The 72,089-nt window shown below is 38.9% G+C and overlaps 3 protein-coding genes, 1 long non-coding RNA gene and 3 pseudogenes across 6 annotated transcripts in view; 4 read left to right on the forward strand and 3 right to left on the reverse strand.

Moving 5' to 3' along the window:
- Positions 1-3,532: 3,532 nt before the first annotated feature.
- LOC144711309 (pentatricopeptide repeat-containing protein At2g22410, mitochondrial-like) lies at positions 3,533-11,063 on the forward strand (annotated as a pseudogene). Its single transcript, XR_013583520.1, has 3 exons — positions 3,533-5,757; positions 7,922-8,051; positions 10,231-11,063. The product of XR_013583520.1 is annotated as a pentatricopeptide repeat-containing protein At2g22410, mitochondrial-like (transcript).
- An 8,332-nt stretch (positions 11,064-19,395) lies between these two features.
- On the reverse strand, positions 19,396-19,492 carry LOC144711567 (small nucleolar RNA R71; annotated as a pseudogene).
- An 11,423-nt stretch (positions 19,493-30,915) lies between these two features.
- Positions 30,916-32,662, reverse strand: LOC144711452 (uncharacterized). The gene is made up of 2 exons (XR_013583549.1): positions 31,273-32,662; positions 30,916-31,200 (listed from the first exon to the last, which is right to left on the reverse strand). It is a non-coding gene; the product is annotated as an uncharacterized LOC144711452 (long non-coding RNA).
- Positions 32,663-39,457: 6,795 nt separating this feature from the next.
- LOC144710949 (ER lumen protein-retaining receptor) lies at positions 39,458-45,525 on the forward strand. 2 transcript variants are annotated; one of them, XM_078584802.1, is made up of 7 exons: positions 39,458-39,562; positions 39,633-39,817; positions 41,962-42,227; positions 43,364-43,479; positions 45,076-45,149; positions 45,265-45,328; positions 45,393-45,525. In XM_078584802.1, exons 2-7 carry the CDS (start codon positions 39,727-39,729, stop codon positions 45,427-45,429), a joined length of 648 nt encoding a protein of 215 aa, XP_078440928.1. In that variant the 5' UTR covers positions 39,458-39,562; positions 39,633-39,726; the 3' UTR covers positions 45,430-45,525. The 2 variants fall into 2 exon arrangements, with proteins under 2 accessions (XP_078440928.1, XP_078440930.1); XM_078584804.1 differs by having other exon boundaries at positions 39,459-39,565.
- Positions 40,521-40,632, forward strand: LOC144711532 (5S ribosomal RNA; annotated as a pseudogene).
- A 1,286-nt stretch (positions 45,526-46,811) lies between the features above and the next one.
- SUMO1 (small ubiquitin-like modifier 1) lies at positions 46,812-50,952 on the reverse strand. The gene is made up of 3 exons (XM_078584805.1): positions 50,772-50,952; positions 49,350-49,499; positions 46,812-47,045 (listed from the first exon to the last, which is right to left on the reverse strand). Exons 1-3 carry the CDS (start codon positions 50,850-50,852, stop codon positions 46,977-46,979), a joined length of 300 nt encoding a protein of 99 aa, XP_078440931.1. The 5' UTR covers positions 50,853-50,952; the 3' UTR covers positions 46,812-46,976.
- A 15,669-nt stretch (positions 50,953-66,621) lies between these two features.
- Positions 66,622-72,089, forward strand: part of UBP5 (ubiquitin-specific protease 5) — a 14,428-nt gene continuing 8,960 nt past the window's right edge. The window contains exons 1-2 of the mRNA XM_078584944.1: positions 66,622-66,806; positions 67,915-68,172. Of these exons, the coding sequence (XP_078441070.1) occupies positions 66,682-66,806; positions 67,915-68,172 (383 nt within the window). The 5' untranslated portion in view covers positions 66,622-66,681. The remainder of the gene's footprint in view (positions 66,807-67,914; positions 68,173-72,089) is intronic.

The raw sequence follows: 72,089 nt of genomic DNA on the forward strand, positions 1-72,089 counted from the left end.
CACTTCTCATACAGGTAAACTTGGTTCCTTGTGGTTGATCCAGTGGTATTTTTATGAGAAAATGATAGAAATGACACCCTCCCTCTCTCTACCTTTTACCCATTTGGCCATTGCTGATGTTGCCATGTTCGCGAACCCCATCCCCTCTCATATCCAGCTGATTACCGGACCACCTCTCTCTATTTACCTCTCACTTTCTCCCCCTCTGGATGACGTAACCGGACGAAGGGTTTCGTGCCATGATAGCACAAACGTCTTGTCAGTTCTTTCATATGTTCATATTTTGTCCCAACCATCATTTGTCCGCATTTCGTCATTGTCACCCATTTGTCATTTGGTTCGTTTAGTAATTGATGTACGACAAAGAAGGAAGCAGATGATATAAATGGAAAGAATTGGACGACGAAGGATGACGGATTGTGATAAATGACTGATGACTAATACAAGCAATGTCTTGGCACCTTCGTCGGTCCACCAGTTTGGACGATAATGGATGGCAAATTGGGATGAAATGACAAATGGTTAATGCATGAAATGTCTTGGTGCCATCGTAGATCCACCGGTTTGGACGATGACGAATGATGAATTGGGACAAAATGACTCATGCAGGAAATGTCTTGGAGTTATTTTTGGTCCACTAGTTTGGATGATGAGAGATGACGAATTGGGACGAAATGACTAATGCAGGAGATGGCTTGGCGCTACCGTTGGTCCACTAGTTTGGATGATGACGGATGACGAATTGGGAGGAACTGACTGATGACTAATGCAGGAAATGTCTTGGTGCTGACGTTGGTTCACCTGTTTGGATGATGACGGATGACGAATTGGGATGAAATGACCGATGACTAATGCAGGAAATGTCTTGGCACCAAAATTGTTCTACCATTTTGGACGTTGACGGATGGCGACTTGGGACGAGAGAACTGATGACTAATGAAGGTAATGTCTTGGCGCCAACATTGGTCCACCTGTTTGGATGATGATAAATGACAAATCGAGACAAAATGACCGATGGGTAATGCAGGAAATGTCTTGGTGCCGACGTCAGTCCACCGGTTTAGACAAAGATGGATGACAAATTGGGACAAAATAACCGATGACTAATGCAGGAAATGTCTTGGTGCCGACATCGCTCCACCTGTTTGGACGATGACGGATGCTAAATTGGGAAGAAATGACTAATGCAGGAAATGTCTTGGTGCCAACATCAGTTCACCTGTTTGGATGATGACGGATGACAAATTGGGATGAAATGACAGATGACTAATACAGGAAATGTCTTGGTGCCGACGCCGATCAACCGGTTTGGACGATGACGGATGACAAATTGGGACGAAATGAGCAATACAGGAAATGTCTTCATCTTTATCCATCCAAACTAGTGTTCGCCTGTCCTGATACTGACATCGGATTCTGGTATCGGGATGGATGCTAAAATACCAATATCTGGATATCGGATGCTACAGTACCGATATCTGATATCGTGATCCGTCTCGATGTCATCATCCGCCTCCGCCTATGAGGAAGGATGAGGATATCAGATATTGAGTTGGATATCATATTTCGATATCCAACATAGAATGGTTGTAAAAATAAATTTTATTCTTCGTAGATGTTTTGGAGAGGAAATCCGTGAGCCAGCAGGTTAGTAGAGAGCTTTCTGAATATTTTAGTAGCTCGTTTAATACATACAACACAAAATTTTTGTTTTCTTCCATATGGGATAATAGGGTTCGGAGTTTAATATTAAATTCTGAGATGTATATATTATACGAGTCAATAATATAGTAAATATATATTTATTAAATGTAATATATATATATATATATCTATACTACTATAATAGGAATACATGTGCGCTTCTGGCCTCTGATTGGCTGACAAAAGAGTGAGAGAGAAGAGAGAGCGAGAAGCCTTTGTTCGGGAGGTTACGTCGTGCACAAGAGAGAGAAGCATCGAAGGGGATCTAAGCAATGGGAATATGAAAAGAAAAATGGAGGTTATGAACTGCCATATCAAAACAAAAAAGAGCGAAAAACAGTCCCAATGTGTCGCGATCACGGAGTGAAAATAAAAAACCGAGTACGTATTTACCATTATCGGCGAGACGGAATGGAGCCTACCACGGAAGGCGGTCTGATCGACGAGCAGAGGGCTGAAGAAAGATACCAATGCAAAGATCAAGAACAAGAAGAGCACAATCACGGAGATAACCACCGGAAGCGAAAGACCAACGATCAACCGTCGCTTCTTGAAAGACATTCTGAGTTAGCGACTGTTCTTCATCGCCGGCCACCAACAAAAACTCTTTCAGATCAAAGAAGAAGATCACAGAGTAGAGATCAAGATCGAGATCTTCTTCTTCCTTTTCTTCTTCGAGCCTTTAATGGCTGGTGAGAGTGCTCAGATTTTGTTCTCAGTAATTCGATTAAACATACGTTTCATGTTTCATGTTGTATATAGTTCGATCAGAAGTGCAATTTAAATTTAGTTTTCGAGATTTCGATCAGAAGCGCAATTCAAAGTTAGTTTTCGACGATTCGATCGGAAACGCAAATCAAAATTTGTTTTTTATGATTTCGATCACAAGCGCATTTTAATTTCGTTTTCGAGGATTCGATCAAAAGCGCATTTCAATTTTCGTTTTCAACTATTTGTTTTCAACTTTTGAGCAGCCTCTAAAGAATTCAACCACGGTCTTCATCATCCTCAAATCAACCACCGCTTCCTTCTTCTCCCCCACCCATTTTTCCTTGCTCTATCTACAGTTTATGGTTAGCGACGAGACCGCAGCTTTGTAATTGCTCAAGGCTCCTCCTCCGGCACGCTCTCGATTTCTTTATGGATTCAATTTGTTTTCGAATGCGATCAGAGTAGCAATTCAAATTTTGTGTTTGATAATTCGATCAGAGGTGCAATTCAAAATTAGATTCCGAAATTTTGATCAGGCATAATTTAAATTTTGTTTTTGATAATGCTCTTAGAATCGCAATATTAAGTTAGTTTTTGAAGATCCGATCGGACACACAATTCAAATTTCATTTTTAACAATTCGATCAGAAGCGCAATACAAATTTATTTTTTAAAATTTGGATCAGACATAATTTGAATTTCACTTTTGAAAATGCTCTGAGAAGCACAATTTCAAGTTAGTCTTCGAAGATCCGATCGGACACGTAATTCAAATTTCCCTTTTAAGAATTCGATCAGAAGAGCAATTCAAGTTTTGTTTTCGAATGCAATCTGGGTAGCAATTCAAATTTTGTTTCCAATAATTTGATCAGAGGCGCAATTCTAATTTAGTTTCCAAAATTTCAATCGGACATAATTTAAATTTCGTTTTTGAAAATGCTCTCAGAAGAGCAATTTTAAGTTAGTTTTCGAATATCTGATCGGACACAGAATTCAAATTTCCCTTTTAAGAATTCGGTTAGAAGATCAATTCAAATTTAATTTTTGAAATTGCGGGCGTTGCATTAATACTTAAGAATTACTTTTAAGAATTTCGAAATTTCTCTCTACCCCAAGTGAGCATTGAGAGGGGGCCACACTAGTATATATATACAGCAGGTAAGCATAGAAAAGGTGTGAAAGGATTACGGATGACGAATTGGGTTTAAATGGGAGACTATCCGTCATCCTTTTTTGAATGATAGCCAGTAGGGTGCCCGATAACGCTTGCCGGAACGGATGACGGATAGCATCAGTCAAAACTCTATATATACCCTAGATTTTGAATTCAAACCTGGTCCTTCGTCGTTCTTCCGGAGATCGAAGTCATGGAAGATCGCCAAAGATCGTAGCGATTTTTGCGAATGGAGTTGAATCAATCAAGATATTTGATCGTGCGGCTCGATCTAGATGAGAAATCGTGGCCTCCTCGGCATCTCGCTCGATGCCACTTTGCGGAAATTGGGCTCTTACCAAACCCTAACCTCCATTTTCATCGCCGGATTCGCATGTTCTTCGTCTCCGAGGCAGGGATGGAGTCGCACAAGCGTGATTATCACGAATCCTTTGCTCTCCATCTTGGAAAATTGCAGATCGATGCAAGATCTGAAGCAGATCCAAGCTCGCATGGTTATATCGGGAATGATTGAACACAAATTCCCTGCTAGCCGGCTCCTGGCCTTCTGCGCGCTCTCAGATTCCGGCGATTTGATCTACGCCTGCCGAATCTTCTCTCAGATCTCAAACCCCAACGCTTTCATGTGGAATGTCATGATCAGATGCTTCCACTGGCGTAGATCCTCCGCCGAAGCCATTAATCTCTTCCGAGGAATGCTCAGAAAAGACGCCGACGTCGACAACCGGACGTTCGTCTTCGTTTTGAAAGCCTGCGAGTCTCTTTCTCACGGAGAATCCATCCATTGTCTCATCGGCAAGCTAGGGTTTGATCTCGGATTGCTGGTACGCAACGCTCTCATGCACTTCTACCTCAGATTCAGATTCCTTTCGTCTGCCAAGAATTTGTTCTTCTGGAGCACCGAAAGAGACGTGGTTTCTTGGACAACAATGGTTGACGGGCACGCGCAATTAGGGCGTCCTCTCGAGGCTCTGGCGTTCTTCAGAGACATGGTTTCTACCAAAGGTACCGATCCCAACGAGATCACTCTAATCTCTGTTCTGTCATCTTGTTCGAAGACGAAGCTCTTGAATTTGGGGAAATCCGTCCACGGATTTGCTCTAAGGAATGGCATGAATCTCAGCACCAATCTCCTCAACGCTCTGATCGACATGTATGGGAAATCCGGCAGTATCGAGACCGCCAGAAGCATCTTCACCGCGATGGGGAAGAACAAAGACGTCTTCTCCTACACCAGCTTGATCAATGCCTTGGCCAAATCCGCCAACTGTTCGACGAAACTCCCGTAAAGAACGACGTCTCCTGGAGCGCCATGATCGCAGGCTACGCGCAGTCCAACCAACCTGACGCCGCCCTCGATCTCTTCTCCGAGATGCAGTCCTCCGGCGTCGATCCAATCGAAGCCACTCTCGTTAGCGTCCTCTCCGCCTGCGCGCAGTCCGGCCGCCTCGACGCCGGCCGCCGAGCTCGCCGCCTTGTACAATTCAAGCAGCTGCAGCTCACCACGTCCCTCGGCAACGCCTTCATCCACATGTACGCAAAGTGCGGCGCCATCAACGAGGCGGTGGAGCTCTTCTCGGCGATGGAGGAGAGAGATCTCGTCACCTGGAATTCAATTATCCTCGGACACGCCATCCATGGCCGGAGCGAAGACGCGCTGATCCTGTTTGAGAGGATGAAGGTGTCGGGAGAGCGGCCTGACGAAGTCACCTTCGTCGGCGTGCTCGCCGCGTGCGGCCATGGCGGGCTGACCCGAGAAGGAATTCGGCATTTCTCAGAATTGGAAGCTGTCTTCTCTCTGAGGCCTTCCCCGGAGCACTACGCATGCATGGTGGGTCTGCTGGCGAGAGCCGGGCTTCTAGAAGAAGCAGTGGGCGTGATCGACGCGATGCCGGAAGCTTCGGAGAAGGCGGCGTGGGGCGCTCTGCTTCACGGCTGCAGAGTGCACGGGGAGGTGGAATTGGGGAAGAGGGTGGGGAGGAGGCTGCTGGATATGGATAAGAGTGACAGCGGGGTTTACGTGCTCTTGTCCAGTCTTTGTGCAGGTGGTGGAGAGTGGGAGGGGGTGAAGAGGACGAGGACGATGATGAGGGAAGGCGGAGTGAGGAAGACACCGGGCCGGAGCTCGATCGAGGTGGACGGGGAGGTGCACGCGTTCTTCGCTGCAGGCAAGTCTCATGATCTCTCTGGGCCAATTTATGGGGTGTTGAATCTGGTGTATGCAGATCTTGGGTTGGAGGTCTGAGGAATGGGAGGGATGATGAGCTCATAGTCGTTCTGGATGGTGTGATGATGATGATGATATAGTTTCATCATGGTGTCGTTTGCCCTAAGAGAGAAGAGAGAATATGATGATGATGATGTAGCTTCATCATGGTGTTGTTTGCCCTAAGAGAGAAGAGAGAAGGTGATGATGATGATGTAGTTTCATCATGCTGTCGTTTGCCCTAAGAGAGGAGAGAGAATATGATGATGATGATGTAGCTTCGTCATGGTGTTGTTTGCCCTAAGAGAGAAGAGAGAAGGTGATGATGATGATGTAGTTTCATCATGCTGTCGTTTGCCCTAAGAGAGGAGAGAGAATATGATGATGATGATGTAGCTTCGTCATGGTGTTGTTTGCCCTAAGAGAGAAGAGAGAAGATGATGATAATGATGTAGTTTCATCATGCTGTCGTTTGCCCTAAGAGAGAAGAGAATGATGCTGATGATGATGACGATGATGATGTGGTTTCATCATGGTGTCCTTTGCCCTAAGAGAGAAGAGAATGATGATGATGTGGTTTCATCATGGTGTCATTTGCCCTAAGAGAAGAGAGTGATGACGCTAATGATGACGGAGATGATGACGATGATGATGTGGTTTCATCATGGTGTCCTTTGCCCTAAGAGAGAAGAGAATGATGATGATGTGGTTTCATCATGGTGTCATTTGCCCTAAGAGAAGAGAGTGATGATGATGATGATGATGATGACAACGACGATGATGATGTGGTTTCATCATGGTGTCCTTTGCCCTAAGAGAGAAGAGAATGATGATGATGTGGTTTCATCATGGTGTCATTTGCCCTAAGAGAGAAGAAAGCGATGATGATGATGACAATGATGATGTGATTTCATCATGGTGTCCTTTGCCCCAAGATAGAAGAGAGTGACGATGATGATGAGAAACTAATTATTTTAGAATGCACTGTGCTCTTCTAGGGGGTGGGGGAGAAAATCAATTAAATGTGATGATGATGGTGATGGTGATGGTGAGCTATTTGCGATGATGTGTGCTCTTTATGATACAGAGTCATGTAGAGGTGATGATGACCGTGATACTTTGGTTTCATCAGGTATCATGTTCTCTCAGAGAAAGAGGACAACAATCATGATGTTATAGTTTCTCTCGGTTATTGTGTGAACTACGACAATTAGGACCTACAGATGATGGTGATGTGTTTTTGGCTTGATGTCATTTCTTTGAGCAAAAACAGAGGTATGATGATAATGATGAACCAGTTTCTTCAGATTGCAAGAGAAAGAAAAAGTGGGAGAGAGATGAGAATGATGATGATGAATTGGTTTTGGCAGGATTTGTTGTGACATGAGGATAGATTAAGATGATGTTGTAATAGTTTCTTCCCTCACATCTCATGTGAGAGTAATCATGATGAAATGGTCTTAATATGATATGTGTGGTACGAGAGACACAAAGAGAGAGAGAGATATAGAGATACGCTGGATGAACTTGTTTATTCGGGAAGACGTAAGATTATATCTGAGTTGCACTTCAATATTTCCCTCACAAAACATGGAGAATGAGAAACCTGGAGAGGACTTAGTAGATTTGATTGCTAAGTATGTATGCCTTTCGCATTATGTAATCGGACAATAGTTTATTTCACACTAATTATCCAAACCTAAATCTTAATCCAAATAATAAATTACCTCAGGTATGTGTTATGGTTTCAAAAATAAGCCTCAAGTATATTTCATTTTCATGTTTAGACTGTTGTTGACAAATAGCCCCCTCCCGAATAAATATGTTGACTGCTTGCTTCATCATATTAAATCTAGACACTAATGGCAGACCTATCTATGTCAGCAAATCAAGTAATTAGAGGCAATTTTTATTCAATGACTCAATTATGAATCTTGGATACCATAGGTTTGAATGGAGTAAATACACTCCCTCATAAAGAAAGAGAACTCAAAAGAAGGAAACTTATTTAAGTACCTTGGGGGGGATAATACACCATCGTCTATGACGAGGGCACGAGACTGTTTGTGATGGTTTTTGTCTCGTCTTGAGTCCCAGTTTTAATAGCTTCGTCCAAAACCATGCAGCTTTGGCTTCTCTCAGTTCTCAGACCTCTCTGCTCTCACCGCTATTGGCTCTGCTTGTTGAAGGGCTTACTCTCGGGTCTAAGTGTGTTGGAGGGCTTTTCTTGGCTCTTGTCCTAGCAATTACAAAGGAGTGAGTGGTTTCATATCCCACTATCTTGCTTTTTGAGTGAGTTCGTCGGTTTAAGCCCTATATCATTGCAATAATTGTGTGCAAAACTTGGGGAAAATCTTCAAATTCTTACTCCTTCCTGCTGATGTATTTTCATTAGAGTATGCCAATTTTTCTGGAAAGTTTGATATATATATATATATATATATATATATATATATATATATATATATATATATATATATATATATATATATATATATATATATATATATATATATATCTGTGAATTAGGTGTTATGGTAGCACTGATAACTAATGGAAGGATAGGAGTAAAGGGAAATGTTCTAGAATGGAAGATTTCTTTGTCTATGGCTCAAATAATTGGGGACCATATATTCTCATTGAGGAGGCAGTTCTTTGATGATGCAAAGAACCAAGTTTGATGCAATCACACATTTGCATCGAGAAGACTTAGTTACAGAACACAAAATTACACTTCTTTCCATCAAGAACACATAGTTAGAGTACACATATTTACAGTAATTATGTCTTCGGTTGAAAAGTAATTATGTCTTCTGCTGAAAGTTCAATTCTATCATTTGACTTTCTGAATTGGGATAATGCCCTTATTTATCATTATATCAATGATGGACTGTAGTATTTATTTTATGATGGATCTTCCATCTAGATTTTTGATTGGCCTTCCATATAGGCATATTTTGGTAGACACATAAAAAATTAAGATTTAAATGTGCCAAATCATCAGGACTTATGTGAAGTTTGGTATCATCTCAGATATCATTGTATTGAATGAAATGGGGTGTTTCATATTCTTCTTATTTTTTTGAATTGAATCCTCGTATCCTTATTTGAATCCATATAGCGTTGGCTTTCTAAAGCTTAGATTTTTTTATGTCAACTATTTGTTTTCACGTCATTTATTCTCTTCCATTATCTATTTAGAAACAACATTTAAACCTTTTTCATTACTTATTTTATAAAAAATGATCATTCATGCATCATCCTCATGATCATCAGTAACAAAATACGAATGTGACTCCTGCATTTATTTTGCCTTTCAAAGTTTTCATTCCCCTTATTAAATTGCATTATTCTTTGAACTAGATATTATAGATATTGCCTTCACTTGTAATTTTTATCTTGGACATTCAGTCAACTTATTTTGATGTTTTATAGTTTACATAGCATTCATGCATGCATCATCCTCATGATCATCATTAACATAACAAGAACGTGATCCATTATAATGAGCAGAAAGTATGGATGCACCAACATACATCAAACAACCATTTGAATCACCCATGGATGCCAGTGCTGCATCCAAACTTGTGCCTTTAGGAGAAGCAATTACTCATGTAAGAGTCATTGTTAATGCCATTTAGGGCTCCACTTAACACATGGAGAAATATGTTGGCCTTTGGGAAAAAACTAAATGACAAATTAAATAAAATACAAGCCAACTGCCCAATAAGTTGGAGCTCCATGCTTGATATGTTGGAGGGCAAGAGAGCAGTGCTTGACAATATGGCTCTACGGTTCATCTCGACACCGAAGAAGGACTAAAATATTTGTAAGACTAACATGAATTTGTGGGCATCCTTGAATATGGTGTCATGCTTGATGAATATGTGGGCATCCTTGAATATGGTGTCATGCTTGATGAATATGTGGGCATCCTATATCCATTGTGCAATGGTTCAGAATTTGTTTGCTCAACAAATAAAGTATTGATCACTGAGGTCACAACATTAGTCATTGCACTCACAAACCACCTTGTATATGCTTTGTAGAATTCAAGCGAATTACTTCCCTTGGAGTAGAGGGATGAGTTAAAGACAGCATTGGTTGAAATGTGTGTGAAGCTCTGATAACATGCAAATAAGTATGACAATTCATGCTTATTTCATGCATTTTAGAGCATAATTAAGCTAATTTATGCATGTTATCATGCATTTTTAGTAATTTTCACCAAAAACAAACAAATTAACCGAATAACCATTTTCTACATTTAAATGATGATATTTTGGTGTGTTTATGATTTTAGTGAAAAATAGATTTAAAAAGAATTGAATTGGTGATGAATTTCCTGTAAAAAGGAGTTGTAAATCAAAAGATTTTTAATTTTGAATTTTCGGAATTTTTATGGATTTATTGAATATTTTCTAAGTGTTTTCAGGTTAAATTTGCAAAAAGGGGCCCAGTAACTACCAAGCTGACGCGACACGTGCACCTACGTGGCGTGCCATGTAAGCGCATAAGGAGCATAGTTGATGCTGATGGGGCACACATGTGTGCACATGTGTACGTGTATTAGAGGAGCGGGGGGCGCGTGTGTGTGTTAATTTCAAATAGTTAACATATGTCTCACTTTTTATAACCACAATTTTCTTGAAATTTCTCCATATGGGACTAACTCCATTTGCAGCAATGCGAGACGTGGCAACATCAGAGCCATTGGATCAGGATCTCGGAGATAAGCTCACCTCCTCCTTTTTTGTATTTTTATGCAGATCAAAGGGGCACACTGATCGGACGGTCCACAACCGATCCGATCATAAGGGAAGCAAATCCGATGACCAGAAAAGAGCCCGCACTTAAAGATGAGCATCCGACAGCCAAAATCAATCTCGATCTTGATGATCTGACGATACGACGGCTGAGGATCTATCCGGACATCAAAAATCAAGAAAATGGCCAAAAAATTCATAAAAATTCAAAAAAATCCTAAAAAATAGGAAATTGAGGCATTTTAAAAGGGTCATAACTTCTGATTCAGAGGAGTTTGTGGCTGAAATTTTTTTGGTAGTTTCCTCTCTTCCCACTCTTCCAATGGATTGGTGGCCCCTCTAAATAGAGTTGCAGAAGTCCAAAAAATGACTTGTACTCTTTTTGTTTTTCTCCATTTGGGAGACCTTGTGAAACAAAGGTTTTGGAGTGCCAATTTAGGTATTTTCTTCTTTCTAAAGTGACTTCCTTCCCTCTCTTGATCTACCTTCGTGTCTGCTGCAACACACCATGGCACCGGGCGCAATATACGAGCTCATGAAGGGAGATTAATGCTAGGGAGCATCACCAAAGGAAGAGCTAAGTCAACATTTTATTAGGTTTTCATTTCATTTCTTGCATCTTTTCCATCCATTCACGTTTTCTAATCACTTCCACTCCTTGTTATAAGCATTTAAACCCTATGAGTAGGGATTAAAAGCTTATACCATTAATTCTTAATTAGGGTTTTCATTAGAAACCCCTAATTAGGATTTCTTCATCACATCCATTCATTTCTCTCTCCATGATTTTAATACCATCCTAATCTCTGTTATAAGTTCATAATTCATATGAGTAAGAATTAAGAACTTATACATATAAATTAAAATAATTAAAATCACTACATACATCTAGTATCTCTTCTTTCCACGTTCTCTCATCTTAAAATTTTTCTTAGTCATTATTTTTTTCTAAAAATCAATCTTAATCACAAAGCTTTTCTCTGTGTTTCGACCCCTTACTCACCAATTTACTCAGTAATAAGTGAATTAGGGTTAATTATATATTTTATTGCATAAGTGTAGGAATTACACATCGACTAGGTTAACCACTAAATTTCGACTTATCAAGCTCATCCACTATTCGATATTGCTTTAATACAAATTGAGCCTTTGCCAATGATGAATTATAGGATCCTTTTTCAAAATTAGAAATAATGGATCTGTCATGCCACCAGAATGTGTTCACTTGTCTAGGTGGTTTCTTGGAGACTACATCAGCTCCAAACAAGGGCAATGATGATTCTCAAATTGGACAAGTGTTACCTCTATGCTCTAGTTTTTGCAACCAATCCATCATCATAGACCATGCTCAATGACCAGGTAAGAGCTCAATAAGTACCTCAGTATCCTATGAAGAGATGATGAAAATACTCCCTTGAGATGGTGGAAGGAAGTTGGCACATTATAACTCCTTTTTTTTCAATATTGCACTAGAATTTCTTGTCATGACCCCGACAAGTGCACAATGGAACAACTATTCTTTGTTAGTTGAGGCCTCTAACATATCGCAGATCACACCTTGACATAGAGGGCATTGAGATGTTGATAATGTTGTGAGCATGGTTTTGGTATCACGACCAGTACTCAACCTCTAATGACGACACCAATGATGATGATACTTTATGAGTTGGTAAGTTATCCTTGGTTACTTTATTTTATTCAAGAAATTATATTTCCTACTTATAGTAACCATTACTCCATCTAACATATTGACCAAAGGGAACACTCGGAAGAAACTCTATGATTTTGCATTGTGGGCTATGGTTCGGTGCATGAAAATAACTTTCCAATGCAATGGAACCTTGAAATCAATTCAAAATTGATCTCTTGTACGGAATTTGTTCTACCTGTGACATGCTTCTAGGTAGAATTTCTTCAAGCCGTTCACTTGCTTGGCCTCTAAAAATATCCACGTGACTAGGAGAATATTGGATGTCCTCACCATCAAGAAGAACTTGTGGAGTGAGTAGAGAAAACAGAGAAAGAAGGGGGAACAGATATGGCTGGCATGCACACTTAAAATGGGTGCCCCCTATTTAAAATTATTAGAAAATTTTCATAAAAATCCTTGCTAATATTCCAACATTATTTAATTTCATGTGTGTAAACCTTTAGGCTCCTGAATCAATCTAGTTAATGACTGTAAAGTCTCTATAATATTTATTAACCAACTTTATTAATTAACTGTAAGTTCCTACGCAGGAACGTGGAAACAACTCCAGGCTTACAAGCCCTAGATGACACGAGAAAGAGACACAAAATACTTTTCCAACTTACCACTAACCAGAACCCACGTACCCTTATATAGGGTATTAGTATGGGCTGCATCGTATTGGGCCTATCATAATGGACCATACAATGCATAAGAAAAAATACAAAAAAAAATAACAATAGCGAACACCCCCCCTCAAGCTGGTAGGTAATGTTTCAAACTCCCAGCTTGGATGAGTTGCTGAAAGGTACTTCCAGGTAGACCCTTAGTTAGTAGATCTGCCACTTGTTGAGTGGGGGGTACATACTGTAGCTGGATGGTTCTGATCTATCTTCCCGAATGAAATGCCAGTTGATTTCCACATGCTTTGTCCGATCATTTTGTATGGGATTATGAGAGATATCAATTGCTGATTTGATGTCACAATATATCTTAATTGGTTCAATTTGTTGTATGTCTAAAATAACTTGTATATCTAAAATAACTTGTAGCCATATCCCCTCACATATACCTTTTTTCAATGCCATGTATTCAGCCTCTGCACTTGATAAATAAATGACGGGTTGTTTCTTGCTCCTCCGTGTAATCAGATTTCCACCAAGAAATGTACAATATCCTGTAGTAGAACGACGATCAATGAGAGAGCCGCCATAATCTGAGTATGTATACATCTCCAAGTTCATTTCACACCCCTTCTTGGACACTAGCCCATATCGTACAGTACCCTTCAAGTAGGATAACACTCTGTATGCTGCCTGCCAATGCGGTTCTCTAGGACTGTGCATGAACTGACTTAAAAGTCCAACAACAAATGCAATATCTGGCCTTGTATGATTCAGGTAGATAAGTTTTCCAATTAATCTCTGGTATCTCTCCCTGTTTACAAGAGGCGATTCTTCACTTAATTCCAAACTTGTATTAAATTCAAGTGGAGTTGCAGATGGCTTACAAGCACTCATTCCTGTCTCTTAAAACAAGTTATGTACTTTCAATAAGAGATAAAGATAGCATCTGTTGAGTATGCTACTTCAATACCCAAATAATACCTTACTTTACCGAGTGATTTCACTTCAAACACTTCAGCTAGTCCATTACCCAAAGATTCTATTTATTCCACATCATCACCTGTAATGATTATATCGTCTACGTACACAAGTAGAACCGCAATACAACCAGATAGAGACGGTTTCACAAACAAAGTGTGATCACCATTACCTTGTGTATACCCCATATTCTTTAAGGCTTGAGAAAAGTTCCCGAACCATGCCCTAGGCGACTGCTTGAGTCCATATAAAATCTTCCTCAGCATACAAACTTTATGAATCTACAGTTGAGAATAGTAACCTAGAGGAGGCTGCATATAAATTTCTTCATCTAAATCACCATGTAGGAAGGCATTTTTTACATCATACTGGTACAAATTCCAGCCAAAACATGTTGATATTGCAATTAATACACGAACTGTATTCAATTTTGCCACTAGGGAAAATGTCTCATCATAATCAATTCCATAATATTGAGTGTAGCCTTTAGCTACAAGCCTAGCTTTATAACTTTCCACTGAACCATCAGCTCTATAATTTATTGTATACACCCATCGACGCCCAACTTGACGATTTCCTTTTGGAAGATCAATTATCTCCCAGGTTTCTCTCTTAATAAGTGCTTCCATCTCAACGTCCATTGCCTTCTTCCACTCGCCTTCAACTAAGGCTTCTCGCACAGTTTTAGGAATAATAACAGACTATAGATCTATCAAGAATGCTCAAAACTCAGGGGCAGATGATCGTATGTCACAAAATTGGAGAGTGGATACTTTATGCCCTAAGTGCATACCCGCTTTCCCTTCCTCAGTGCAATAGGCCAGCCATCATCATCAACTGGATGTATCATTTCCACGTGATTATTGTCACCTTCAGAAATAGTTTCCTCAACAATAATATTCATTTCAACTTCTGTCGGCAATTCATTTGCAGACACACCATCGTTTGATTCTTTGCCAGTTGGCATCTCATTATTAGCTTCGCCTCCATCTTGCTCTTCAATTACTAAATGATGTGTGATCTCTTGGACAACTTCTTGATGGACAGTTACAGGTCGATTGTGTGAAATCTCTATTTTAAATATATCATTTGGAAGGGATGATTGGTCATCTGATTTGTCTATTTCATTAAATGTTACATCGGTAGATACAAAGAATCTTTTGGACTTGGTATCATATCATTTTTATCCCTTCTTTCCTTTTGAATATCCAACAAAAACACACATTTCACTGCTCTGGGGCTGAGTTTGTCCACCAATCTCTGTTCATGAAAAAATGCTGTACAACCAAAAATCCTGGGCTTCAATTGAGTCCTCAGGTTAACCAGTGGAAAGAATCGTGAAATGATGTCCACATGGCTCTCGTAGTCCGAGATCTTTGATGGGAGATGGTTGATTAAATGCACTGCAGTCAGCACAGCCTCATCCCAGAAATACTTTGGCACATTCTGATGAAGGAGAAGAGTCCTGGGAATATCAACCATGTGAGAAGAGGAGCCCATGTTGGGCATATGTTAGTTGGTTATTGGCCCACTAACAACTCTCTCCCTCTCTCTTTCTCTCTTCTCCCTCTTTATGTATCCTTCTTCTCTTTCTTTCTAACCTAAGGGAAATGAACGTAGCCTAATCAGAGATCGGCACTCTTCCTCTCCTTACCATTCTACATGGTATCAGAGCCCAGGAATCGACCGTGTCTTCCGTCTTCATTCTCTGATCTCTGGCGGTGACTTCCTCTACAGTCGACAGAATCTTCTTCTTCTTGTGGCGTATCACAGCATATCATGGCATTCTTCTATCGCAGTGTATCATGGCGTATCGTGACGCTTTCTATCGCGTGCTTCTATCTTGCGAACTTCCTCTTGCGGCGCCTTCACCTTGCAGTGCCTGCTTCTATCGGACATTCTCTATCACGTGCTTCTATCGGGGTGTTCTCTATCACGTCCTTCTTCATTCTCATTCTGCTGGCAGTTCTCGTGGAGGCTCCGATTCTCGCGAAGCAGTTCTCCTTTGGTCCCGGTTCTCCTTGTCTGGAATTTCTGGCTGTTCTTCTTGTGGAGCAGTTCTCCACGTTCTTGCACTTGTCCGGCCGTTCTTGAAGTTGACCTGTCAGACCTGCATTTCAGATCGGTCCTACCTGCCATTTTTTGAAGCCGACGGTTCTTATTTATCATCGGGCAGTTCCTCTTTATTATTGAGCGACTTCTTGAAGCCGGTGGTTCCTCTTTATCCTCTGAATAGCTGGCGGTTCACCTTTGACCTCTTGTTGATCGTCGGCGGTTCTCCTTTGATATTTTCTTCACCTCTTATTGTTGGAGGCCTCCTTGATCATCGAGAGAGCGTTCTCGATCATTGGCGGCGTCTACTTCTCACCGGTTTACTCTCTCTCTAGAGTTATATTTTCCAGTTGTGTTTCTACCTCTTCTGCAACGTATACTTGCTATATCCCTTTGCGATGGATCCATCCGGGAATTATCCACTGCCTACCTATATGCCTGCACTAGTTAATACCAGACCCATCCATCCCTTTATCTCACAACTGTAGGCGCCATGTTCCATCTTCTCGGGACAGGGCTCAAATTATATCACATGGTTGGCGAGTTTTCATTGATTTTTGCAAATACATCAACACGAGTCCCTTCTAATAAAAGATCCACCGTCGCCTGATGATCCACAGTATGTGCGCTGGATCACGCGTGATCATACGGCTACGACATGGTTATTGAAGATGCTCTCTCCAGATCTCGTCGACTCCTTACAGCTTATATCCCCGACAAAGAAGATATGGGACGAGCTTTTCCAGATGTATGGTCCAAAGAGTAACATCGCCTCTACTATTGACATCTTTGAGAATATGTTTAAACTTCAAGGTTCAGAGGGTTCTCTCAAGACGGTGTATGCTACTCTTCATGGATGTGGCTCTCGGCTGCAAGTCTATCAGCCCTATACGCTGGATCTTGCAGAGCAAAGATGTTATCGAGAAGAGTTACATGTCTCTATATTCCTTAACTCTGTGCCTATTGCCATCAGTATGCAGATACGTGGCTCTATTTTGAATGGTGATAACATGCAAATTAATATACTTAATTACTGAATTATACATTCTATTTATGTGTTTTAATGGTCATATTTGCATGTTATCATGATAAAATACATTGAAATCAGTTAACATGTTGTTTTTCTATTATTTCATATTTTTTATCATTTTTTACATGGAATTTGACATTGTTTCAGTGAAGAAATATGTTTACATGATTTTATTTGCTTGGTTTAAGGTCAGTAAATCATCTCCTGATTTTTCTGAATTTTTCCCATATTTTTATGAATTTTTCTGAATTTTTCTGACCATTGTTTAGGCAAGAAATGATTTTTATTTAATTAAATAATATATTGATTATTTATTTTGCATTTTAAATGCATTTAAAATGAATATCCACGTCATTCGCCCGAAATTCGGGCGAATGAAGGGATATATTAATTAAATAAGAAAGGAGAGAAGAGAGGAGAGAGATAGGAAAAGTCAAATAGAGTGATTAAAAGAGAGAGAGAGAGAAAAGCGGAAATCGACGCCGATCATTGGCGTTTATTTAAAACAATGATTTTTTTCTTTTTCTCTCTCTCTCTTCTAACCAAGCGAAAAAAGCACTATTTGTCCTTTTCTGTTTTCTTAAAAAGCAGCGAAAAAGTGCGGCCGACGCGGACAACGAGGGTGCACGTGTCCCGAAACACGGAAAGCGAGAAAATCAAGCCCAGCCAATAGGAAATTCCGATTTTTTTAGAGAAAATAAAAGAGATCCAACGACCCACATTTGATCTCACTAAAACTGCGATATCTTGAGATCTACAACTCGATTGGGCTGAAATTTTGAGGCAGGTTCGTCTTTTCCTCCTCTACAATCTGGACGGTTGGATCTTTAAATAGAGGTCAGAAAAAAGGCGAAATTCACTTTTGGAGGCTCTCCCCAAGCAATTGGCCAGGAAGGACACAGGAGGCATTCTGGAAGTCGTCAGATCTGGATCTCTTTATCAAATTTGTAAGTTTCTGAATTGTATTTGATCATCTTCTAGAACGATTCGAAAACGCCTTGGCATGGGCGAAATGTACATGCCCTAGATTCATGTTTTGAATGCATCAGCACTTCTTTTTGATTTGGATTCGAGATCTGACGTTTGATAATTAATTCTTAATCATTTTAGGACATTTCTGCTTCATTACATTTTTAATTTAGGGTCGAAATTGGGGCTTTCCCCAATTTCTTCACTTTCTCTCTAGGTTAATTTGATTTGTTTCTCTCTCTAGATTTCGGTTTTTATTGTTTAGGAATTTAATTTAATATATAAAAAACCCAAAAATAAAATTTGAACCGAAAATTCATCCATTTTGAACTCCAATTCAAAAATCACTTTCTTGATTATTAATTTCCCAATTTTAATTCTGAAAATTATTATAAATTTTATTAAATTGGGAAATTAATAATTTATATTTTTATGAGCTTAAAATAATAATAATATTCTTATCTGGAATTATCTGACCGAAATCAAAATTAAGTTTTACTTAATTTTGATTATTTTAAGAATATTATTTAATATTAATTGAATTAAATATTGCAAAATTCAAAATTACTTGACTTGATTCATAAAAATTGTTTGAAAATTCTGAATTTTTGCCTCCTTGCGGATCGACCCCTTGCTTGCTCTATATTCTTATTTAGTAATTAAGGGAATTATAAATTTATTGCATAAGTCTAAAAAGCGCAACGACCACGTAATTTTATGTGATTTTTCGGCTTATCAATTGGCGCCGTTGCCGGGGACGCACGGTTTGAATTTTTAAATTATTCTGTGTGGATTCATTACTCTTTATTTTTTACATTAAGTCTTGGATTGAGCTGAATTTTGCAATTATTTTGTGAATTTTGATGAAATAGTGAAATTGAAAAAAAAAATTCATCATTGCATAATTAATTTTTCTTGTTCATCAAAACTGATTATTTTTTATATTGATGTGTTTAACATTGCATGTTCGGTAGGAGATCTTTAAAACCTCATCTCGTGAATCTTGAAACAGTTAGTAGAACTCCTAGTTTTGATTGTATTTTTGAAAGCTCCGAAGGTGAAAATCAGTATTTTTGTGACTTAATGGAGAATAATCAAAATTTTGGGGTTGAACAAGGTGTTAGAAGAGTGAGGTTGAGAGAATTTTCTGACCCTATAGAGAGTGAAACCTACACTAAAATATCTGCTCCTTTACCAGAAAATGTTAATTTTAGAATTGACCCGAATACGATTAATCAATTGCCTACATTTTATGGAAGATTTAATGAGGAGCCTTATGAGTTTTTGGAAGAGTATAACCAGATTTGTTCTGCTTATAGTTATGCAGGTGTTCCTCAGGAAATTCTCAAACTAAGGTTATTTCAGTTTGCTTTGAAAGATAGGGCAAAAGATTGGTTTAAAGGGGTAGGTCAAGAATTTCAATCTTGGAGTGAAATGCAAGCTTACTTTTTAAAGAGATTCTTTTCTTATGGAAAGACATCTTCAATTAAGAAACATATAAGAGATTTTTGTCAAGGAACTGACACTCTAGGAGAAGCATGGGAGAGATTCATGTCACTCACTAGGAAGTGCCCACATCATGGCATACCATCTCATGAATTGGTTGAAATTTTTTATGGTGGATTGAATGATCAGGAAAGGCATCTAGTGGATATATCTAGTGGAGGAATGTTCCTTGATACCCATGCAGATGAATCCATGAAATTGATGAAAAAATTAGTAGAAGATTGGACATACCGTCAAAGTTTTTCGTACACTAACCGAAGTGCAGGTCCCAAGCGTGGAGGAATCATTGACGTCAAGGCAGTTGAACCGGAGATCAGAATTGATAAGCTAGAAAGAGAAATGAGCAATATTGGTAAAAGAGTTAAAGATATGAGCAATGATATTAAATCTTTTTTGCAGGAGTCTAAAGGAAAGGCGAATGCAAACGAGGGCAACAATTCCACTAACAACCCTTGTTGTTTTTGTTCTAGTGAAGAACATTCTGATGAGGCTTGTCCTATGGTTGAACAGGTTAATGCATTTGGGAGACAAGATGCAGGTCAAAACCAATGGAATGCACGACCTAATCAAAATTGGAGCAAAGGAGGAAACAACAATTTCGCCTCAAAGCAATTCGTCCCGCAACCATATCAGCAAAATTTTCAAAATTTTTCTAAGCCCTTTTACTCTCGTCCTAACAACAATAATGAAAACACTAACTCTACTTTAATGGATTTTATCAGGGAAATGCAGGAAGAGAGAAAAAGCATGCATGAGGAAAGGAAGATGTTGATGCAAACTTTAGAAGAGCACAAGAAGGAAATTGAGATGCTCAAGCGAGGACAAGGGATTCAAGCACAATAACCTGCTCTCAGGATGAAAGGTAAATCAGAAGAAATCCTTCTAAGAGAAGGACATCCAGGTCAACTCCCTACCCAACCTAATATAAATCCTAGAAATATCATGTTGTGTGTAGATAGAAATTTAGAATCATCATGTTGTGTGTCTTCCGAAATTTTAAATGAATCTTGCATTTGTTAAAATAATAATTTTGCATCATGTCATGATTTTACAAATAATATTTTACATGGCTTTGAAGAAGATATGATTAATGATGAACATGTGAGTGTGATTTCAAAATTACGAAGTGGGAAGGTTTTGTTAGATACTCATAAAAAAAATGTAGGATTGTCGGAGCATCAAGATAAAGAAAATGGAGAGATGGAAAATGATCAACAAGATAAGGGTGGCCAGGATGAGGAAAGGCATCCACGAATGGCAGACCCTAATCCACTTGATTATAGACCACCCATTCCATTTCCTAGTGCTTTAAATATATCCAAGCAAAAACCTGAAAATTCTCATTTGCTTGAAATATTTAAAAATGCAACCATCACTATTACACTGACTGAGGCAATACATAATATTCCTTCTTATGCAAAATATGTGAAGGAACTATGTACACCTTCTAGAAAGCAGAAAAGGGCACAACTTTCTGAAAATATCAGTTCAATTTTATTGAATGATATTCCTAGGAAAAGAAGAGATCCGGGTGCTCCTCTCATTAAATGTGAAATAGGAGGCATGGTTTTTAGTAAATCACTTCTTGATTCATGAGCTAGTGTAAACATAATGCCTAAAGCTTTGTATGATAAATTTAAATTTGGTGAGCTTGAACCTATTTTTCTTGAATTACAATTAGCCGATGGTTCAATTAGGCAACCTTATGGAAAATTAGAAGATGTCATAGTAAAAGGGGAGAATTGTAAATTTCCTGTTGATTTCATAGTTGCAGATATGAAAATAACAGGAAATTTGAGCCATGCTCCTATCATTTTAGGTCGACCATTCCTAGCTACGGCGAAAGCCACAACGGATTGGGATAAGGGTACAGTGGAACTTAAAGTAGGAGATAAAAAAATTGAACTATCTATCTCCAAATTAATGAAATACCCTAAAGACACAAGTGAGGATGTTTGCTTTCTAGGGTTGGTAGAAGAAGATGATTTTGATTTTGATCCATGCTCTTATGATTTATTTTCTTGTGAATCTAATGAATGTTTGAATGAAAAATCTTCCATACCAACAAATATTTCTTTGCATTCTGAAATTGAACTTAAGCCTTTACCATCATCTCTGAAATATGCTTATTTAGGACCATGCAAGTCTTTTCCTGTAATCATATCATCATTGTTATCATCTGAACAAGAATTAGAGCTTTTGAATGTCTTATGTACTTATAAATCTGCTATAGGATGGACAATTGATGACATTAAAGGCATCAGTCCAAATATTTGTGAGCACAGAATTTTTCTAGAAGAAAATTCTAGGGCAACAAGGCAACCCCAAAGGCGACTTAACCCGCACATGTTGGATGTTGTTAAAAAGGAAATCATGAAATGGCTAAAAGCTTATTTTATTTATGCCATTTCAGATAGCCCATGGGTAAGTCCTATTCATGTAGTACCTAAGAAAACAGGAATAACAGTGACTAAAGATGAAAATGGTAATGAGGTATAAACTCGAGTAGCTTCTAGTTGGAGAGTATGCATTGATTATAGGAAGCTTAATTCTGTGACTAAGAAAGATCATTATCCATTACCATTTATTGATCAGATTCTTGAAAGACTTTCAGGTCAAAATTTTTATTATTTTTTAGATGGATATTCAGGTTATAATCAAATTGAAGTTAACAAAAGTGATCAAGAGAAAACAACATTTACATGTCCAGTAGGTACTTTTGCATTGAAAAGAATGCCTTTTGGGTTATTTAATGCTCCAGCTACTTTTCAAAGGTGTATGACTGCCATGTTTTCTGAATTAGTAGGGGATTGCTTGGAAATTTTTATGGATGATTTTTCAGTGTTTGGTTCCTCATTCGATATTTGTCTATCTAATTTAACTAAGGTTTTGCAGATATGTGTACAGAACAATCTGGTTCTAAGTTGGGAGAAATCCCACTTTATGGTGGAGGAGGGAATTGTCCTAGGCCACCATATCAGCAAGGATGGGCTAAGGGTGGACAGGGCCAAAGTCGAGGTTATCAAGAACCTCCCCCTGCCCACAACCCTAAAGCAACTTAGGGGATTTCTAGGGCATGCTGGCTTCTACAGAAGATTTATAAAAGATTTTGCTAAAATTTCTAAACCCTTAACTAATTTACTTTCTAAAGATACACTATTTGTTTTTGATGAAAATGCTAAAGCATCCTTTTTGCAGATTAAAGAAGCTCTAATTCAAGCACCTATTTTGCAAGCTCCAGATTGGGGTAAGCCTTTTGAAATTATGTGTGATGCTTCTGACAATGCAGTGGGAGAAATTTTAGGACAAAGAGTGGATAAGAAGCCAGTTGCCATCTACTATGCAAGCAAGACTCTAGGAGGAGCACAAGTAAATTACTCAACTACTGAAAAAGAATTGCTTGCTATTATTTTTGCCCTAGAAAAATTTCGTTCTTATCTTTTAGGTAGTAAAATAATTGTGTTTTCAGATCATGCAGCTTTAAAGTTTTTACTGAATAAAAAAGAAACCAAACCTAGATTAATTCGGTGGATTTTACTTTTGCAAGAATTTGATTTGGAAATAAAAGATAAACGAGGGATAGATAATACTGTTGCAGATCATCTTTCTAGATTATCTACAGAATTATCTATTCCTATTCATGATGGTTTTCCGATTTAATATATTTTAAAAATTCAAAGTAAAAGGCTTCCATGGTACGCTCATATTGTGAATTTTCTTGTCACAGGATTAATACCTAATGATTGGGATATGAATGATAGAAAGAAATTTTATAAAGATATTAATTACTATTATTATGATGAACCTGAGCTTTTTAAATTAGGTGTTGATCATGTGTTTAGAAGGTGTACCGGAGGAAGAACAATGGAGCATTTTAGATGCTTGCCATTCTTCTTTATGTGCTGGACATTATGCTCCTAAATTGACTGCATTTAAAGTTTTAAACTGTGGATTTTTCTGGCCAACTCTATTTTCTGATGCTTTTAAGTTTTTCTCTAGTTGTTTAAAATGTCAAGCAGCGCTGAATATCAAAAAGAATGATAGAATGCCACTATAGCCTATCATTGAAGTAGAAATATTTGACCTATGGGGGATTGATTTTATGGGACCATTTCCTAATTCAGATGGGCATGAGTACATCTTAATGGGAGTGGATTATCTTTCCAGATGGGTTGAGGCAATCCCCACTAGGTCAAATGATCATAAAGTAGTGCTTAAATTCATTCAACACCATATATTTTGCAGGTTTGGTTGTCCTAGAGCAATCATAAGTGATGGAGGAAGCCATTTTAATAATTCTCAATTCAGGACCATGCTTAAAAAATATGGGGTTCAACATAGAATCACTACCCCATATCATCCACAAGCAAATGGTCAAATTGAGAATTCAAATAGGGAGATTAAAAAGATTATAAAGAAGATCATTAGGCCTGATGGAAAAGATTGGTCTAGCAGATTATATGATGCTCTATGGGTTTATAGAACTGCTTACAAAACACCTTTAGGGATGTCTCCTTACAGGGTTGTTTTTGGTAAAGCATGTCATCTTCTGGTTGAAATAGAACATAGAGCTTATTGGGCTATTAAGAAACTTAATCTCTCTTTAGATGCAGTGGGAAAACAGCGTTTATTGCAGATGCATGAACTCCAAGAGCTAAGGAACGAAGCTTACGAAAATTCAAGAATCTATAAAGCCAGGATGAAGCACTTCCACGACAAGAATATTAACCGTAAGCATTTTCAGAAACAACAAAAGGTTTGGCTTTATAATTCAAGGTTGAAAATTTTTCCAGGAAAATTAAAATCCAGATGGGATGGGCCATTTACAATTTCTGACATATATGATAATGGAGCTGTTTTGATTTTTGATCCTAAGAAAGAGAAGGAGTTCACAGTTAATGGTATGCGACTTAAGCCATATGTGGAAGCAGAAGATATATCGCAACCTAAGGCAACAATAACGCTAAATCCGATCGAAACCACCATACAGGAAGCATAAATCTAGGATTTTGATTTCACTACTTTTCTTTTTTTTATTATTGAATTTTGATTTTGCAAATAAAGGGGAATTAACCTAATTCCCTAGCTCGTAATTTTTCTTTGATTTTGTTTTCAGTTTATAGCTTTTCCAGAATAAAGAAGATGATCAAGTACAATTCAGAAACAACACGAGATGTCGACTCATCATTAGTAAGTCCTTCAAAGATCACGCCAAGCAGGTTTGCAATTCTGAACTTCTGAATTTCAATTTGATCTTTTTCCCATGCATTGAGGACATTGCATAATTTAGTGGGGGGGAGAGAACATTTCATGTGTTTACATTGCATAATGCAAACCTTTACTTTTCTTATGTCATATAAATTCCATGTATAATGAAACCCACCTTTAGGAGATACTCTTCATCCATGAATTCGAATTACATGTGTAGGGAAGTTTGGCTTTATATAGCGGATCATGCTCATGCAAAGATGGGACAAACTTTGATTTTGGATGATATGAGAGTTGATTTCCAAATGGCTAGGTTATCTAGTGGGTGTGTAGGGGATAGGAAAATCAAAGGATTGAAGCACTATGGTTCAATATGCTAGAGAGTTGAGTGAATTGAGGACCCCCATCGCGCCACCAATCAATGAGCCGATCCTACTTGATTGTTTTCATTCTTCCATTGAGTCAATCTTACTGTAGGCTGGAAGATAGGCATTTCTCCAAGTCCTTAAGCACAGAACTCCCTTTTCTTGATCTACCTTATGCCATTTGCCATACCATTCTACTTATCATGATATCCACATTATCATCTATTTATTCAACCATGAGCCAATTTTTCCTATCCACTTGTTGAAATTTTTTTTTTCTAACCTAACAGCCTTTCATGGATGGTAGCCATCTCCCAAGCCACTCTATCTCTCTTTCCATGGGATCACTTTTATCCCACCTCTATCTCCAATTCTGTCTAAATTTCACTCTTCATATTCTTATTAACTCTTCTTCTCTCAAATGATTTTTTTCAAACAAAAAAAAAATCATGCCCTTATTAGAGTCAATGATAAATATGTTTGTATTTGCTTCTTCAAAATATTTAGTAGTTTTTTTTATCCCTTTCAAAAAAAAAAAGTGGAAGTCCTCAAGCTCAAGAAAAAATATGAGGAAAATTAAAAAAAAAAAAATTCATTCAAAGAAAACAAATGGGGTTTTTTGTGATAGGGATTATTGGTTGATTGATTTTTGCTTTGAATTATTGATTCTAGTAAGGGCATTTTTCACTATATCTTCTTTCTATTTCTTTCTCACTTCGTCTAAGTCTTGGGAGAAGGCAACTTGAAATGAGACATCTTTGATATACCCTCCATTCGCGACCCATCTCTTCACCTTTGAGCCTACGTTTTTCATTCATTCTTATGCTCTTACCCATGCCATCACACCACTTGATATTCTGTGCTAACTGGGAGGCGGAGAATGTTTAAATTTCATCTGATAGTGGGAGGAAACTTAGTGGAGAATTTGAACACAAGTAGCCGCTACCCGTGAGAGAGTGATCTTGTTATGAGAGGGAAAGGCCCACCACTTGATGAGTGCAGTGAGGAGCATTATGGATCATAGTATAATATCTAGAGAGAAGTACATCTTTCTACTCATTCATTAGCTCTATCCAAACCATGAGGACGACACTCATATTCCTCACAAGGTGGAATCCGAATTGTCGAAGAGAGTTTCGTTTAAGCATGTTATTGATAATTCTAACACTTCATGCAGATGAATAAGGATGAATGGATGAAGAAATAATCTAAAGAATTCATGATACATTGCTAAGGGACTAGCAATGATTTAAGTGGGGGGTTATGATAACATGCAAATTAATATACTTAAATACTAAATTATACATTCTATTTATGTGTTTTAATGGTCATATTTGCATGTTATCATGATAAAATACATTGAAATCAGTTAACATGTTGTTTTTCTATTATTTCATATTTTTTATCATTTTTTACATGGAATTTGACATTGTTTCAGTGAAGAAATATGTTTACATGATTTTATTTGCTTGGTTTAAGGTCAGTAAATCATCTCCTGATTTTTCTGAATTTTTCCCATATTTTTATGAATTTTTCTGAATTTTTCTGACCATTGTTTAGGCAAGAAATGATTTTTATTTAATTAAATAATATATTGATTATTTATTTTGCATTTTAAATGCATTTAAAATGAATATCCACGTCATTCGCCCGAAATTCGGGCGAATGAAGGGATATATTAATTAAATAAGAAAGGAGAGAAGAGAGGAGAGAGATAGGAAAAGTCAAATAGAGTGATTAAAAGAGAGAGAGAGAGAGAAAAGCGGAAATCGACGCCGATCATTGGCGTTTATTTAAAACAATGATTTTTTTCTTTTTCTCTCTCTCTCTTCTAACCAAGCGAAAAAAGCACTATTTGTCCTTTTCTGTTTTCTTAAAAAGCAGCGAAAAAGTGCGGCCGACGCGGACAACGAGGGTGCACGTGTCCCGAAACACGGAAAGCGAGAAAATCAAGCCCAGCCAATAGGAAATTCCGATTTTTTAGAGAAAATAAAAGAGATCCAACGGCCCACATTTGATCTCACTAAAACTGCGATATCTTGAGATCTACAACTCCGATTGGGCTGAAATTTTGAGGGCAGGTTCGTCTTTTCCTCCTCTACAATCTGGACGGTTGGATCTTTAAATAGAGGTCAGAAAAAGGAAATTCACTTTTGGAGGCTCTCCCAAGCAATTGGCCAGGAAGGACACAGGAGGCATTCTGGAAGTCGTCAGATCTGGATCTCTTTATCAAATTTGTAAGTTTCTGAATTGTATTTGATCATCTTCTAGAACGATTCGAAAACGCCTTGGCATGGGCGAAATGTACATGCCCTAGATTCATGTTTTGAATGCATCAGCACTTCTTTTTGATTTGGATTCGAGATCTGACTTTTGATAATTAATTCTTAATCATTTTAGGACATTTCTGCTTCATTACATTTTTAATTTAGGGTCGAAATTGGGGCTTTCCCCAATTTCTTCACTTTCTCTCTCTAGGTTAATTTGATTTGTTTCTCTCTCTAGATTTCGGTTTTTATTGTTTAGGAATTTAATTTAATATATAAAAAACCCAAAAATAAAATTTGAACCGAAAATTCATCCATTTTGAACTCCAATTCAAAAATCACTTTCTTGATTATTAATTTCCCAATTTTAATTCTGAAAATTATTATAAATTTTATTAAATTGGGAAATTAATAATTTATATTTTTATGAGCTTAAAATAATAATAATATTCTTATCTGGAATTATCTGACCGAAATCAAAATTAAGTTTTACTTAATTTTGATTATTTTAAGAATATTATTTAATATTAATTGAATTAAATATTGCAAAATTCAAAATTACTTGACTTGATTCATAAAAATTGTTTGAAAATTCTGAATTTTTGCCTCCTTGCGGATCGACCCCTTGCTTGCTCTATATTCTTATTTAGTAATTAAGGGAATTATAAATTTATTGCATAAGTCTAAAAAGCGCAACGACCACGTAATTTTACGTGATTTTTTGGCTTATCAAATGGTGCCACTCTTCCTTCCCTGGCTGATGTCTTTAATGTGGCCCAACGAGTGGACAGCCTCACCCTTGCCAAGGGACCTTCTTCGTCCATCCCTCTCGCATCATCTGACTCCTCGACACTCCTTACGTTGGCTCTTGCACTTCTGGCCATTTCTGGGAGAAGTTCTAGCAATTCTCAACCATCAGATAATCGTCCTTCTGATCGTCGTTGCAGCAAGTATATCGGTCCTCCTTGCATTCATTGCTCTCAACCAACGCACTCGTCAGCTCGATGCTATCAGAAGTGGGGCTATCCACACGGACATCCTCCTCATGTTCCGTCTTCTTTGGCTTCTTCCCATGGTGGTCCTCTGGCTATTTCGCATGGTGGCTCTCCGGCCAACTTTGTGGCTCTTACCACTGTTATGCTTGGCCCTTCTCCCTCTGGTCAAAGTACTGCCTCTTCCTCTACTTCTTTAGGGTCTTGGATTATTGACTCTAGGGTCTCACATCATGTCACGGGTGATGACACTATCCTCTCTCGTCTTGCCACACTTCCTCACCCTGAATCTATTTTTGTTGCGGATGCGCGATCTTGTTTGGTTACTGGCAAAGTCATTGTATCTCCTACATCTCAGCTTCCGCTTCTGGGCTTTTCAGTCAATCTTATCTCTATTAGTACATTGACTGAGGCTATTTTATGCTCCATGACATTTTTGCCCTATCACTGTGTGTTTCAGGACTTAAGGACCGGCGCACAGATTGGTTTGGGGCATAAGACTTGGGGTGGTGTTTACGAGCTCCTCTCCAATACCCCATCCACTGAACTTTCCTATCACCTTTCCCATTCCTCTTCCTCTCTTGATTGCCATCGTCATCTTGGCCATCTTGGTATCACCAAGCTCTGAGAAGCTCTTCCTTGGGTTAGAGTTAAGGATTTTGTTTGTGTGTCATGTCAGATGGGAAAACATCATCGTGCTACTTTCCAAAGTACTGAATATATTAGTATGAAACCCGTTGATTTAGTTCATTGTGATATTTGGGGACCCTCACGCATTCTGTCTACGCTTGGTTTTTGATATTATATGGTTCTTATCAACGATTACTCTTGTGTGTCGTGGGCATATCTACTAACTGACCGCATCGATGCTCTTCTGATGATCGGACAGTTTATTTAGGAGATTTCGACTAAGTACTCGTGCACTCCGAAGATCATCCGCACGGACAATGTGGCGGAACTTGTTCAACATGAATTTCAAGATTTGTGCACGGCAACTGGTATTCACCAAACATCGTGCCCCCACACATCTCAATAGAATGGAGTCGTTGAGCGTAAACATCATCATTTTCTTGACATGACCCGGACGATCCTCTACTAGATGAATGTACCACATAAGTTTTGGACGGATGCCATTATGGCGTCGACATTCCTCATAAACTGCCTTCCTTCTACACCTCTTAGTGGTGTCATCCCTCTTCATCGTCTTCATCTTGAGCGATAGCTATTTCCCTTATTGCCTCTCATATTTAGCTGTGTGGCCTTTGCCCATGACCAATTGGCCACTAAATCTAAACTGGCTCCATGGGCGACCAAGGGACTGTTTGTTGGCTCCAACCTAAGACATATCTGAATCCCATAGTTAAGGACTCTACATATTTTTCAAAACATTGTTGCACATACACCTTGGTGTCTCATGTCAAAAATTCACTTATACACCCATGACATAAATAACCTCATTGACGCTTAGGTGTAATGCCATCAAGGGGTTCATATAGATCATGTTTGTATTTAGGGTCTCCAAACTAATGTCCACAAGGTGAACCATACTTCTTGAGTATTGGTATTCCATTGAGGTAACTCGATGTCCTTCTTAAGTATCAAACAAAAAATGATATTTTAAAATACTGATGACTAAGAGGGGGGTGAATTAGTCTACTTTTGTATTTATGATATCTAATTGTCTTTTTAAGATTCCTTATTTAATATTCTCTCTCAACCACTCTTCTCACCTTAACACAGTATTTTACCCTGCTTGGGGGCATAAAAGTACCCTTAATGGTGCCGCGAGATATCGTCTAGATCTTAGGAAAGTCACAGGCTCAAGTGCCCAGTGAAAGTCCTATAAAAACCGCAATTCACTATATGCAGGGTGAGCATCACTCTCACCTTACAATTACACTTAATTCAAGAATAAAGAAACTAGAGACGTCTACTCCACAGCACCACAGAGCTCCTAATGTCCACCCTCATTGTCCTGACCCAAGCTAATCTTCTCAGCCTCGGTGACCACCTATCTGCAATAGCACAGGGTCCAATCTTTCCTAGTTGACCCTTGGTCAACACACTAACTTCTTAGGTTCACCAAGCTCATTCCAAATATATTTCCTAACTAAATCGATAAAAAAAACTAGACTATCAACTTCAGAGTAGCTGAATGATAAGTCACTTACTATCAGGTTCAAGTTGATACTATCTAATGTAATATGGATCAAATACAGAATCTTAATAATCAATTTCAAGCCAATCCAAAACCGTAGAATGAAATCTATTGGAAATTCAAATTCAATTCAACACTAAAAGTCAAAGCCAATAGGATCAGAGTGGTCAAATAAAATCTAATAACAATCCCAATTTACTTCAATTGTCTTAATCGTATTCAATCAGTTCTGAATGGTCGAAAGTAAGTGATCAAGTCAAAATCAAATTGATTTTACTGATTGATTAAATTTAGACCACGATGTGATCAAGTCAAACTAGATATACTGGATGTGATCAGTTATAATTAAATCAATGATAACATCAAATATGATCAATTGAAATCGATCATTAGAATCAAATGTGATCAATTTAGAATAATGGATATAGTCGATTTCGATTTACTAATGAGAGAAAAATTGGCGGGGAATGGCGGGGGGGCCCCCCCCCCCCCCCCCAACTAGATAAACTTCCATTTATCCCTTTTTATTTTTCTTTTTATTTCTTAAAATAGTTTTCAGTTTTTTTTTATTGTAATCCGAAACGTCTCAAGGGAGAAGGTTATAAAAGCCCCCTCCCTTGACGTGAACGGTTGGTGAATTTTGGAATAGAAAAACAGTTTTCATTTTTCACCCCTGCTGTCTTCGGCGCCGCCGCGTTATCGCCGCGCCGCCGCTCGGACGGCAAACCCTCCTCCTCTCTCCTGCGTTGACCCGTCATCGTCATCCTCACGTCCTCTGCCCACCTTCGCTGTCCGCGGCTGTCCTGCATCAATTTGGTATTAGAGTGCAAGATCCTAATGGATACATCTCTATCACATTCTTCATTCTACCAAGCCATAATGGAAGGATTTTAGGAGATCAATGATGCCCTCCAGAGATTTGAGCCCAACATGGACAAGGTCGAAGCACGCATGAGGCGTCCCATTGTCCCCACCAACCTTCCCATCAGCCGTTGTGAGAATCATCCAGAGCCGCTTCAAGCATTGCCGGCATCGATTCAACGGCCACCTCGGCCATTGGCATCGTTATCCATAGTCTCCTCCATGGCTCCCACCGTCTCTACACCTCTGGAGTCTATCGAGCTCTTGGTTCCCCTGGCGGCACCACCACTTGCAACAATGGGCATGGCAAACCCTAGACTCGAATTCCGTTTGCCATACGAGAACCGAATTCCCTATTTTCACATTACGGTCTGTCTCACCCATTTCTCAGTTCCCGGATCCTCCACTTACGCCTAATGGGTCTCGCGGACCCGCCATACCAGGGGAATCGGATCCCGCCTTCCAAGCACCATTGCTGCCTGGTTCTCATGACACCTGCCGACCGAGTCGCCACCCGCGCAGCCTGAACCACCAGCCGCGCCGCCCAAGCTGCCTGAGCCACCGGTCGCACAGCCCAAGCTGCTGCCCGAGCCTCCTACGCCGCTACCCGAGCCGCCTGCCACCCAGTTCGAGCTGCTGCCCGAGCCGCCGCTCGCGCCTTCCGCGCCACTCGAGCCACCGGAGCCACCGGCCGCACAGCCCGAGTCGTCACCCGCACCTCCTGCGCCACTGCTTGCGCCGCCGGACCTGCCGGCCGCCAAGCCCGAGCCGCCGAAGCCGCCGACCGCACAGCCCAAACCGCCACTTGCACCTTTCGGCCGCCCGAGCCGCCACCCGGACCGCCCAAATCACCGGCCACGCCCCCGAGCTACCGTCCGCGCCGTCGAGCCATGATTCACACTGCCCGAGCTGCCACCCGCGCCGCCCACGTCTTCCCCGCCTCCCGAGCCGCCCGAGCCACCGGCCGCACATCCCTTGCCTCCGCCCGAGCCGCCACCTACGCCTCCTACGCTGCTGCCCGCGCCGCCAGAACCACCACCAGATCTACCGCCGCCCGAGCCGCTTGAACCGCCAGCTACACATCCTGAGCTGCCGCTTGCGCGTCCTGTGTTGCTACCTCACGCCGTGGGTCAAGCATCCCCCAACCTGCATCCTGGTCGACCGCGCCCCAACTGTTTGTGATTATGTCTCAAAGAGCCCGGACACACACTCAACCAAACATCCTGCCAAGCATGTGTCTGTCTCCGTTTGTCTACCAAGCACCCTGCCCCCTGCTGTTTGTGACAAGGACTGCCATCACCATGCCAAGCACGTGGCGTGTGCATGCTCAAGAGTCAAGACCATTTGCTACACACGTCCAGGTAACTTGCCGGAGACGAATTCTCGAAGAGGGGGAGAATTGGTGGGGAACGACAGGGGAGCCCCCCCCCCCCCCCAACTAGATAAACTTCCGTTTATCCCTTTTTATTTTTCTTTTTTTTCTTTAAATAGTTTCAGTTTTTTTTATTGTAATCCGAAACGTCTCAAGGGAGAAGGTTATAAAAGCCCCCTCCCTTGACGTGAACGATTGGTGAATTTTGGAATAGAAAAACAGTTTTCATTTTTCACGCCTGCTGTATTCGGCGCCGTCGCATTATCGCCGCGCCGCCGCTCGGACAGCAAACCCTCCTCTCCCTGCGACAACCCGTCGTCGTCATCCTCACGTCCTCTGCCCACCTCCGCTGTCCGCCGCTGTCGTGCATCAAAAATAATGTTGGTCGATTCCAATCAAGGTTATGATTGAATGTATTAATCAATTAATCAGAAGTGATCAAGTCAAAATTAGGTATAACCGGATGAGATGAAGTATTCTAAAATCAATGACAGAAACAAATGTGATCAATTTTTCAATTGAATTTATGATTGAACTGAATGAAAAAAATATAATCAGAATCAGTTGATAAGTATGGTCACAACAAGATTAATTTAATTGACCTGAAATAATAAAATTCAATTAAAAGGTAATATTGATTCAAATTATCAGTTATGATCAAATTAGATGAATAAACTGACTTGATCAAGTCAACAAATATGATATGGAAAAGATGAATGATTAACAACAGATGGATTATCACAAAGTCGATTTAACATGAATAAATTTCAGAGTAGATAACCAATCATTAAATCTGGATAATCAGCTCAGTCTTCAAGATATTGAATCAAGAATTTAAGAAAATCAAATTTGGAAAACAATCTCGACTTTCAATTAGAAGATTTCAGGGATAAAACTAGAAAAGGCAATTTCAATTTTCAGATTTAGTAATCCAAAACAAATCCAAATAGCCAATTATGAATTACAGATTAAAGAATCAAGAATCAAAATAAAATTGTAAATTTCAAATTTTGGAATAGTAAACTCAGATTTGAATATTCCATTATGAACTTCAGATTTAAGAATCAAGAACTATAAAATGAGAGATGACTAATCTGAATTACTAATGTCCAAATTTTGATTGAAGATACAGATATCAGATTAAAACTATTATTGCATTCAAAAGATTATCAGGATTGAATCAATTAACCAATTTCTCAGGAATTAAGAATTGAAAATATCAAGAACAGTTATTATGAAACAATCTCACCAATCTTTATGAATGAAGATCCAAGGAGTGAATGCTGAATCAATCCACCAGAAAGCCCCAATTTCTTTGAAGCTTGAAGCTCTCAATCAAGAACAGATCACAGATCCCAAGGGGAGCACATTAAAAATTTAGGAGAGAGAGTGGGCAATCTAAAAGTGAAGCACCTTTTTCAAAAAGATGCTTTTATAGTACCTTTTACCCTAATGGGCTGAAAAGGTATTATATTGGTTTATTTTTCTTTAATATCAAAAAAATAAAGTAGGAGGAATCGTTAAATGTCCATTTTCCAAATTCTTGAGGTCTTGGCTTCAATACCCAGACAATCCTACATATATAGTTAATATTTTTAAACCAATTTTATGTTGAGAAAATTTTTATTATTTATAAGATCAAGTAATAGTACTTTTTTAACTACTTTAGTAACCTGCATAAAAAGGATTAATTACTCATTAAATTCAAAATGTTGATAAACCATTCTCATGCACACCAGCAATGTTAAAATCATCTTCACTCGGCCCCCCTCCACTGATCATAGGGATGTATCCACCATCATTTTCAACGCAATCAACATGTTATCTCTTTCATTCACTTCACTCCACTCATTTCAATATCCAACTACTGTCACCCGACACTCTCAAAGCACCAACTAAAGTACTTTAAATTTGTTTTAATTGGTATTTTTACTATAAATTATCAAAAGTATCGTATAGAATCTGAATAAATTAGGTTAAATAGCAATAAAATTTTTTGACCTTCGTATAATTATTTTGGATTACTTTTGATTTAATGAAATTAAATGAATTCTTAAAATTAATATGAAATTCCAAAAAAATTATAAATTAGAGATAAAATTCTCTTATTCAATACTTTATTGTAGATTTAACCTTTATAAATAGTGTTCATAAATAAATTATAAATAGTGTTTTATAGATCAAAAGCCTTAAATGATATATTACACCCAATCTTTAGTTCATCACTTCTTTATGTAGAAATAATATTCGAAATTCAAAATTAAGCATTATCTATTTTTTCGGAGATTATTTTGTATTAGGTTTCTATTTCTCATGATAAATATGCTTAGCTCTTTATCAAATACAATTATCTTATCTCTCTATTCATCTCTAATTTTCTTTCATATCTCCCCTTTTATCTCTAATTTGGTTCCATATCTCCCCTTTTATCTTTAATTTGCTTCCATATCTCCCTTTTTGTCTCTGAGCCTTTTGTTTTAGTATTAGAAAACTGGGGCAACCTATTCATCCCATGTTACTTTTTATCTCCTTGTATGTACCTATCCCCTTGCATTGCTTCTTTATTTCACTCTCCTTTTATCTTTAACTCTCTTTATCCCACTCCTTATTAATCTCTGGCTCACTCTTGTCACCTCTATTCGTTTCTATATGTATATGTGCCTTTATTTTGTTTCTATCTACCTATCACTTTATTTGTAGACTCTACCTCTCTTATTTTTCTACCTTTAGTGCATTCTACAGGTATGTATACCCCTCCTTAACTATCAGTCTTTAGCTCTTACTCTGTCTATCTAACTCTTTGTGCCTTTATTTAGCTTTTACTCTCACTCTCAAATTCTCTCTCTCTTTAATTTTGTCCAACAGTTTTTTTCCTTTATGTCTTTGTTTCTTATGCTTTATATGTTTAGTTCTCTACCAATCTCAATTCTCTTGCATCTATTTATATATATATATATATATCTATTTAGCTTCCATATCTTCCCTTCTATCTTTGAGCATTTAGCTCTCATTTTAGAAATAGGGGAAACCTCTATATGACATATCTCTTTCCCCACATATTTAAAAATTACTGCTTCACTAATCTCTCTTCTTTTATTCATCTCCATCATTCTCGTTCCTTTTATATTCATCTCCTTCTCTTATTTTCTCTTGCTTCGTCTGTTGTTCTAGCATTAGCAACTCATATTATTATTGTTCTCCATTTTCCATTTCATGAGTAGTGTTTTTTTTTATCTGCAATCTATTTTGCACAATGTATATTTAATTTCAAATATTTTTCATTCACTAATGTTCAATCTAATTTCATTTATATTTTTTCATCTAACTATACCCATGAATTGGAAAGATTGTGAACTTAAATATAGAGAATACCCAACATATAAAAAATAAAGTAACGAGTGAAAACAAAAAAAAAAGTATCAAACACCTCCAAGTTACATGCTTTATTTGGGGATAATCCTGAGCCCTGAGAAGTAGTCAATGTTAGGGGAAAAATTACTGTCACTAAAAATAGCACAATAAAAAAAGTTAAATTTTTATGTTCTTAATTATCCATCCTCCAAGGCTTCAGACAGGATGGTTTTATCATCCTGCTTCCAAAACACCGTCCCCTCCATCTAGAGGATGATTTTCCATTCCGTCAATCGTCCAACCCATTGGATGGGACAGAAATTTCATCCCTGGATGAAAAAACATCCAATCCATGTTAGTGCCCTATACTTGGGGGGTGGATATAAAGTTAATTTATAAAGTAAAGATAAATATGAATTAAATTTGTGAAAAAATAAAAATAGAAAATTTTTATGAAAAATTGATACAACAGGGAAGATTCAACTTCAATGATGTGCTTCTCATACTGATTTTCTTGGATGACAGATATCGCCATTTTTATAGAAAAGTGAATCATCGAGATATTATTTGGTAACAGTGATAATAATATAAGTACAAAAGACACAAAGTTATGTTTTAATAGACCTAAAGAAAAATAATTTATCATAGCCTTTATGTATTCTTCCTAATGCAGAAAATGAAAGAGGTAGTAAAATTCAAGTGTTTGGGATTACAAAAATAATATTTACACCAATAGGCGAATGTTTTCTATCATTTATTTAATATATAATATTTTAAAAATGTTGTTTTATACAAATATTAAGTAGGTCTCAATATAATCAAATGGATTAAATCTGCATAAAATGTTTAAGAATCATCGTGTATACAGTTTGTTCTAACCCATTGGAGATATAATTATTAAAGCGAATAGAGAATTTGTGTATCATTTTAAAGGCCAATGATATTAAAAAAACTAACGGAGCTTGATAGATATTTATTGATAATCCCTATATTGACACTTGAGAATCACTCTAGCACCATCTAGGGCATCATGTTATTCATTTATTAACCTTGTAAGTGGCAGAATTAGTGAAAATCTACTGATGAATTGTGGAGAATGATGTGTCTTTAGTTTTAAATAAACATACCAAAAACATACATACATATATATATATTAGTGAAATTTGATCCAATATATCATTCTATATTATTTTAATAAACCAAATGGATCTCTATATTGAACAAAAATATGAAGGGTTGAGTTTGTTCTTATTCCAAAGTCCATATCCATACATACCAATGTTATTTAATTAATATCATAACATGGGAATCCCTTAGAGTAAATCTAGTTATGGATTTACTGACCCGTTTATCATTGCACCATCTCTTTGATTTCAATTTGAAAGATAAATCTGTCTAGACCATATAAAATTTTGAATTTTGTTCCTATAATTTCTTGATTCTGTCTTAAATATTGTCTCCCAATGGAGAAAGTTTCAATTGATAGGGTTCTTATGATGCCATTAATAACTGAAAATTTTCTACAGTTTACTTATTGTCCATCCTTGGATCTATCTTTTGGGCTGGTGTTTGATCCTACAACCAGTGTTATATTCCACACATTTTGCTCCAACACCTACACTGTAACAAAAGATAGAGGCCCTAAAAAATATAACCTCTTCATTTTTATTATCTAGCTGATTTTGTGAAGCCATTTATCTAAGTGAGTCATGAGTTGTGAGTTGTTGAACAGAATGTCATATATTTGCAATTGATGGCTAGAGGATTAATTATGGTCTAGTGTTACATTTCAGTGAAGCTATATGATTTGTTGGATGAATGGATGAGGATACCGAGGAGAGGAAGGAACCCTTTTTAAAGACTATATCAGGAAAGATTCCTAACTGGTGTTCATATATCCATTGTTAAAAATATTTCTTCTCAAAAGGTTCACCTGGAATACATTGTTGGCTTTCAGCCCGTTGTTTTTAAAATAAGTTGTCACTCAAAATTTATAACCTAATTCAACCCCTTCTTATGTTATTTACACTCGGCTTCTAAACATTACTTAGCACTTGAACCAACCTAATTCAGCCGTGCTCTTTATAGTGATCTAAACTAACATTAATTTTATTATGTAATTTGTAGATTCTTTCATCCATACCAAAATATTTAAATATTGAACACAACTCATAGTACTTTACTCAACCTAAACACAAAGACAGTTACAAATCATGCCCTTTACTACATCCCATAAACTTGCTGAATAAAATATACACAAATGACATTATCACAAACTTGCAAAACATACATCAACTTAATATGATGTCACAATTGATCTTTCATGCATTTAATCTAACAAATTATAGTGACCGTACACTTCAATAATATATTAACTGTGCTGCTACAGCTTCACATGTAAAAGTTCCAGGAGAAAATGAAGACCTTCAAGAATCCCAAATAAAGTTATTTTTCAATAATGCATTTTCAACTAGTATCATTACAAAAAAATGCTTTCTTTTGACTCACATTGCTGTTGCCCACATATTGCAATACCCATATATGGTATTGATCTAATGTAAACTAAGCTAACAAACGGTCAACTACTCTCTTAACTAACTCCTAGATTCACTTGATTTAGGCATGAATATCTTCAAGAAACCTCAATAAATTTATTTTTCAATAATACATAGTCAACTAGTATCATTACAAAAATTTCTTTGTTTTGACTCACATTACTGTTGCCCATATGTTGCAATCCCCATATATAATATTGATATAATGTAAACTAAACAAATAAATTGTCGACTGCTCTCTTAAATAAGGACGGCTGTCTTAATTATCTGCTAGATTTACTTGATGAAACTGACTGAAACTTAGGTGCATGTCATCCTGGCCTAGTTTATAAAAAAATAAAAATCAAGCCTCATAAAATTTTGGTTTTATTATATGATTTTAAGCACGACTCTCGTAATTAACTGCTGGATTTACTTGATTCAATTGATTCAAACTTAGGTGCAATTCATCATGACCTAGTTTTTAAAAAATCAGGCCTCATGAAATTAGGGCTTTATTATATGATTTAAGCTCGACTCTCTTAATTTACTGCTGGATTTACTTGATTCAAACTTAGGTGCAGCTCATCATGACCTAGTAACAAAAAACAAAAAAATCAGGCCTCATAAAATTAGAGTATATTAGATGATTTAAGCACGACTCTCTTAATTAACTGCTAGATTTACTTGATTTAACTGCAACAAACTTAGGTGCAAGTCATCATGACCTAGTTTGTAAAAAATAAAAAATAAGACCCATAAACTAGGAGTTTTATAATATGATTTAAGCTTGACTCTCTTAATTAACTGCTAGATTTTATTTGATTCAAATGATAGAAACTTAGTTGCAAGTCATCATGACGTAGTTTATAAAAAAATAATGCCGTATTAAAAAATCAATCGTTATAAAACGAGGGTTTTTTTATATGATAAAAGTGAAGAGAAAATAGACTAAACGCTCCTCACGGGTATTCTTTCGTTCTGCTCCTGCAGATCTGCTCTCCAGCGCTGCGTATTCACGATCACCCGAAGATCTTCGAAAGTAGTCAGTTTAATCTTCTTCTTCCTCTTCTTGCGACGTTTCTGCTCATCTCTCTTGATTTTTCTCGCAGGGATCGGCGGCGGAGAAATTTTCCCTGTATTTTTCCTCTCTTTTGATCAAAATTTCTGCTTTTGGTTGAGGGTTTTTTGCACAAGTTATCGGAGATGAATATCTTTCGGCTTGCTGGAGACATGACGCATCTGTTGAGCATCATCATCCTGCTTCTCAAGATACATACCATCAAGTCGTGCGCTGGTGATCTCTCGGATCTCCCTGCTTCATTTCTGTTTTTTTTTTGTTTTGATTCCTTAATTGATTGGGGACAAATATGGATTGTGGATGGAATTTTTTCTAACGTGTTGTATCCTTTTTTTCCTTTCTGAACCATCTAAAAGATGAGAAATTGGAATTTAGCGGAAGATAGCTTCAGAGTCTGATAAAAGGCGTGCCGGGTCACTAGATTTTCGTTAAGAGATAATATTGGTGGCAGTATAACTTGATCTACTGATGGATTATTATTATTTTTGAAGAAAATCTACTGATGAATTATTGAGCAAGCAATATTTGATTCCATTCTTACTTGATTGCGAGTAATAGGATCACTGTAATTGAAATATAAAAACTAGATTCTCGATCGAACTATTCTGACATGTTTTATTGAATCAAGCTACTGGTAAAGTGTAGGTGGATCTACTGATGAACTATTGATCAAACAATATTCGACTCCATTCTTACATGAGATCTGTGCACTTTAAATATTAAATCTAGATTCTCGACCAAGACATTCTGACATGTTTTGTTGAATCAAGATATTGTTGACAGTATATGTGGATCTACTGACGAGTTATTGATCAAGCAATGCTTTTCTCACTTTGTTTTATTTAGTTGGTTTTGAATTCTTATCTGGCGATGTGAGTAGCTGCTCCAAATTATTCGTGGTGAAAATTTGATAGAATCACACTAGTATCAGCACACTAGTGTACCGGATCCCATTAGAACTCCGAAGTTAAGCGTGCTTGGGCGGGAGCAGTACCAGGATTGGTGACCAACTGGGAAGTCCTCGTTGGTGACCACAGCATGGGCATGTGATCACAGTTCACAATTTCAAAAAAAAAAATTTGATAGAATCCTTTCTGTAACTAAATTATTTGTAACGAGGGAACGTTCCTCGATTAAGGATATGAAGGGAGGGAAATGCGGGTGATAAAAAGAGAGGAGTTGGCTGAATGGACGTCGTCTAGAGAGAGATATAGAGGATAAAAAGCCGGATAGACTTTCCCAAGAGAGAGAGATAGTAGGAAGGGAATTGCAACTAATTATTTCTTCTTGGCTAGAACTTTTCAAAAAAAAACTTCTTCTTGGCTAGAGCTTGGGGATGGCATGGGGCTAACTGTGCGTCTCGTCCCGGGTGCTCACACAAGAGGACAATAGGTTCTGGTTGAGATGCCATACGAGACTATAATCCTCAGGGCGGGATGCTAGTTCATCTTGATTGAGTGTCATGATGCTGATATACTCAGGAAATCAAGAAAATGCTTTAAGTTCAAATTTCTTACTTGCGTAGGGATGATGCCCACCAAGGTCCACGAGAATAGCCCCCCGTACATTGGACGCATCCGGGGATGTATCCCGAGTCGTCTTCGCTATGCCTCGTTACGTCCCATCCCCACGTCTCATTACGAAATTTATTGAATTGCATTCTGGTTACCCTTTGAAGAGGATAAAACGAAAAGAGATTAAATACCAAAATGCCGTAGTAGGCTGAAATGACACAAATATTAATGAATTGGTTTGAGGATAGAATCATAATTGTCCGAGAAAGCTTTATGGTTATGGATGGATTGGGTTTGGGAGAAGACTTGATGAATTTCGTAGCAGGGACATGGACAAAAGATCTTTAATGAAGAATTTCTTCAAAATTGAGTCGACTGCCTCTGTTGCAAGGAAATTTGTTATGCTTCGTTAACCTTTTCTTTTTTTAAGGACTTGTGTTACCACTTTTGAGGCGGGAAAAGGGCACTATGGTCATTTATTATTGTTTATTCTCAAACTGTATAAGCATTGTCTACATCTAGTTTACCAATTGAATAGTTTGGCGATATACTCTCTCTCTCTCTCTTCTTCTCTCTCTTTATCTCTCGTGCCAATTTAGAGATCGTTCGAGATTTTTTTTTATTTTTCTTGCACTGATTCACACAAAACACTAAAGTTTCGTCTTATTTTTTTCTCAAGACTTAATTTGCTCGATCCAGAATCATCCGTTATGTAAAAATTCAAGATTTTCAGTCATTACGCATGACAAGCGCCAGAGATTTCGCAGATAGTACTTTTTTTCCGACGCAAATGTATGATACCTTCCAATATTTTCGTTCATTAGAATTTTTTAATTGTCTTTACAGGGATCTCATTGAAGACTCAAGAACTCTATGCCATTGTCTTTGCAACCCGATACCTGGACATGTTCACTAATTTTATCTCACTTTACAACACGGGCATGAAATTGGTTTTCTTGGCGAGTTCTTTCTCCATTGTGTGGTACATGAGACAGCACAAGATTGTCCGGCGATCGTACGATAAAGATCAGGACACATTTCGTCATCTTTTTCTTGTTCTTCCTTGTTTACTCTTGGCGCTCGTCATCAATGAGAGATTCACTGTAACGGAGGTAAATATTAGGCGCTTTTCTGTTTTTAATGTTTTCAATATATGGGTAAGAAGATATGGAATATTTTCCACCGTTTTCTTTCTTTTTGTGTCTACATATTTGAGGATGGTTCTAAGTTGATTGAAACAGGTGAGGTGGTTTTCTGTTCCCGTATTTTCATAATTATCTTTTCTTTCATGCGTACGTATTTTCTAAACTGTACTCCCTCGTTTTCTTCTTTTCCTTTATTTTATGGCCAAATTTCTGAAAATTGTTCTTACTTCAATGAAACCTGGTTTCATTCCCCTCTTTCCACAGTTTCTTCATTTGTTTTGTTTTTGTTTTTCTGTTTATAGTAACGTATACGGTGATTGTTCTTAGTTCAACGCAGCATGTGATTTGTTTTGTCTTGGGAAAATATAAACCTGGTTTAAATCCTCTTTTCCCACATTTTTTTTGTTTGCTTTCGTTTTATGCCAGCATCCGAAGTTTATTCTAATTTTTGTAAACCAGGTGTTTTCGTTTGGCCCTGGGAAATCAAATGCCTGGTTTAATGCCTCTTTTCCTGTATTTTCTTCATCTTCTCTTGTTAAATGCCAACATATCAGAAATTATTCTTATTCAATGAAACAAGTATTTTGTTTGGTCTCGGCTGTTAGAGTGCGGGTTTAAAATGTCACTCCTTAATTTTTAGGGGTTTATATAAAAATGTAATAGTCTTATCTCTTCCCTCCGACCTTGACACTTTTCGAAACAAATCTGGCACTAACAGTGTATTCATGGTTTATTACCTATTTTCTCACATTTTCTTCATTTTATGTCTACGTGTCCGAAGACTGCTTTTATTCTTTTTTTATTAAACTGTTTATTCTTCTCCCTATTGCTTCTTTATTTTCTTCGAAATCAATCTTGATTTTCTTTCTTTTCACGCCGTTACATCTCAAATATATTATCATTATTATTGTTATTATTAATGAGACAGGTGACTTGGTTTGGGGAAAACACACCTAATTTTCTTCATTTATATGGGAACATAAAAATAAAACAAGTGACCCAGTTTTGGGGAGATCTTATTCCTGGTTAAATTTACTTTTTCCCTTCATTTTCTTTATTTTTTTTATTTGTACGCCAAATTTATTCTGATTAAAATAAAACAGGTGATGTGGTCTTTCTCTCTCTACTTGGAAGCCGTTGCTATACTTCCACAACTTGTCCTGTTGCAGCGAACGAGGAACATCGACAATCTGACCGGCCAATACGTTTTCTTTCTTGGGTAATTTCTCTTTTTTTCATCCTTCAAAAAATTTCATTCAAACCTCCCGCGTAAGTTTCCAAAAAATTATATTATTCTAATTCGAATATATTCCTCATAATTAAGCGTCTTTTTCTTCCAAGTCATTTAGTTATTACTTTCTCACACATTTTTCTAAAAATAAAATGTACAACGAGATAGTTCTTGCTTTCCTAATCATGGTACTAATCCTCCGATTAATTATATCTCTTTCTTTCAAGTCATTTAAAATTACTTTCTCTCTCATCTTTCTAAAAATAAAAAAAAATTTGAAGAAATTTCTAAAAAGAAAATGTACCATGGGATAGTTCTTGCTTTCCGAATCATGGTACTAATCCTCCGATTAATTATAATCTCTTTCTTTCAAGTCATTTAAAATTACTTTCTCTCTCATCTTTCTAAAAATAAATTTTTTTTTTTGAAGAAATTTCTAAAAGGAAAATGTACTATGGGATAGTTCTTGTTTTCCTAATCATGGTACTAATCCTCCGATTAATTATAATCTCTTTCTTTGAAGTCATTTAAAATTACTTTCTCTCTCATCTTTCTAATAATAAAAAAAAAATTTGAAGAAATTTCTAAAAAGAAAATGTACCATGGGATAGTTCTTGCTTTCCGAATCATGGTACTAATCCTCCGATTAATTATAATCTCTTTCTTTCAAGTCATTTAAAATTACTTTCTCTCTCATCTTTCTAAAAATAAAATTTTTTTTTTGAAGAAATTTCTAAAAGGAAAATGTACTATGGGATAGTTCTTGTTTTCCTAATCATGGTACTAATCCTCCGATTAATTATAATCTCTTTCTTTGAAGTCATTTAAAATTACTTTCTCTCTCATCTTTCTAATAATAAAAAAAAAGATTTTGAAGAAATTTCTAAAAAGAAAATGTACTATGGGATAGTTCTTGCTTTCCTAATCATGATATTAATCCTCGGCTTAAACATAACAAAGTGTTTCTTCCTTCCAATTCATTTGGTTATTTGGTTATTTGGTTTTGGGAAGATTATTTACACTTCCCACTTAAGTTTCCAAAAATTCTCATTATACTAATTTGAACAAAATTCCTCAACATCATTCTCATTCTTTTCCTGATCCCATCATTCTCATCATTCCCATTATACTAATTTTATTAATTCATTTTTATTTTAATTAATTCAGTGCTTACCACTCTACTTCCTCTTTTTCCACGTCGTTTTCCTTCTTGGGTGATTTCCCGTTTTTATCCTCCAAAAAAATTATTTTCATTTCCCGCGTAAATTTCTCATTATTCCTGATTCGAACATATTCATCAATACCATTCTCATTCTTCTTTATTATCCCCACCATTTATGATACTTTAATTTAATCAATTAATTGATAATAATTAATTCATTTCTTACGGGGCACTCAAAATTTTCTTTTTGCACGTCTTTTCTTTCTTGGATAGTTTCTCTTTTTTTATCTCCAAAAAACTTGTTTCGACGTGATTTTTTACTCAACACTGTAATTCCAACAAAATTCCATAGAAAATATTTTTTTTCTGATCCCCGCCATATTTAATATATTAATTAATTAATTATAATTTAATTAATGCAGGGCTTACCGGGCACTTTACATAGTCAACTGGGTCTACCGCTACTTCACTGAGCCCCACTACGTCCACTGGATCCGTGGGACCCACTTTCCTAATTAATCTTTTTTAAATATTACAAAAATTAAATCTGCCGTTTTTTCTCAATTTATCATTTTTTTTCTAAATTTCTACCGTATTTTTTTTCTATACAGCATGGTTGGCGGGGATTGTGCAGACGCTGCTCTACGCCGATTTCTTCTATTATTATTTCATCAGGTAATTTAATTCGGTAATTTAATAATTTTGATCCATTTATAATTCTTTTTTTTTTGCGCTTCAGTTTGAAGAACAATGCGAAGCTTCAGATACCGGCCTGAGATATCGCCACGTGGCGGATTTGTACTCTACGATTTTCCACGCGGCTGTTTCGAGAGAGATTTTTAAAAAGATTTTTACTACTCGCCGTAGAAAAATCGAGTCTTTCTCTCTCTAGAAATTTCTCGGTCTAGGCCTGGACGGGCTAGATTCAAGTTGGGAGATCGAGTCTTTCTCTTTCTGGAAATTTCTCGCTCTAGGTCTGGACGGGGTAGATTAAAGTCGGGAGATCGAATCTTTCTCTCTCTAGAAGTTTCTCGCGCTTTCTCTCTCTAGAAGTTTCTCGCTCTAGGCCTGGAAACGGGGTAGATGAATGTAGATAATTCGAGTATTTCTCTCTCTAGAAAGTTCTCGCTCTTGGTCTAGACTGAGTAGATTAAAGTAGAGAAGCCGAGTGTTTCTCTCTCTAGAAGTTTCTCTTTCTAGGTTTGGGAAGGGGATAGATGAATGTAGAGAAATTGAGTCTTTCTCTCTCTGGATTTTTCTCACTCTAGATTTGGACGGGATAAATAAAAGTGGGGAAGTCGAGTCGTTCTCTCTCTAGAAGTTTCTCTTTCTAACTTTGCAAAGGGGGGTTAGTGTAGTGTATAGTTGAGCTTTTCTCTCTCTGGAAGTCTCTCGCACTAGGTAAGTAAATACAGCGAAATCAAGTCGTTCTCCCTCTCTAGAAGTTTCTCTTTCTGGGTTTGGAAACGGGGTAGATCAGTGCAAAGAGGTCGAGTCTTTGTCTCTCTAGACGTGTCTCTCGCACTAGGTAAATAAATGTAGTGAAATCGATTCTTTCTCTCTCTAGATACCTCTCGCTCTAGTTTGGAAAAAGGTAAATCAGGGTAGATAAGTCGAGCCTTTCTCTCTCTAGAAATTTCTCGTTTTAGTAACGGGGTAAAGCAATGTTGCTAAATCGAGTCTTTCTCTCTCTAGTTTGGAAAAAGGATAGATCAGGGTACATAATTCGAGCCTCTCCCTAGAAGTTTCTCGCTCTAGTTTGGAAAAAGGGTAGATCAGGGTACATAAATCGATCCTTTCTCTCTCAAGAAATTTCTCGTTTTAGTAACGGGGTAAATCAGGGTCGATAAGTGGAGCCTTTCTCTCTCTAGAAATTTCTCGTTTTAGTAACGGGGCAAATCAATGTTAATAAATCCAGCCTTTCTCTCTCTAGAATTCTCTCGCTCTAGTTTGGAAAAAGGATAGATCAACGTTGCTAAATAGAGCCGTTCTCTCACTAGAAGCCTCTCGCTCTATTTTGGAAAAGGGGTAGATCAGTGTTGTTCAGTCGATCCTTTCTCTCTCTAGAAATATCTTGTTGCTAAATCTAAGTAGCTAAATCGAGTCTTTCTCTCTCTAGAACTCTCTCGCTCTAGATCGGAGACGGGGTAGACAAAAGTAGGGAAATCGAATCTTTCTCTTTCTAGAAATTTCTCGTTCTAGTGACGGGGTAAATAAATGTAGTGAAATCGAGTCTTTCTCTCTCTAGAGATTTCTCGCTCTAGGTTTCGACGGGGTAGAGAGAGAAAGTCAGAGAGGGTTTGTTTGATATTTTAGAGAGAGGTCAAGCAAAGGGATTGCCGCCAGTCTGATGCAGCATCGCGTCGATCTCGTCGCCGTCCTCCATTTCAAGCTGGCGAAATTATAGGGTTGTTTTAGCAAAATGTCTAGAGAGAGAAATAGAGAGGTAGAAAGAGAAGGAGAGAGCGCTTGATGGGCGATAAGAGAGAGAGGACGTCAGGAAATTGAAAGGAAGAGAGGGAAAGACTTAGAGAGAGAGTAAGACCAAAGAAATAGGAAGGATGAGAAGAGAGAGAAAAAGGTTTAAAAGACAGGAAGAGAAACTGAGGTAGAGATGCGTAGAGAGAGAAAGAGAGATTGAAAAGCAAGAGAGGGACAGACAAAGAGAGAGAGAGAGAGAGAGAGAGAGAGAGCAGAGAGAGAAAGTGAGATTAATTGAAAGAAAGAAATTGGAAGCATAGCTTGAGAGAGACAATAAGAGGATGAGAGAGAAAGATAGAAAAGACAGAAGAAGAGAGAGAGATGTAATATATGTGTATGTCTAGAGAGAGAAAGGGATGGATACGAGGAGAGGAAGAATGAAGGAGATTGAGAGGCGAGAGGACAGAAGAGAGAGAAAGTAAGATTAATTGAGAGGAAGAAATTGGAAGCATAACTAGAAGGAGACAATAAGAAGAGGGAGAAAGATAGAAAAAGAGAGAAGAAGAGAGAGCAATTTTATATATGTATATGTCTAGAGAGAGAAAGAGATGGATATGAGGAGATTAAGAATGAAGGAGATTGAGAGGACAGAAGAGAGAGAAAGTAAAACTAATTGAAAAGAAGAAATTGGAAGACCATAAGAAGATACGGAGAGAGAGAGAGATGTAATATATATGTATATGTCTAGAGAGAGAAAGGGATGGATATGAAGAGAGGAAGAATGAAGGAGATTGAAAGGCAAGAGGAGGATAGAAGAGAGAGAAAGTAACACTAATAGGAAGCATAGTTAGAGGGAGACAATAAGAAGAAGAGAGAGAGATGTATATAAGTTTTATATTTGTATGAATGCATTTATGTATAGGGCGACAAAGATACGGATAGAAAGAGGGGAAGAAAGGAGAGACAAGAAAAAACAGACAGAGATAAGAGAAGAGAGAGAGAGAAGAAATAGAAGAAGAGATAAGAGAGAGAAAGTAAGACCAATTATTAGGCGATGGAAAGATAGAAAGGAAAGGGAATGAGAGAGGAAAAGATTAACAGAGGTAGAAAAGAAGAGAGAAAGAGGAGATAAATGTGTATAGAGAGAGAGAAGAGAGAGAGATTACTTCATCTGAGGAAGAAAGGAGAGTGAAATTTAAGAAAAAACAGACAAAGAGATAAGAGAAGAGAGAGAAGAAAAGATAAGAGAGAGAAAGTAAGACCAATTAAGAGGAGATGGAAAGACAGAAAGGAAAGAGAATGAGGAAAAGATGATCAGAGGTAGAAAACATGGGAGAGAGAGAGAGGAGATAAATGCGTATAGAGAGAGAGAGAGGAGAGAGAGAGGAGAGAGAGATTACTTCATCTGAGGAAGAAAGGAGAGATAAGCAAAAACAGACAAAGAGATAGAGAAGAGAGAGAGAGAGAAGAAATAGAAGAAGAGATAAGAGAGAGAAAGTAAGACCAATTAAGAGGAGATGGAAAGATAGAAAGGAAAGAGAATGAGAGAGGAAAAGATTAACAGAGGTAGAAAAGAAGAGAGAGAGAGAGAGGAGATAAATGTGTATAGAGAGAGGAGAGAGAGAGAGATTACTTCATCTGAGGAAGAAAGGCGAGACAAGAACAAAGAGATAGAGAAGAGAGAGAGAAGAAATAGAAGAAGAGATAAGAGAGAGAAAGTAAGACCAATTAAGAGGAGATGGAAAGATAGAAAGGAAAGAGAATGAGAGAGGAAAAGATTAACAGAGGTAGAAAAGAAGAGAGAGAGAGAGAGGAGATAAATGTGTATAGAGAGAGGAGAGAGAGAGAGATTACTTCATCTGAGGAAGAAAGGCGAGACAAGAACAAAGAGATAGAGAAGAGAGAGAGAAGAAATAGAAGAAGAGATAAGAGAGAGAAAGTAAGACCAATTAAGAGGAGATGGAAAGATAGAAAGGAAAGAGAATGAGAGAGGAAAAGATTAACAGAGGTAGAAAAGAAGAGAGAGAGAGAGGAGATAAATGTGTATAGAGAGAGGAAAGAGAGAGAGATTACTTCATCTGAGGAAGAAAGGCGAGACAAGCACAAAGAGATAGAGAAGAGAGAGAGAAGAAATAGAAGAAGAGATAAGAGAGAGAAAGTAAGACCAATTAAGAGGAGATGGAAAGATAGAAAGGAAAGAGAATGAGAGAGGAAAAGATTAACAAAGGTAGAAAAGAAGAGAGAGAGAGAGAGAGAGAAGAGAGAGAGAGATTACTTCATCTGGGGTCTGCTCCCCACGAAGGCGGCGACCATCGAAAAGGAAGGCGATGGACTGAATGTCGACGGATTGTCGGTCGCAGTACGCATTCATCAGCTTGCGCAGCTGAGTGCTCCTCTTGATCCTGAAGAACACTTCATTTCCATCCTACACCAAACATTTTTTTTCAATTTTAATCCTCAGATTAAACTAATAATTAAGCGTATATTTCTCCCAAGTCATCTAGTAATTACTTTCTCAGTCATCCTTTTGAAAATAAAATGAACAATGAGATAGTTCTAGCATTCCTAATCATGGTACTAATCCTCAAAGATTAAACATAATCCCTTTCATTCAAGCGATTTAGTAACTACTTTCTTCCCCGTGTTTCTAAAAATAAAATGTGGTTCTTGCATTCCTCATCATGATACTAATCCCCGATTAAACATAATCAAGCGTTTCTTTCTTCCAAGTCATTTAGTTGTTATTTTCTACCCCATATTCCCAAAAGTAAAATGTACAATAAGATAGTTCTTGCGTTAGCCCAGTTAGAAATCAAAGAAAAAATATTAATAATTTACTGATGTTAATGGAACTGAAAAGACGATTTTTTTGTGGCAGAAAACTAAGTTTAATGCTGGCATTCCCCTTCAGAATCGGTCGACGAATCAATAAAACAGTGATACAAAGGTAACAAGACTTGAATGCCAAATTTCAAAATAAACAAATTAAGAATTTTCTAACATATTTTCTTTGAAAATTCTTCTCACCGTGGTACCAACTGATTCATACCGACATGCCACAATTATGATTGTACTTTCTGTAAATTATTAGAGCCTTTTTCTTAATTTATATTGAAACCCATATTTTTCGCCGCCATGTTCTTGTCCGCTAATTATTAGCAGGAAAATGCCACGAGATTTTAATTAATTATATTTTATCTCTATAACTTATCCCTAATTTCATCTGAGCTCGTAATGTGTTTAATTCATTCAATTTGACCAATACTCCAAAGTCAACACATAAATTACAAGTAAATTATACCTCGACCAATCTCTGTAGTAAATTGATCAAAAATCAAAATTTACCAAATGCAATATTCATACAGATTTCATAACTATGCGCTACATTTGGGGGAAAATATCTGGACAAAGATTTCTTCCTGATGTGTAAGCCTTAGATATCATTAAAAAATGGTTAATCGCTTCATACCTCAGTTCGAAAATCAAGGTTACTCACTAATAAAGCGATAACCTTGCAACAAGCACGCTAGAGCACACTAACACTAATACTAAAAAAACTGAGACTTGATAACACAAACCAATAAACTCGAAAACTAGTCTTCACCCAAGAACAGAAACGAACCAAATGCGAGGAATCACAACAGGAAATCCTGATACGAGACCAAAAAAAAAGAAAGATTAGGGAAACGATCATTACCTGGCCCTTCACCTTCAGATTGATGTGCGCCGACTGATCGCCGGGCTTCTTATCCTCGTCCTGCGACGGATTTCCAGACATTTCTTCGATCCGACCACCGATCACCGATCACGATGAAGAACGTGCAATGCAATCTAGGGCTACGCTTACGTATTTGAGACTTTTAACAATTTGTAGAATGTTGAAAGGGTGCAATGTATATATAGTACCAGAAAAACAAACTGGATTTTATAGGGCCATGAAATCCGGTGTAGGACAAATCAGTGTGGGCCATGCTGGATTTCAACCCAATCAAATAATTTGCAACTTACAGATATTTCTTAAATATTCTAGATGCTTTGAAGCATTACACTTATTTAATAAAAATTGAAGTTGGAATAATGTTGTCCTAGGACTTATATATAGAAGTAACATGATGGAGGACCATCCAGCAGATGGCGGCTCAGCGACGACGACGCCACCCGAGGATGCTACGATGACGCGCCATCAGCCACGCCGAGGCGCTCGAGTCGACGTCCGTCATCCGGGGTTTAAGTACTCCGGGTAAGCAAGACTTTACCATTTTATTACTTTCATCATCATGTTGTATTTCTTTCCGAATTATGGATTGGGCCATTATCGTAGGGCCCGTCCTCGTCTTTGATTTTATCTTTTAGAATTGTATTTGAATTTGTAAGGAGAGACCGAACCACGTTTCACGACGGTTCGATCTCTCCCCACGTTCTCTTGGCACCCCTCCTCCCTATATAAGGGGAGGGCATGCCCAAGGAACATTTGGAAGTTTTTGAATGAATTGAATTTTTCAAAGAGCTTCCCCTTATCGTAGTCGTAGCGTAGGGGGTGTGGCTGGCCCCAACCACGTCGAGACCACTCCGTGGTTAGAGCTCACGATCCGCCGTCGAGATCACTCCGACGGGTCGTGCTAATCGTGCCGTCGAGATCACTCCGGTACGTTTAAAGATTCAAGAAGTCGGCATCGCCTCGCGCGGACGGAAGCCTGCATCGAGATTACTCTGGAGGCATCTGAACACACGAGACGCCGTCGACCTGCGCCGCATCGGGAGATTTGTCTTCATCGAGGAGACTCGCCCGCGACGATCAAGAACCTCTGTCGCCAAGGTTCTTGATTCTCTCCTCCACCTACACCCTTCTCAACTATTCGCCCCGACCCTCTTCTACCCCGGCTCCCTGATTCCCCTCATCGTCCTCGCCATTTCTTGATCCCCTTCCCCCCCCCCTTCTTCACCTTCGTCGTTCTTGATTCCCCTCATCGTCCTCGCCATTTCTTGATCCCCTTCCCCCCCCCTTCTTCACCTTCGTCGTTCTTGATTCCCTTCATCGTCCTCGCCATTTCTTGATCTTCTTCCATCATTCACCCAACGTTTCTTGATCCCTTTTCCCCCCTTCACCTTTGTCATTCTTGATCTTATCATCAACCCCATCCCGTTTCTTGAACCCCATCCTCGACCCTCGACCCTCCCCCCTCCCCCTTCTTCTTCTTGATTCTTGATCCCCAAACCCCGTTCTGGAACCCTCTCGCCCTCACCTCTACACTCTCCCCGCCGCGGCCCCTGCTTCCCGCCGCTCTCTCGCTGCACGCCTCAGCATTGGCCCGCGCCGAGACCGGGCGCGCCGCGTGTCCACGCCCAGCCCGCGACTTCGCCCGCGCGCTGCCCGCCGCGCGCGACCTCGCGTCGCGCCCCAGCCCGCGTCGCGCCCCAGCCCGCCCCAGCCCGCGACCTCGCGTCGCGTCACGACTCTGCCAGCGTCGTGAACGCACGCGCCCGCCGTGATCCGACCGCGCGCCGCGGACTCGTCAATCCCGCCGTGACCCGATAGCGCGCCGCGGACTCGTCACTCCCGCGGCTCGACAACTCCGCGCCGCGCCGTGATCCGCCGTGGTCCGCCAGCTCTGTCATCACCGTGTCATCGCCGTGACCCGCCATTTCGGCTGTGCCTTGGACTAAGCCACCATCAGGTTCGCTCGTCTCCCCTCCCTCTTATTCCAGTATTATTACTGCTTGCAGTCTCGTCGCCCGCTATCGCGTCCCCTGCCAAGACCTCTGGATCGAACATCGGAATAGGCGTAGCCACCGACTTCGAGAGCAGGATTCTGTGAGGTAAACGGATTGTCTATGATTGCTTAAATATCGAACTCTCCAGGGACGTTAGACGCCCCTCCCGTCCTAGTCGTCTAGTAGATTCAGCGGGTCAACGGGAGTCTGATTCCGGATCATTCTACTCCGTGGCACGTCCCAATCTACTGCGCTTACTTGTCCGCGTCTTATCTGCTCGTTTATAAACTTCAGTCCCATAAATTTGACAAAGTTATATCATATCATCATTTCACTTGTGACGTGAAACGCGCCGTTCGATCCCGGCCGCCGTCGTTTCGCATCATAACATGGATGTATAATAATGTTTGTTTAGCATGAAGAAACTCCTATCTGAGAATGATTAGCATGAGTAATTTTAGAAAAATAACTAGATTTAATGTGGGCATGGAATCCGGTGTAGGACAAATCAGTGTGGGCCATTGCTGCTGGATTTCAACTTACACATATTTTTTAAATATTCTAGATGCTTTGAAGCATCACAATTATCTCAAAAAACTTGAAGTTGGAATAAATTTTTTCTAGGACTTATATATATATAGAAATAACATGAATGTAAATATTGTTTGTTCCAGTGAATAAACTCCCATCTGTGAATGATTAACATAAATAATTTTAGAAAACAAACTGGATTTTATGTGTGCATGGAATCGAGGGTTGGACAAATCAGAGTAGGCCATGCTACCTCTCAACCAATCAAACAATTTGCAACTTCTAGATGTTTCTTAGATTTTATAGATTCTTTGAAACACCACACGTTTTTAAAAATAATACAACTTGAAGCTGAAAAAATGTAGTCCTAGGACTTACATATAGAAATAACATGAAACTATAATATTGTTTGTTCCAGTGAATAACTCCCATCTGAGAATGATTAGCATTACTACTTTTACAAAACAAACTGTATTTTATGTGGGTATGGAATCCAGGGTTGAACAGATCAGAGTGGGCCATGATACCTCTCAACCAATCAAACAATTTGCAACTTCTAGATGTTTCTTAGATTTTGTGGATTCTTTGAATCATCACACTTTTTAAAAAATAATAAACTTGAGGCTGAAATAATGTAGTCCTATGGCAGATATCTATACAAATCGTATGATTGTATTATATTTTTTGTCATGTTGAATAACCTCCCATGTATATATAAACCAACATATGTGAGGATGATTTATATGCATGGAGTCTGGTGCATGACAAATCAGAGTGGGCCCTATTGCTTCTCAACCTAATAAAATACTTCGCAACTTACAGATCTTTCCTAAATGTTGTTTTTCTTTGAAACATCACACTTTTTAAAAAACTAATAAAATTGATGAAATAATGTCCTACTATGACTTATATATGCAGAAATAACATGAATGTAGAATACTGTTCGTTCCAGTGAAGAATCTCCCATGGAGAGCTAAGCATAGATATTTGAGAATGAATAACATGGATGATTTCAGAAAAAACTGGATTTTATACTAGCGTAGAATCTAAAGTTGAAAAAATATAAGTGGGCCATGCTGCCTCTGACGTAGGACGACTAAGGAATGGATGACTGGAGTACGGGGAAGGTTGCGGATGGATGGACGACGATGGAGGGGTTGGGTACTGGAGGGATAAAACAGCCCACAGAAATACACACGGTCGGATTCGGACTTTAAAACCGATGAAAAACTAGTGGTGCAGCTCCGACCCTTGTTGAGGGCGGGAGTACTGTCTTCACCCACCGCGACGATGCCTAAGCACCAAAATCAATACCCGAATTCGCATCATGGAGAAACACTCGAAAGAGAGGGAGGAAGTGGGAAATCCAAACCAAATCTAATTTTGACGGCGGTGGAAACTTCTCGAGAAAATACTGAACGGGAGCACTTCGACACCAAAGAGTTCAAGCGTACCTCGCCACCGTAGTGCGTGAAGAGGATGCGGGAAATTCTGATCGAGGTAAGACTGGGCGATTCTAGGCGTTGAGCGGCCCATTGGACGATGGGATCTGGGCGTTCCGAGCGTTGTATGGTCCTGGCGGAGAATGAGACTGACGAGTGCAGACACGGGAGAGATGGGCGCGGGCACCGTCCAGGGCAATCCGAAGTGGCAGCCTTGGGCAACCTTGGGCGGTGGCCCTGGGCAGTTTGGGCGGCGGCCTTGGGCGGCCTTGGGCGGCCTAGGCAGGCTGCCTTGGGCGGCCTGGGTTGGCTGCCTTGGGCGACCTTGGGCGGCAGCCCTGGGCGGCTGCCTTGGGCGGCCTGGGCGGCTGCCTTGGGCGGCCTGGGGTGGCTGCCTTGGGCAGCCTAGGGAGGGCTGCCCTGGGCGGCCGGGGGTGGCTGCCTTGGGCGGCAGCCCTGGGCAGCCTGGGGTGGCTGCCTTGGGCGGCAGCCCTGGGCGGTCTGGGCGGCTCCCTTGGGCGGCCTAGGGCGGACTGCCCTGGGCATCCTGGGGCGGCTCCCTTGGGCGGCCTAGGGCGGACTGCCCTGGGCATCCTGGGGCGGCTCCCTTGGGCGGCAACCCTAGGCGGCTTGGGGTGGCTACCTTGGGCGGCCTTGGGCGGCAGCCCTGGGTGGCCTGGGCGGTTGCTTTGGGAGGACGAGGGAGAGAGAGAGAGAGAGAGAGAGAGAGAGAGAGAGAGAGAGAAGAGGGAAAGGGGAGGAAGGGGAGGAATGGAGAGGAAGAATGAGGGGTGGAAGGCCGACGACACGAGGTGGCGGCGGCGGCGCTAGGGCTGGAGAGATAGGGAGGCTTGGGCAGTCCTCCAAGAAGAGTTAAACAAAACTCAATTCTTGAAATATGACTACCTAACTGTTTCTTGAAACAATGGCCTATACATATAGGCCTTGGAGGAAAGAGAAAATACAACTTGAAGACGAAAAATTAAAGACGAGAAACTAAAGATGCGGCGTGCTTCATGTCACGCCAAGGGGCAGTTGTTGATCTGCCGTTGGCGACGTGTCATGATTTGCAGAGGGGCGTGCGTGCGTGGAGATGTGCGTAGCGGAGATGGTTGCGGCATATCTGTAGCGGGAGTGTTGACGTGCGTGCGTGGAGACGTGCGTAGCGGAGACGGTTGCGGCATGTCTGTAGCGGGAGTGGCGACGTCGGTCGACTGTGGCGGCATATCCGTGGCGGAGACATTGACTTCGGTTGACCGTAGCGACGCATCCAATGGTGATGTGTTGGCGTCCTCGCCATCAGCCTCTCAATCAGTAAAAGATTTGGCACTTAGTGAAAGCCCCTAGTTTTTGAAGATTCTTTGGAAAGAACCCATTTTTACACAAAATAATTAGATGTAAACATTGAAATTGAAAATTGTGGTATAGGAAGTTGACGATATACAATGAATAATCTCAGAAAACAAAAAGGATTTCATAGGGGCATAGAATATGGTGTCAGAAAAATCAGAGTGGTTCCATCTTCTTTTCAACCTAATTTTATAATTTATGAGTATAGTGATATATCCTAATTTTCTAGATTCTTTGAAACGACAAATTTTCATACATAAATCCCTTGATTTAGATCTACAAGCTGAAAACTGAAGTTCTAATACAACATGTATAATAACTTTAATTCAAAGGTATCATATAATAGTACTAATTCTGATTATTGTGCTATTATGTAATGCATAATAACATATCATGATCTTAAAGCAGAAGCATAACATATTTCCATCATTAAATGAATGGGGATTGGATGTTATTGAACTTTCCAATGGAGGCTTGAGAGTCACATGTACAACGTGGTCTAGGGACCACGACCCTTTAAATAGACCCCACATGGGTTTTTTCATTTTAGCAAACTACCCATCACAATGTTTGTCATTGAAACTGTCTTTGCACACTTGCACCCATACACCTCTAAATAATGCCTCAATCCCAGACTTCATAAAATCACTATAATTGGGATATTTGACCTCGTAATAACCAATGTATAGTGAAATATATATGTATTAGAACACAAGTTAGATCCACTAATCATCCACTGGGTCAACATACATATGATCATCCCAAAAACTTTACACCACAGCCTTATGAGCTCAATCTTCTCCATCTGCCATTGAACATCAGAAAGTGATAGATTTGAATATAATTTTATGTAGCTAAGTTTAAAAAATCATGTATATTCTATTGAAAAATGAGAAATATCAAGTATTGTTCTGTCAGAAGTTTTCATGAAATGTGATTTTCAATGAAGATTCGAAACTGATCCATGTTTATGAAGACCAATGCGCAAAATTACTTAACAAGAAAATCTTAATTTCTGCAGAAATATTTACATGTCCACAATCAAGAGCATAAAAAACAACGTCTCACTAGAATTTAAAATTCTTCTCAAGGAAGAACACCCCTATGAGGAATATGCGTAAAAACCAGCTTGTGTAGTAAACCTTTGGTAAGCAGATCCACAATGATAGAGTTTTTCCTGATATTCTATGCAGCCATATGCCAATTTTTAAATCTCTGCTTGACAACTAGGTAGTTGATATCTACATGCTTAAACTTGGTCTGACTCATATTATTATTAAATAATAACACAATGACTCATATTATTCATATATGAGTGACATTTTGAATATCACTCATATCTGAAGTTGAGAAAAAAATATTTAGCCCGAGTCCTTGATTGGATGACAAATACATCGTAATGTATTTCATTGTCATAGCGGAATAGGATATTATTGAATGTTTAGCACTCCATGATATGTCTCGTCCATCGAGCATAAATATATAGCTTGATATGGATCTCCTTGTATCTAGGCATCCAAAAAAATAAGAACCTATCTGCCCAGTGATTTCCTAGTAATTTGACTTTTTATATATGATCATATTTTTGGGTTCTAGGGTCTTGATTTAGATGAAACTTTGGATGATTCAAATCGAAAGACTTAAAATGGAATCATAAAAACATAAAAAAAAACATGAATTGAATCACATAGGCACGAATCACATTTTTGATTTCTTGGGTCCTCCGTGTCAAAATGATTATGTGTGCAGCCTCTAGATGTATCCAGGCGATCCTTGACACATATAATCTCCTCCTTTGCCTTGATGAGCTTCGTTCACCCTCAGTCATCATCATTACACCATCCCAATCGCACTAAGAATGGAAAATAGATACGGGGAGAAGGGAGAATAAGGGCAAGAGCCCCGAACAATTATGAGTAACTTTAGGTCAAGGCCTTCCCCTATTTATACTAAGTGGTATTTTTCATAAAACCCCCAAACTTTAAGTATATTTTTGACTTCCCTAAGAGCATTTGCGTATGAACCGTTAGGCCCATGTATAAATCAAGTTAGTGACTCAATTGGCCCAAAAACCTTTATTGCCCTTACAAATTAATTAACTATATCATAATATGGACTATTAATATCCAATAAAATTTTCACAATCGTTTGGTTGAGTTGCTAGTGTTGGGTTCTAAAAGCCTTGACATGGATGAATAAATTAAAATGATTCGCAGTAGAAGACTTGAACGAATCGAATGGCATCAACAAAACATGAAACAACGTACCTTTCCACGGATCGCATCTATGATTTCTTAGATCCCGGAGTCCGAGTCGAGCTGCTCATGTGTGAAGCCTCTAGACGTATCCATGCGGTTCTCGGCACGTCGGATCTCCTCCTTCTCATTGACAATCCCCATTCTTTCTGCTTTTGCATCGTTACGTCGTCCCGATCACATCGGGGAGGGAGAGGGGGTGCTGAGAGATGGGAGAAGAAGGGGAAAGGCTCCAGAACAATTCTGCCTGGGTGAATTTCGTTCAGGGCCTTCCCCTATTTATACTAAGTGAGTATTTTTCATAAAAATCCCAAAACTTAAGTATATCTTCCAACGTCCAAAAGACTATTTGCGTGTGACCCTCTAGGCCCATGTATCAGTCTAGTGAATGACTCTAGCAGCCTAATAACCTTTATTGGCCTTCCAAATTAATTAACTATATCATCATATAGATTAATTAATGTCAGATCGATTTAACCCAATCGATAGGTCGAGTCTCCGACACGTGGGGTGCCAAGCTACACCTCGTGTCCTAGAAGATACAAATGAGTGTGTATCGACTCACTCATGGAACCTGTTCGTCATCAGTTACCCTGTATGTATAATCCCTCATCTACTTGATGCTCTTTTTATGACTTAAGGTATGGTCAAATGTCAAACCCTAATCGATCATCTAAGTTAGTACTGATGCATTCCGAAATCATCGGAGAATTCTTCTCCGATGTTTTGCTACCTTGGCCAAGGACTTTATCGCATCGTCTTCCTTCAGCTATCACATCCTATACGGAGGGTGGACGATCCCATCTTGACCACTCAATTGTCTTCGTGAACTTCTTGATGTACCCGAACGAAGACCATTTAGAATCCCATGATTAGATACTCGTTGGCCATCGCCAAAGTACAACTGTCCATCCACAAGACGTTTTTGGTGTCTCAGGTCTAAGGACCACTTACACAACCGTTTGACAGTTTGGTATCATACCATTCAGGGATTCGTACGGATCAATTCAGTGAACTCTTTCCACTAAAGAGCACCCACTATCTATCCTTAGTGTCACCACACTAATGGCTACGGGACCAGCCATACTCATCATATGAGTGAGGCTAGATAGTGCTATTCTATCCGGATACTTCGATGTCCCTCTCACGTATCGTTCGAATAGGAATGTTTAGAACACATGCTTAAAGACTAGTGATCTCCGTATTACGATCTCATCATAATTCACTAAGTCCGATCATGTATTCATGGACTTCATTATACCCATCATACGTGCACTATAATGAATATGTTCTATTAATTAACATGGAACGATATATGGAATGTGTGATTGGCTTGTCGGCCACATAAATTTCCATCAATCCATGCATTTGGGTTGCAGGGGACACGCCCAACATCCCACAATATGCTTGTAGCCCCTGCAACCCAAATGTATGGATTGGCTTGCCGGCCACATACATTTTGTTTTTTCCACATTGGTCTCGACATTTGACCTAAGAATAAATTAATTTGTTGGCTTGAGTTCGATAATAAATGAAATATCTAAGAATATTTATTTAGTGATAATGGATGTGTGGCAGAAGAATATGCTGATTATGACAACAAGACTTTGAGAGTAACAAAGAAAAGGAACTTGTAAACATGTAATTTTAGTGTGGTAAGTTATCAAAATATGTATATTTATTATCACTTATGGTTATTAATCACATCAAATCACAAAAAAATGTATTTAGATGAAAATTGAAAGTTATACTGATTTCATGAAAATTGAAAGCTTGGCCATACACTGAACAAGTCAAATCGTGTATTTATGACTTGTAATTTTAGGAAATGAAGACAAACATAGTCATTATCATTGTTCAGATATTTGTGTGAATTAATCTTCATTTGATTTGTTGATAATTTGTTCAAAATCATAATTACTACCTTCCAATATTTAAAGCTGAATTTATTGATAATTTAATGAAAATTAATTAATTACATCAAGATACTATTATCCAATGGTGATATCTTTATTTAAATTTTGTGTTAAACATATCTAAAAGTTTAATATTATTTTAAATCTCAAGTCCTTCGTATAACGACTAGTTTTTGCTCTTAACTCTTGAAAGGTATTATGAATTGATGGCAAAATTGTAAATATAAAAAAAATCAAAATTAAAATAATTATTATTTTATATTGCTTAATCATATTCAATGAATATGACTGTTGGAATTTTGATAAATTACCATTATGCCCCTTTCGGATTCCCAAGTCCATATATGCAGTTTTGAGCCCAAATTTCAAACTCCCTTCTCCTTGCCATTTGAAAATTGCAGTCCAAAAGCCAGAGAGATCTCTCAAGTCCTCGAGTAATTTTCAAGCGGTTTTTTAGCATTCTTTGAAGAGATCATTTGTTTATAACATCAATCCAAGTTGATAGAACTTGGAATTGTGGTTTTTGGTACAAGGTTTCTCAAGATTCAAAGAAAAGAAAGCTAGGATCCGAACTTCGCACATCCTCGACCCTGTGATAAGTTTATAATTTTTAGCATATCTTTATACTAATTTTGAGTCTTTTCTTCAATGTATGAATTCTTCTTAACATCCATATGAAACCAAAGAAATTTGGATTGCATCATTTGGTTGAGTTTGGAAAGAGTTATAGGGGTCTGTAGTTGAACACGGAGGAATCGAGTGATGAACAAAGGACGTTGAAAGATTGATCTTTGGAGATTTCTCTAATTCATTTTTGAATTTTTTTGAGAGATAATATTTACGCAAAATTGTGTTACAAAACTGTTCCAGATAGAATTGTTGCATTTGGTGCAGGATTGAAAAAGATATTAGCATTTTAAGCATCAAAGTTCAAACACGAATCGAGAATTTTATCAAAAGAAAAACGTGGAGGAGAAAAGGATTGAAGAAAGAGCGACCACAAAAAAAGAGGTATTATTCAAGGGAAGTCATAGTGATATTTATGGATATTTAATTCAATATAATTTTGACATAAAAATTTTCTTGTTGAAATACCTAAAATTGATCATTGTCTTGAATACTATTTGAGTAGCCATCAATACTAAGTGTTGTTGAGGAGAATACATTATTCATAAATATATTGTTATTGCTAGATCTTTGTGATCACTCAGGTCAAGGCTTTGGGGGCCATAAGAAGAAGGCTTTGGGGGCTAATTTGAAGTAGATTAAGGAGGGTCATTACGTGGAAGCCTTTGAGGGTTGAGGAAGACAAAGCTTCATCGACTTTTTCTTTTTCTTGGTATCCTTGTTCAGCCTTATTTCCAAGTGATTTGCTTGGGGGGAAATCACAAAAACTTGGTTAGGGCACATCATCACCTCGGGACGGATACCCCCGAACAACATTAAGGATTAGCCTAAGCTGTCTACAAAAAAATAGTGTCTTCCATTTCCTCTACCTCATTTCTTAAGTAGAAAAATCCTAGGCTAATTAAAACAAAAATAAAATATAAATAGAGAACTTAATTCACCCCCCCCCCCCCTTAGGTTGTTCCTTGGCCACCTAAACTAACATTATCTAATTTTAATGCGTACTCATTTAAGTAATTAAGGTGAACTCGAGATTAATTCAAGCTAAAGTTTTCATTAAAATATTTTACTCACAATTCCAATTTCAACATTTCAAAATTTTGTTCAAATTTAATTGAGTAGTGATTTTATAGAGATGCATTATGAAAATAAAAAAAATAAAAAAATATATTGAAAAAATATTCTGAAAATGTGATGGGTTTCTAAGATGAAAAGTATTACCGAGGAGGGTATGATAATGTGATATGGGAGCCAAGCGCTTGGAGAATTGTGACTGATTATTTGTGAGGGTCGCTGATTTACTTTCATTAGATTGATCAAATTATTTGCAAATGTTATTAACTTCTTAATATCAAAATAATAGACAAGTGATGTTATTCTTGTATGTGGTCATTGAAAACACATAAGGTACACCTCAACGGAAATTTGCTAGACTCTTGACCAGTGATATACCCCCTTCCTTAAGTGATATGCTAGACTCTTGACCGGTGATTGGATGCTTTTGCATGAGTCCCCTCATCTGACACCTCGAATTGGACCACGTCACCCCGCTCCACCTCCTCTTGTGAGCTCAATGCATTACCTGTTGTCAGCACCTTCTTTGCCATGTGCCTCTACCGCCAATGCATTTTGTCGCTACTGTCCGTGCCTTGCGACTCTACAGTCACTTCCATCCACCACTATCATTATGACGATGTACTGCACATTGTCATTGTTGCTGTTGTCTGATGCGTGCTGCTGCCATCGTGGTCATGCATCACTGCTGCCATCGCTGCCATGTGACACACCACAACAATCATTACCACGCACCATGTGCATGCACCACCGTTGAAGCCACCTGCTTGCTCCTTGCCGCAGTCATCGACTGCATGTTACCGCCGTCACAACACCCTGTTATGTGTTGCTGTCATCACTATGTCGTCTTACCGACGTCACACTGTAGCCACCACCATTGTTGCAAATGAGGACAAGGAAGCCCACACATGCAGATGAGAGGGTCCACATGATGCCCCTTGCATATTTTCTTGTTCAGTGGGTGCCCACCACCTGTTTGGCAAATGCTTGAAAGAGTTGCACAATTTCTTCTCATCCTTCTTCCTCATTTTCCTCATTTTAAGCGTGATACAGTAACACTAAAAAACATAATTAAATTCAAGATGTTCGACCTTCAAAGGTCAAATTACTTATCTAAAATTAATGATAAAAATGCAATGAAAATATCAATGAAGCATAATGGCATGGCATAGATGACAAAAGTGTGGATATCAAGATGATGTGTTAAAATGACACCAATTATACACTACATTACGTAATTTAAAATGTAATTACACATTTAAGATGTATTTTATCAACATGGCGAGCAGTTTGTCATCTCCTCAAGAAATTGGAGTCAATTCATGAATTTAGATTTGGTTTGAATGGATGAATGGTGATGGGAAAGAGTATGATGGGTTATTCCTCAAGTCTCCTATCCCGTCATACGTCCCTGATTTATGTCTAGTTCATCACACATCCCATGCTGTCACATCATCATATCATCTTTACATTATCTAACTGGTGTCGCCAACCATCAAGTAAAGACATATTGAGTAATAAAAAACTTTTTTAAAACTTTAATTTAGTTGTTTTGAGACCTAAGATTGTGCAATGTGATTTACATTAATTTATGTCATTCTTGCAACATAAACACTAGGGTGAGCATGCAAGACTGAGAGATCATTTTGTTTACAAAATCATTATATTGTCATTGGTCGCAACATCCCACCACATCACCTATCCAGACTCCTCAACATGTTTATTTAAGTTCATTGTATATAATATTTGCATTCATTATTATTTCGTGTGATGTTTATAATAAAGTCTATGAATACGTGCAATGTCTTAGTGAATTATGATAAGATCATAATACAATGATCAAGAGTCTTTAATCATGTATTCTAAATATTCCTATTCATGGATAGCCGAGATGGACATCAAATTATTCAGATAAAATAGCACTAGCTGATCCTACTTATACGATAAGGATAATTGATCGTATGGCTATTAGTGTGGCGACACTAAGGACATATAGTGGGTGCTCTTTGGAGAAAGAGTTCACTGAATTCATCCGTACGAATCCCTGAATGGTATTATACCTAAACGTCAATCAAGTTGATTCAAGTCGTGGTTGTATAAGTGATCCATTAACCTGAGAAACCAAGGACATATCGTGAGTGGGCGACTACATTTTGACTACGACTTATGAGCCTCTAATCATGGGATTCAAATAAGTTATAGCTTGGATGTAGTAAGAAGCTTACGGAGATGATTGAGTCATCAAGACGGGATCATCCACCCTCGGTATAAGAGGATACTAACTCAAGAAAGATGATGCATAAAAATCCTTGGCAAGGGTAGTGAGGATATTGGAGGTGTTCTCGAATGATCCCTATTACGCATCAGTACTAATCGAATGACGGATTAGGGTTTGACGATAAACCATACCCTATGTCATTGGAAAGTCTCGCACGGCTGATGAATTATACATATAGTTAACCGATGAAGGTAAAGGTTCCATGAGAGAGTTCGAGACTACTCGTATCTTCTAGAGCAGGAGGTGTAGCTTGGCACCCCACAGGCTGAAAACTTAATCTATCGATCGGGTTAAATCGATCCTTATTTAACTAATCTATATGTTGATATAGTTAATTAATAAGGTTGGTCAATAAATGTTATTGGGCCACTAAAGTTATTAACTAGAATGATACATGGGCTTAGAGGGTCACACGCACAAGGCCATAAGGTCATTGATGGATACATTTTACTTTTTACGGTTTTGAGAAAAACCTTAATTGAAATATAAAGATGGAAAGGGGTCTTATTTTAAGCATATATGAAAACCTGATTTGAGAGCTCTCCCTTTCTCTAGTCTCTTCTCCACTCATTCAAGGACAGTGTCTTCATTGTGAGAAGATCTTCTAGATTTTCAAGAAGAGTTGAAGAAGAAGACGTGGAGATCCAAGCGCCGAGTGATCACTTGGATACTTCTAGAGGCCGTTCGCGTGAACAACTTCAGAATGTTCTCGGAGCGGCAAAGTCAAGGGTGGAACGAGTTCCCTAAAGGTACATTCAATGTTTTATTGTAAAGATCGATTCTGAATCGATCAATACGCTTCTGCATCCATGGAAGTATATTTTCCATGGAAGAACCAAGGCACCAAACCCAACATGAACATCATATGTTCTGTCCTAGTTCGTCATCCGACAAACTGGTGGAGGAAAAGAGAGGGAGAGAGTTGCGAGAGTGAGTGGGAGAGAATTGTGAGTATAAGAGAGAGAGAAGGGGAAAGAGAGAGATCAAGAGATCAAGAGAGGGAGAGGGAGAGGGAGGAGAGTCATTTCTGTCATCTGTTTCATCATTCCTCCCAAACTAATGACTCAAGGGGACTGATGACGGAATGGTGACGAGGATGAAATATGGAGGGATGGCAGTCGAGAGGTAACATGTGTAATTGTCATCCCTCATCCAGCCATTCCCATTGGCATCATCATCCTCTAGACGGTGACAACAAAATGCAGATAGATGCTGTGGAGACGAAATGTCCATAATTGTCATCCATCATCCCTCCTTCCAAATCGGCATTGTCATCCTGTTGATGACGAGTACAAAATGTAGACGGATGACGGTCGAGACAAAATGTCCATAACCATCGTCCATCCTCCATCCTACTGGCATCTTCATCGTGTTGATGACGATGACGATGACGAAATGCGGACGGATAACACTCAAGATGATACACCCACAACTCTCATCCATCCTCCACCCTTATCGGCATCGTCGTCCAGTCGTCGACAATAGTGAAATGTTGACGGATGACGATCAATAAGAAACATTCATAATAGTCATTCGTCCTCCAACCCCCATTGGAATCATCGTCCTGTCGATTGACAACGACGACATGCAGACAGATGACGGTTGGGACAAAAAGTCCATACCCGTCATCCGTCGTCCATTCAGGCATCATCGTTTTAGTTCCGGATCATCCCGGAAGTGGACGATGGATGGACGAGACAAATTTCATCCCATTCGACGTCCAGATTCAGTGCAGGGACGAAGGACGGGTTAAAAATTTCATCTGATGGTACGAAAACCATCCCGTTCAGCTCTCGTACGACAAATTTTTGTCCCATCCGGGGAAAAAACCGTCCTGTCCCTCGTCCCAGACAAAAAAAACCGGTTTTATAAGTTTATTAAATATATTGATATATATTTAATATATCAACATAGAATTTTCTAAGTTTTTAGGGAAATACGGAGGAGAGAGAATTCAAAGGGATATATGTACAATTATTTCTGAGCGGGGCAGTTTGCACACGCGTTAAAATACAGGGACTTTGATGTAAATTGTCATAGCTAGGCCACATGGCTACATCTCAACCGTCAGATGTGAATCCCACGGTTTTTCGTCCAGATTCGTCTGTCCATCCGAGACGTCCGGACAGATGATTTTTTCGTCCACTGTATGAAAACCGTCCCGTCCGGTGGCCCTCGGGATGAATTTTCGTCTCAAATTTCGTCCAAACCCTTGGACGGGACGATTCGTGTGGAAGACGAGGACGGCATCGTCATCTAACGGAAAATTGGACATTTTAGTAATAAAAAGAAAAGTAGGGTAAGTTTGCAAATCTGAAGAAGGGGGTATAATATTTAGGGAGTATAGTCATTCTTCCCTTCTCTTCTTCTTCTTCTCCACTGTGCGGGAGGTTCGACCGAGGGGTTGAGCTGGAGATCGAAGATGGAGGGCGCGGTTTGTAGCGCTCAGTTGACTCCTGAAGAGGAGAGGCTCGTGATCAGAGACATCACCATCACCGCAGAGGCCCAATGCAAGGAGGGGGACGATTTCTACCTGATCACGCACAGGTAGAATTTTCATTTTTGCTTAATTTGCCCGATTCTTTCTGTCTCCTTCTCTTGTATCAATCACTTGGCGTGATCTTATTTCGTAGCGCTTTTTAAAAGGTTGTTACCTTCTTTTTTCATCAGTTTTTACTGATGTATTTTCTATTTTGAGTGATTTCGTCGGCGGAGTCCCCGGCGTTGTGAAGTTGGAAATGCGGAGTTTGATCCGCGCTAGGTTTTTTCTCCTAGAAGATGAGCCGTTGGACTTCACCTGATATCATTCCTATTGGATAGAAATTTTTCTGGCTCGTCTCTCTCTTTGTATATTGTTTTTTCTTCAGATGTTGTACGCATAGTTCATGAAAACTAAAATTTGGTTTGCGTTTTACAGAAGTTGCAAAAATAAAACCAGAAAACAGTATTAGCGCGCCTGTGGAGGGGTTATTACCTTCCTTTTTCATCAATTTTTTTGGAATGTATTCTTTATTTCGTGTACTTTTGTTGGTTTTAAATCGACAATCCCGTTCGAGTCCCCGGCGTTCTGAAATTGAAAATGTGGAGTTTGATCCGGCGGACGAGTTTTCCAAGTTTAGAGTAGATTCTTCTCCAATTAAGTGAAGCATAAGACTGCTTCTGATATCATCTCCATAGCCAAGAAGTTTTTCTTGCTCATCTCCATAGGCAATCAGTTTTTTTGGATAACCAGTTTTAGGGCGCCATTATAGGGGTTTGTACATTCTTTTTTCTTTGTTTGCTTTTAATCGACCATCCTCGCTGCTGTGGAGTTGGAACTGCTGAGTTTAACCGGAAAATAAGAAGGGAACCCTAAACTAGCTTGTAGCAAGTTTTCTTTGATGAGGGAAGCCCTAAAACTGCAAACTCATTTTATTGCTGTGACTATTGTTCATCATCATTGTCTTTTGTCCTCGCCTAAGTATTCATTAACTGATGAACCTTGCTCTTAAAATGCTAATCTCATTTTTTTGCCGGAGGGTCATGATCATTGGTTATTTTATTTTATTTTAAAGAAATTAATCTTTTGTTAAGAAGGTTATTTACTGAATAGTTTTTTTGCAATATTTCTCCATTTGTGTCGAATTTTATGTGTTTTGTCTCTTTCTATGAGCAGATGGTGGCAGCATTGGCTTGATTACGTCAACCAGGAAGTAGGAAGTTCAGTGAACAATGGATCTTCCCCATACGGATCTCACTATCTTGAGGGTTCTTCAGCTGCTCAGAAGAGGCCGTCAGTCATCGATAACTCGGATCTTATTAATGAGTCCACACCTGAAGTGTCTAATGTGGGAATAGAGCTTCATGACGCACTTGTAGAGGGTCGTGATTATATACTGCTGCCTCAAGGAGTTTGGAAGCAATTATATGGATGGTAATTTTTTTCCTTGATCCGTGGTACTAAAACATGATCATGCGACAGCTTAATCCTGGGGACTAACATTTTGACGCTTTGTGTATAATCTTATTTATTTTTTTGGATAATAAAAATCTTATTGATGTAACTGCATTTTTGGAATGGATGAAACTCTTGTGTTAGGGCTATTCTTTGGTCTAGTCTTTTTTTCATTTGTAAGTCTCTTACGCGGCAAATTCTTTGTTGTCAAATTTCATCCAATTAAAGTAGGCATAGATTTGTAGAGGGATATAGCTTGCAAACCAATTCATAACTTAAATTAAACAAAGTTTTGAAGAGCAAGTGATTTGATGAAGTTTTTAAACTTCTATTGTACATTGCTCTTCCTACTTTCTGTATTTTCTGTTTGCGGGCATTTATATTGATATGTCAATACAGGCTTGCTCTTCCTGGATCAAAGAAAAGTTATTTCGATGCATCATACCTTGGGAAAAGTTTTATTTTTAATGTTTATTCATTGATTTGAAGCCAGAGAAACTTAGTTATTCTTCTAGGATCATCAGCTTTTTTTTTTTTGAACCATAATGTCAATGGATGAACACCCGACGAATTGGTGAAATTCCCGTTAGGACCATAGAGGCCCTATACCCTCCTTTCAATCATCTTCAATATCTCCCTTCACCTCGCGTTGCTTGGGAGGACCATGCTGCCTTAATTCCTTCTGCTTCATGTATTACTCCAAATATAGAAGCCCTTCTTTCTCTGAACAACGCCTCGTTTCTATGTGACCAGATGGCCCACAACACTGCTAGAGCTTGGCCACCGTCCTTGTTTCCTCTTCCCACGCAATTCTTTGCCGAGTCCCAAAAAGCCAGTTCAGATTTCGCAAAAGGCTTATACGGTTTGGCTGGCTGGCCCAAACCGTGGGAGCATTCAAAGAAATGATGGTTGTAATCTTCCTCCCCATTCACACATAGCACGCATTGTGACGAAGTATCTGGGTATAGCCTTTTGCGAAAGACTCTTGTCATTAATCTTTTCCTTGCTAGCAGCCACCCAAAAAATCTCACCTTCAATGGGACTTTTTGGCGCCATATGAACCTGCATGCACTGACCAATGCCCTGTCTTCCTCTTGCCCCTCTCGGATCATCATATAATCCTTCTGAACCGAGAAGGGGCCATTTGTCCACTGGTCTTTCTTTCCATCCTCTGGTCGTAACTGGAGTAGGGATTGATGTATATCTATGAACTCGGACACACGCTGGTCGGATAAGGCCCATGTATGATCGGGTTCCACGCACCCTCCCAGCAGTTACGCACATGGGCATTTTGATCCTGGGCTAGTGCATACAGTTGGGGGAATATCTCACTTAAAATACCCTGTGGCGACCATGCATATCTCCAGTATCGGAATGTCGTCCCATCGCCTAGCTTTGCTGAAAAAAAACCTTGCAGTCTTGGAAAAACCTGCCTCAGCCCTTGCCAGAATGGGGATGCTCCATGATACGGGTCTGCCATTCTGTCCCAATTCAGTCCCCTACCATAGATGCCACGCAATAAATTGATGACCAAATCCTCTCATGGATTCGTTATTCTCTCCACCCATTTGGTTTAGGAGTGCCGTGTTCATACTCGGTATGTGTAGGACCTCTCTTTACAGGACGACATACCTTATCCCATGCCACCATCGCAAGGCCCCCCCTTTGTTCTGGCCCAGATCCTGTCCATAGAAAGCGCCTCTCTTTACGGGACGACATACCTTATCCCATGCCACCATAGCAAGACCCCCCTTTTGTTCTGGCCCAGATCCTCTCCATGGAAAGCGCCTCATCATACCTTCTATTCGCTTCCCAACTCTCGTGGGCATCTTGAATATTGAGAGATAGAAAATCGCAGTGGATGATAAGACTGACCTCAGCAGCACCAAACGTCCCCCTTTCGATAGCACTTTTGCTTGCCATCCCTCTAGTCGTCTTTCCACCTTCGCAATGACTGGTTGCCAATCAACTTTCTTCATCCTCCCCTTCGTTAGTGGTAGGCCAAGATATCTCATTGGAAGTCGTCCAATTGATGTTCTTAGAATCTCCGCACACTGTGCCTCCTCTTCTGGCAGGAGCATGTTACACATAAGAGCTGATTTGCTCCTATTTATTTGAAGTCCCGAGAAATCTGCAAAAAGATCAATAAGTATGGACAAATTTCTGGCTTCCCTCACTGAACCTTTGATGAAGAAGATGGTGTCATCAGCGTATTGTAGCCGGGGAATTCCGTCTGATTGCTCGGATAGTTGATAGCCTCGCAGCAGGCCCTTTGTGCACGCTTGCTCAGTGCAAACTGCGAGTGCGTCCACTGCCAAGACAAACAGTAGCGGTGCCAATGGGCAGCCTTGTCTCACTCCTCATTGAGGCTGTATTCGGCCGCCTTCCGGTTTCCCGTTTACCAGCACCATGCAGGAGTGAGATGTGATACATCTTTTCACCCATACTATCCATTCCTTGGGGAAGGCCCTCCTTTTCATGGAGGCCCATAGGAAATCCCAGTCTAAAGAGGCGTACGTTTTGGCAAAATTAACCTTCCACATGAACCCTCGATTTCCCTTCCTCTTCCATGTGGCTAGTGTTTCCCCGGCTGTTACCGCACTGTCCACCAGTAGCCTGCCAGGAATAAAGGCTGACTGAGCGGGACTGACCAGTTCACCAATCCTGACTCTTAGCCTGTTTGCTAGCACCTTGGCTATAATCAAGTAGATTGAATTCGACAACGAAATGGGTCTAAAGTCTTCAATTTTTCCGCCCCTTGACCTTTCGGCAGGAGGAATATGTGTGATCTATTAATCTTCTCCATGTTTCCTCATCCTTCTCTAAATTCCTCAAATGTGGCCATCACATATGATCTGACCAGATTCCAACACTGGCTATAAAAGAATACCGGGATGCCATCTGGACCCGGAGCTCCCTCCCCATTCAACCCCTTAATTGCTGCCTTGACCTCCTCTTCTGAAAATGGCTGGATCAGTTCCGCTTGGTGTTCAAGGCTCACCCTCCTTGCCCCCTTGCCGTACCACTTCCATCTGCTCCGTTTTCCCTTTCTGGAGAAGGATCTAAAATGGTTTGAAATGGCTTGTCCCACTGCCTGTGTGCCAGTGTATTCCCTCTGTCCCACCTTTATTTTCAATATTTGATTTGTGCGTCTCCTGCCATTTGCCACCAGATGGAAGAATCTCGTGTTTGCGTCCCGTGCTCGTAACCATAATTGTCTTGATCGCTGTCTCCAATCCATCTCCAATTTCTTGTCTACCTCTACAACCACACTCCGCCATCTTCTACGCTCTTGAACCTCTTCTCCCCCTAGGGTTCTATTGTCTTCCAAATCATCCAGTTGCTTTACTTTGGCTTGGATCATCAGCGTTATATTTGCCTTATTTTATTTTGTAAACTTAATAGAGCTACCCTACATAAAAAGGATCTAATAAGCCCGAGGAGCTTGAACTATTGATGTTGAGAACCAAATCAAAATGTTGTCAGAATTGACGGATCTTAGTTGAAGTTCTTCTGCCTACTGATCCCTAATGGAGTACCTGAGCGTGATCTAATCTTCTTTTATATTTTAGTTCTATTTTTTTCAACGGAAAAATGTTCTTATTTCTCAACAGTGTATCTCATAACTTTTGTCAGCTGTACATATTTTTGAATTTCATTCTATTTTAAAGTGGATCTTCATTGGTCCATGTTAGGTTTCATCCCATTTTATCCCGTACTTGCCCTTGGCACTCACTGATTTGAACGTGCAACGACCCAGTAAGCCCACTATTAAAACATACCTATTTTGCTTAATTTAATGAGCATATTAAAATTTATGTGAGAAAACTGAAATATGAATAGGTCCCATGGACTTTTTTCATATGAGTGGGCATCCATGCCATTTATCCTGCTGG

The sequence above is a fragment of the Wolffia australiana genome, chromosome 13, assembly GCF_029677425.1.
Source record: "Wolffia australiana isolate 7733 chromosome 13, ASM2967742v1".
Lineage (NCBI taxonomy): Eukaryota > Viridiplantae > Streptophyta > Magnoliopsida > Alismatales > Araceae > Wolffia > Wolffia australiana.

Bases quoted from the DNA above. Each gene is read 5' to 3' on its own strand.
- SUMO1 (XM_078584805.1), bottom strand. From the start codon at position 50,852: ATGTCTGGAAATCCGTCGCAGGACGAGGATAAGAAGCCCGGCGATCAG. The intron at 49,500-50,771 runs GTAATGATCGTT...TGTTTGGTGTAG, and splicing joins ATCTGAAGGTGAAGGGCCAG to GATGGAAATGAAGTGTTCTT. The intron at 47,046-49,349 runs GTAATCTCTCTC...TAATTTCGCCAG, and splicing joins GGGAGCAGACCCCAGATGAA to CTTGAAATGGAGGACGGCGA.
- LOC144710949 (XM_078584802.1), top strand. From the start codon at position 39,727: ATGAATATCTTTCGGCTTGCTGGAGACATGACGCATCTGTTGAGCATC. The intron at 39,818-41,961 runs GTGATCTCTCGG...TTGTCTTTACAG, and splicing joins TACCATCAAGTCGTGCGCTG to GGATCTCATTGAAGACTCAA. The intron at 45,329-45,392 runs GTAATTTAATTC...TTTGCGCTTCAG, and splicing joins TTCTATTATTATTTCATCAG to TTTGAAGAACAATGCGAAGC.